The 72089-nt window shown below is 39.5% G+C and overlaps 1 protein-coding gene across 1 annotated transcript; it reads left to right on the forward strand.

Moving 5' to 3' along the window:
* The first annotated feature begins 29378 nt into the window (after positions 1-29378).
* Positions 29379-58291, forward strand: LOC125917054 (repulsive guidance molecule B). The gene is made up of 5 exons (XM_049623307.1): positions 29379-29681; positions 30647-30722; positions 33924-34189; positions 39500-40008; positions 54907-58291. Exons 2-5 carry the CDS (start codon positions 30718-30720, stop codon positions 55573-55575), a joined length of 1449 nt encoding a protein of 482 aa, XP_049479264.1. The 5' UTR covers positions 29379-29681; positions 30647-30717; the 3' UTR covers positions 55576-58291.
* The last annotated feature ends 13798 nt before the right edge of the window (positions 58292-72089 follow it).

Below are 72089 nucleotides of genomic sequence, written 5' to 3' on the forward strand. Positions count from 1 at the left end.
TATGCCTTTTTTCTACTTATCCATTGTGTTTAATGTACTTCTTTACATTTTTTTATATATGTTTCTAGATGCCTGCCTTCTTATACGGTCTACTTCTATTCCAGAGTGGTGATATTCCAATCCATGTATATTTTAGAGAGGAGGCAAGTATTATATATTATTTTTCATGAGTTGGCTCTTCCCCTATGCTTGAAGGGTCTGTTTGGTTAGCAGTAAAGTGATGGAGAATATATTTATCTTAATACTCAGACTATTTGAAGTAGGAAGAGTGTGATGACAACTCTAGGTCAATAGCTTTAAAAACATGCACTCTAAATGAACAAAAACTTCCCCTGTTGTGAGAGGGGGATGAATTTAGTAAAAAGAACAAGGACATAGATAACTGTGCTACTCATCTGATTCTGCAAAAGGAGTGCCTGAACTCCCCAAAAGTACTCGAAGCAGATTTTATTCCTCACAGGTGTTAATATGTATCCTTTGCTTTCTTCCTGGGCCCTCTTTACACCAAGCTTCTAATTTTGTTTTGTGCCCAAATTTAGCAACCATCTCCACTTACTAACCATATCATTAACTTGTTTATGTTTCAAGCTCTCACCATAAAATGTGAATAGTATTTACTTCTACAGGTTGTTGGGAGGATAAGATATGATAATGTGCTTAGAATGTTCTAATATACAACCTGTCACATGGTAAATACTCAATATAGTATGTTGGGTCTGTCCCTTTCTATGATCTTCATCTCTGTAGACAGATGAAACCATTAGTCCATGCTGAGCATGATCAGGAAATATAGATCATATCTGACTGTAAGTAAGAAAGTTAAACTATTCTTGCCATTTGTGTGTGAGGGTCCAGAGGGAGGAGAGTTACCTATTATATGAGTAAATGGACTGCTTACAAACATCTGCTTTGATAAGTCCAGTACTTCTCCTAGAAAATCAAATCCTGCATTAATGGGTTTGCCTTCTTTCTAGGTCACACAGGAAAGTATAGAATCTGGCCTGAAAGTTTCTCTATTCCTTTAAATCATTGCAAATTTCTGCATTTATCTTTCAAAGACAAAACAAAGCATTAAGAGAAGTCAGGCAAGTAGAAAAGAAACTGTACCACAGGATGCTTTCTGTTCATTGATGACTGAATGGAGATTGAAATAAAACAGGGAGGTAGACAACTTAGTTAAATGATATGAGTGTGATTAATGTTTTAAGCAGTTTCTAACCAAGTCAGAGCATGTATTTTTACTATTTGTTAACAGACCCTAGAGCCCTTGGGCCAGTTAGTTTTGATAGGCTCCAACCGGAATCCTTAAAAATAAACAAAACTTCACTTCCTGAACTACAAACAAAGGAGTTAGGCAAATAATAAGGTAAAGGAGTTAATCATTGTTGCTGTGTATATTTTATATCAATTTCTATTTCTGACTAAGCTCATTTCTCATAGATATGTCACCTAGTGTCTCCATATATATATATATAAATATATATAAATATATATAAATATATATAAATACATATAAATACATATAAATATATATAAATATATATAAATACATATAAATATATATACATATATATAAATACATATAAATATATATATAAATATATGTATAAATATATATATATATATATATATTTACCTCCATCTGTAAAATGGGATCATACCGCCATATAACTGTGGGATCCTGTCTCCCAACAGGCGGAAAAATCCTAAAGCAATTAGTATCTAACCTCTTCATGTGGCTAATGCCGTTCATTGGTCACCTACTCTGGTATCTAGTTATCCAAATAGTGGTAAATAAATAGAAAGACAAATAAGGTTTGGGTTTTTTTAAATCTATATATCGTGTCCATTTTAGTTCAGGCAATATCAACAAACACTTATTGCTTACATTTCTTACCATGTGCAGACAAAAATATTAGGTGCCACATTTAGTTTATTCAAGTTAAACATGGTGCTGGTGGGACCGCATTTGTAAAATCAAGCTTCAAATGATCCATTTAATATAAATCTATTATCTGGGCACAGAGTATTTACCGAACCCTGGCACTACAAAATTAAAGTTATCCTTTTCTTGCAGAACAGGAAAACCAAGGAAGATATTATGGCTCCATTAGACAAAAGAATGAAGGCATGAACCTACAAAAGGTGAGCTAGTACCCCTTTAGGGAAAGACACAAATCATCTACTGACTACCATACCATCAAGTTTTCCCCCTGCACACATCTGATAGAGAAATTCTGATCACTAATTAGGTACCTATAAGTCTGAGCTTTTTAAAGCTTTATTCAGATTAAAATTTTTTTGACTAACTGCCACATTCTGATAGTGGTACACGTAGCGGGACCTAGGAGTTTCATTTCTAACCCTATTCACTTGTCTTACTCTTATGATGACACCATTTAAACAGAGGCTTTATTATATCCTTCCTTACAGCTTACCCTCATGAACACCACATATAAATAGTTTTAATAAAGTAAGAGTATTTCCTGTTGCTGTAAATAATTTTCATATTGGATGAATCTTGGCTGCCTAAGAGTAATAAACGGGAAGGAGAGAAAGAGAAAGAAGTACCAGAATGGTTGATAGACCCTGGTTGCCAAAGTTTTAAAACTATGATTCTTTCTCTGAAGTCAGACACCCAATACTATATTTTTTATCACTAATGTCTTTAAAATGTTTTTTTTAATGTTTATTTATTTTTGAGTGAGAGAGTGCACGTGCACAGAGAAGGGTCAGAGAGAGAGAGACAGAGACAGAGACAGAGAGACAGAGACAGAGAATCCCAAGCAAGTCTCCTCCATGCTGTAAGCTCTTAGCACAGAGCCTTATGCTAGGCTCGAACTCGTGACCTGAGCCTAAATCAAGAGTTGGAGTCTTAACGGACTGGGCCACCCAGGAGGCTCAGTAAGTTGTTTTTGTTTTTTGTTTTTTTTTATGTGAATGTTATATTTTTGATTTAGTCAATGTGGTTTGAATTGTGGAGTTAAATACCTGTTTGACTGACTTTGACATTGAGGATGTCAGAGAGGAACCTTTAATAATTGCAAATTTTTATACATTCTGTTAGTAATGGCTGTGGTTTCATAAATGTTTCTAAGTGTTCAAATTTAAAAAGCCATTGGGACTTTGGAAATATAGAATAAAACTAATTTTAATGTATCAAATTACCTTCAAATTTTTCTACGGTTTTTACTCATTAGAAAGAACTCCTAAGTCTGTAAACTTCTGGGTTTTAAATTTTTAGGAATTTATTTCATTAATTTTCTGGAGGAAATGCACATGTTGTATGAAAGCAGAACCTCTAAAAGAAGCAGAGTTGCTGAACTCGTCCTATTTTCTCTAACCGGGTTTTAAATAGGAGTACATAATTAAAGATCATGTTCTATTTTTTTCTGTTCATTTGGAATATGAGAAACAGAACTGAAGATTTTCCTGTGGCTTCCAAGTCCTAAGCACATATTGACACCTGTCAAAATAAAAATGCAGGCAATCTTCATTATTTAGGGACTCTGTACTTGTTAATTTGAGTACTCACCAAAAGTTATTTGTAACCCCAAAATCAATACTTGCTGTGCTGTTGAGGTCACTCACAGACATGTACAGAGCAGAAAAAAAAAAGAGTTATCTGATGGCCACATTCCTAGCTGAAGTTGAACAAGATGACCCTCTGCCTTCTTGTTTCAGGTTCTGTCCTATAAACAAGTGTTCTTTCTGTGGTCTGTTTTAGTGTCACGTGTTTCTCACATTGTTGTGCTTTCTGTTGGTCATTCCACTGTTTAAAATAGCCCCAAAGCAAAGTAATACAGTTCTGTCTAGTGTTCCTAAGCACAGGAAAGCTTGATGTGCTTCACACAAAAAGTCTATGTGTGAGAGAAACTTCTTTCAGGAGTTCGTTAGGGAGCTGGTGGCCATGAATTCAATGTTAATGTGTCAAGTCTATGTTAAATAAGGTGTCTCTAAATGGGAACACACCTAAAAGCAGGTTATGTATTGATCAGTCATAACATTGATCAACTCTGTTTTCCCTTAGTTCAGTATTCATTAATTCAATGTTTGTGGCAACTTTAGAGAACACCTCTATCATAAATGAGAATCTTCTATAAGTACTTATGGTCAGAATTAGTGTAGGAATGATCAAATGATGGGTATGAGATGCCTTCAGTTGATCTTTAACCTCCCCCACTCAACCAAGAGTTCTTCTGCTCACTTTGCCTTCCATCCATTCCTCATTTTTGTGATCACTTGTTAACTTGGGATCTTCTAATTAAAATCTGAAACCCTTCTTGGGATTCTATAAATACCGAAATATAGATTTAAATAAATATAAATTCTTGTTCACTTCTGGGGTTCATTCCACTGGTTCTGAAGATTTCATTCAGTCTATGGACTGCCTCAGCAGATTTCCATTAAAAATTATAAACACATAAAAATCTTGGGCACCTGGGTGGCTCAGTCCACTAAGCATCTGACTCTTGATTTCAGCTTAGGTCATGAACCCAGGGTCATGGCATGGAGCCCCACATACGGCTCCATGCTGATACTGTGGTGCCTGCTTTGCCTGCTTAGGATTCTCTCTTTCCTTCTCTCCTGTACCTTCCCTACTCTCTCGGGGTGGGGGGTGGGGGGAATATACACACACACACACACATATGTGTATGTATATATATATATTCTCTCTCTCTCTCTTTCCTTCTGCCCCTCTCCCTCACTCATGTGCTCTCTCTCTTTCTAAAAATAAAAATTGAAAAAAATATCTCATATAAGCCATTGATGAGGTTAGTGATACCACCTGAAATTTGGGGGCTGTGAAATAGGACAGGATCTTAGTTCAGGAAAACAAGCAACTTTACAGTAAGCAATATGCATTCTTTTCTTGAGATGTCCTTTAGCCACACCACCATTGAAGAACTTTCAGTGCTTAGTCCTCCTCCATCAGGCCTCAGTGTCACAACACCATACTCCATACCCATTTCCTTTCAGGAGCAAAAAAAATGAATTTTATTTTTTCCTAAAGAGAAGTTTACTACCCTATTATTTTGTCCTGGAGCAATATGATTAGTTATACCTTAAGAGTTTCATCATCTGTACCAATTGCCTATCAAAGTCTTTTTTCTGAATCAAAATTAAAAGTTTTCTCCCTAATAGGAAGTCTATTGCCAGCTTGTTGAATATGAGACTTTTCAATACCACAGAGCTAGTACACAGTGGAGCCAGGATTGTAGGCCACACACTTAGACTTCACAGTCTGTTATCTTAACCCCAAAATTATAATGTGTTCTCTTCACAAATACTATCCCTTCCTCCCCTTAGTATCCTACCTTACATATAAATACTCACTAATTCCATCTTCTTCGCCTTAATTCTAAAATCAGGAGGCCTGGCTACATACAAGTAAGACTGCATCATCTAGATTACACAAAACAATGGAAAGGAAAATTTAATGTATTTTCTGATAGACACAGAAAGGAGCGAGCAAAAGAATATAGAGAGGCATTGCTGTATGTAGTAGGCAGGATAGAAAAACTTGTCTTCATGGACAACTTGCACAGTGGGGTCCTGCTTTATGCACACCATCTACTCAAAACACGTAGCAAGTGGGTGGAATACTAAGAGAAACCAAATAAGATGCACTCAGATTCGTATAAAAGATAATATCCATACTGTCCAAAGAGTAGGTAGGGGCCGAAGTGTCAAGTGTGCCGCCACCTAGGTCAGTAGGGAGCCATTGACCAGCAGGATTTTGACTCCTGGGGAGGAGGGGATGCTGCAAGTGTTTCATGCAAGACAGGAACAGTAGCGTCACTGCTGAAAATCTGGGCCTTACGTGAGTTCTCTCACATGGACAAGAAAGCTAAGAGAAAAGGTGGCAGACCTGCTGATGGGGACTTTGGCTTCATCAGTAACAGTGAGCCTAAAGAGAAATATGATGTTGGTGCTAGGAGCACAGCTCCACTGCCTACTGGGTTGTCCATACTCCTACGTATCAGTGGAGCAGATTATAATCCTGGTTTTTGACCGGGAGCCCAAAGAACTAAGTGGAGGTAACCATAAAACAGGTCAATAGTACAGGGAGATAGAGAAAACAAAAACAAACAAAAGCATTCAAAATAAGCCTGCAAATTCTAAAAAGAGAGAGAGAGAGAGAGAAACTGAAAAAAAAAAAAAAAAAAAACCTATTGAGGAAAAGATTAACCTGGAGGTGGAATTTATTTTATAGAGCATAAAAATTAGCTTGAAATAATGTATGGAAGATTTCAAAAAGAAATGTAGGTACAATATCCATTGAGAAATAATATGACATCATGAAACCAATATAGGCAGAAAGGATATAAGAACAAGTTGATATTAAAATGATAATGTAGGTGTGTAAGTTCCTACCACAACTTACTCTCTTGCAGATAACAACTATAAACTCTGAACAAAATACAAAAAGCAACAACCTGAAGGCACCAAAGAGAGAACCAAAGCAAGGTTTGAGATCCCCATTTTTTTACAGCTTTTAGCCTGAAAGCAAGTAAAAGTTGATGCTATACAATGTGGCTAAGATTCCAGTAGGAAAAACCACAATCTTTTTCACCTGAAGAACCAGAATACAGAGTTCAAATGAATCACAAACAATGGAAAGTTGGGAGAAGGACAATTCTGTGGGCAAAACAAAACAAAACAAAACCACAGACAAGGAAATCCCCAAATTTTGATATAGACTCTGTACAAATTTCTAATTCCCTAAACATGCATGCAATGCACAGACTCCACTAAAGATTAAAGAACCCAAATAAGATTTGAGCTGTTTGCCAATGCTCAGTTTGTATTTTGAATCCAACCAAAGTAATGTCTGCTAAAATACAAAAGACAACACTCTTTGGAGGAATATAACAGAGTTTCCACAACGTAACATTTCACAATATCTAGGATAAAATCCAAAATTACCAGGAAATATGATCCATTTTCAAGAGAAAAATATAATAAGCAGTGACCAATCCTTGGCGATCATAAATTGGAAGTAGCAGGCAAGGACTTTAAAGCACCTATTATAACTATGCTCAAGTACATAAAGGAAAATATGTACACAATAAATAAATTTCAGCAGAGAGCATCTGGGTGGCTCAATCGTTAAACATCTGACTTCAGCTCAGGTCGAGATCTCATGGTTCCCGAGTTTGAGACCCATATTGGGTGAGTTTGAGCCCTGCTTCTGGTAAATACGAGCCCCGCTTTGGGTGAGCCCTGCTTCTCTCTCTCTCTCTCTCTCCCTCTCTCTCTCTCTCTCTGCCCCTTGCTCACTTGTGTCCTCTCTCTATCTCTCAAAACAAAAATAAATAAAAATAAATAAATAAATTTCAGAAGAGAAATGTATTAAAAGATGATGGAAATTCTAGAACTGAAAAATATAATATCTAAAATTATTAAAAATATATTTGGATGGATTTAATAGCAGAAGGAAGATGGCAGAAGCAAGTTAATGAACTTTAAGTTAGGTCAACAGAAATAATTCAACCTGAAGAACAGAAAATACAAAATTGAAAAAAAAAAAAGAACTTCAGGGAACTTTTAGACAATATGAAAAGGCCTAACAGACATACACAGAAGGGGAGTCGCAGAAACACACAAGAAAAGGAAACAGAAAAAATATTTGAATAAAAATTATTGAAAATTTCCCAAGTTTGATAAAAATTTCACATTAAAGATTCAGAAATCTCAAAGATCCCCAAGCAGGGCTACTATGAAGAAAAGTATATATGAGTACATGATAGTCAAACCACAGAAAACCAAAGATGACAGGTAAATCTTGAAAGCAGCTAGAGAAAAATGATACGTATGCACAGGGCAACAACATTTAGAGCTACCGTTACCTTATTAAGGCTTCTGGCAGCCGGAAAGAGTGGAACAACATCTTTAAAAAGCTGGGGAGAAAACATAACTCTCAACTCAGTATACCACATCCAGTGAAAATATCCCCATATATGAAGGCAAAATAAGGACATTTTTACATAAAAGAAACGAAAACAAAAAATATATATTGCCAGCAGGCCTGTACTACAGGAAGTACTAAAAGAAGTTCCTCAGACCGAAGAGAAATGATAGCAGATAGAAACTTAAATCTTCAGGTAAGAATGAAGAATACAAGAAATGGTAAATATCTGGGTAAATATACGTATTTCTTTTTAATTTCTTTAAAACACAGGATTATTTAAAGCCAAAATTATAGCATAGTCTTGTGGGTTTGAAAAGTATAATAAAATATATATGACAACTGTTGCATAAACAACAGGGGTAAATAGGCCTATAGTATTGAAAGCTTTCTTTATTTCATGTGAAGTGGTATAATATTAACTCTGAGGAAATTGAAAAATTAAGAATGTAATAATAGAGCACCTATTAAAAGAAGAAGTACGGATGTGTGGGTGGCTCAGTCTTTTAAGCATCTGACTTCAGCTCAGGTCATGATCTCACGGTTCCTGAGTCCAAGTCCCTCATTCAGTGAGCATGAGCCCTGCTTCGGGTAAAACATGACCCCGGAGTGAGCCCTGCTTCTCTCTCTCTCTCTCTCTCTCTCTCTCTCCTTCTCTCCCTCTCTCTCTGCCCCTCATGAGATTCTCTTTCTCTCTCTTTGTCCTTCACTCACATACTTAATCTCTCTCTCTCTCTCTCTCTCTCTCTCTCAAAAAAAAGAAGCAATGCAAAGTTATAAATGTAAAAAATAGATCAATTAAGATGGAATTCTAAAATATTCAAATGATCCCATATAAGGTGATAAAGGAGGGACAGAAACAAACAAAAAAGCAGAAGGAACCAACAAAAAAATAATAAAATGGTACACCTACATCTACCATAACAATATTTTCATTAATTATTAATATATTAAACCCTCCAATTAAAAGGCAGAGATTTTTAGAATGGATTAAAAAATAATATGCAATCTAAAGAGATGTATGTTATGCTAAAAAATGAAGATGAAAAGTAAGATGTAAACACGTAAAATGAAAGTAAATGAATGGAAAAAGATGTACCATGCAAACAGTACACCCAAGAAAGCTGAAGGGTTTATATTATCAGATAAAAGAGAAAACAAGAAAAAGACTCCTACAAGAGCTAAAGAGGAAAGTAAATTTCATGATGATAAAAGGTTTAATTCATCATAAAGACACAATAACAGTCCTTCAAAATATATAAAGCAAAAATTGACAGAATGGAAAAGAGAGATCGAATAGTGCACCATCTTAGTTGGAGATTTTAATACCTCTCTTAGTAATTGATGTACCAATTAGACAAAAAAACAAAGTATCAATTTAGAATTTTTTAAATAGTTGAAATGAATATTTAGCAGTGAAAGTAAAAAAAAAAAAAAACAACTTTTCAGACATTCAAAGACGATGAGAGCTTACCATCCATGCACCTGCAATAAAAGAACTGTTAAAGAAATACAAACCACAGAAGTTGATAATATGTCAGCTATTTTAATAGTAATAATAAAATAAAAATGCCAAATCTGTAGAGTTAGAGTGGTAAAAATAAAAATCTAAATAATAATAATATTGCAGAAAGATCCCCAATGCACACTTAAAACATATTAATACCTTTTTATGTTTAGGAAAAGGATGGAAATACTGAATAATGGGAGCCCTGTTAAGGAAAAGTTATAATTAAAAATGTATCTTTATATTTTAAGAGTAACACTAAAATAATAAAAACAGAAGTTATAGCTTTTGAATAAGAGAAACAAAAGAAATTTCATCAATGTAAAGAAAGGAAAGAAGGTAAAAAAGAGAACAAAAAAGAGAACCACAAAACACAAACTTAAAATAGAAGAAATAAACCCAATACATGAATTGCCACAAATAAAAACTACAATAGTTCTAATTACAGCAATTATCAGTTGATTTTTTCTTTAATTCCAACTTAAACACTGCTTTCAAAAAACCTAACTAAAAGAAAAAGCCAAACTTAAAATTGAAAATAAAGGGAAAGAAGCAGAGATATTGTCAAAAATACTATTCTTGTAAAAAGCTTGAGTAACAACATTAACATCAGGCAAAATAAGGTCAAAAGTCATTAGCCAAGGTGAAGAAATCTATATAATAATAAACAATCCACCAAGAGGAAGTAATATTCATGAATTTGTATGCACCTAATAGTATAGGTATAAACATAAAGAGCAAAAACTTTTAATTACCTTTATTAGGAACATACAACAAGAACTTTTTTGTACTACTTCCCAGGGAACTAAGTAAAAGACCTCAAATCAATCAGTTATACTCTGCTCCCTTTTTGTAAAATGGTGGTGTTCATGCTCATCTTACTAAACTCAGTGTTTTTAACTAAACAAATATATACTGATGTACATGTGTACATATATATGTACATATGTATACATATACATATATATGTGTATGTAAGTATGCATGTGTATATGTATACATATGAGTATTAACAGACACAAGATGAGAAAAAAGAAGAAAAACAAAAGATCCACCGCAAAAATTCAGGTATCATCAGGTACAAATGCCTCTACAAAAGGAAATGGATAAATGACGACAGAAGATAAACCATGAAAGTCATGATGGACATTAAAGAGAAAGAAAGAACTAATTACAAAGATCTAGAACCAGGGAGTTACACATAATAATTAAAATAAATAAAAAATACATTTCCTTTGGGACCTTGCATTATTTAAGTCAAATCGAAAATAAGTTAAATTCTTGACTATTTCATAAGTGAATAGGTTATCAACATTAAAACAGACAAAACCATTGGCTCTAAAGTGTCTCCTGAAGCATCTTTAAAAAAAAAAAAATAAAGGTAGTTGGATTGCATCAGGAGGTATTTGCTCTGATGGAAGATTTATTTAATTTTTAAGATAAAATGAGCTGCAATACAAAAATATGTAAAATCTGACAATTAATATGACAGATTTTCTTTAAAAATTAGATACTTTTGTGCTTTAAGAACAAAGTAGTTAAATAGTAATGCAGTTCATAATGAAGGTTGTTGAATTCCTTCTCATTACTTTGATCTCTCACCAACGTGTGTGACAGTACTTAACACTAAATGGATAAACTTACTAAATTCCCAATGTTCTCTTCTCCCTTGGGAAAGTAATTTCTATTGACATACTCTTCAAAGAAAAGCAGTTGTCTGCAAAACTGAGAACTAGTACAAAACAAGCTAAAAAGAGCAGGTTCCAAAAAGCCTAGTATCTAAGGAAGACAATACTGATAAGGTCAGAAGATTAAATTATGTCAAGAAAATGCAAAAAAAATGTTTAGTTATTTATTAAAAATTTTTTTTCAACGTTTTTAATTTATTTTTGGGACAGAGAGAGACAGAGCATGAACGGGGAAGGGGCAGAGAGAGAGGGAGACACAGAATCGGAAACAGGCTCCAGGCTCCGAGCCATCAGCCCAGAGCCTGACGCGGGGCTCGAACTCACGGACCGCGAGATCGTGACCTGGCTGAAGTCGGACGCTTAACCGACTGCGCCACCCAGGCACCCCTGTTTAGTTATTTAAAGATAAGACAGATTATTTCTTGCCTATGGGCTTCTTGAAAGTAGGATCCATGTCTTTTTCAACTGTTTCTCCAGGGACCAACAGAAGGCCAGGCATCAAACAGGCATTCAGTGATTAATTGTTGAATGGACTTAAATTAAGAAGGCATTGGTGCATTTACCTGGATCTGAAAGGAAAAGGGAACACAAGAAAAGCGAACATGTGTGGAGAACAATGACATCAGTAAATGACTGTTTTTACCACCCAGTGCCCATTTGTGTTTCTCCTGGTAACAGTGCCCTGAGGTAGTTCCTCTCCCTCTTAGCACATAGGTTCCAAGTGAGCCCCCAAAGATAGCTTAGGGATAGCATGTGATAAAAACCAAAGCCAGTCAGCATAGCACATTACCCTGGGCAGCATCAGTTCAGTGATGGGCGCCTGACACAATTAGAGACAAAGATACTTCTAAGAATCAGGGTAGGGGTGCCTGGGTGGCTCAGTCGATTAAGCATCAGACTTCGGCTCAGGCCATGATCTCAAAGTTCTTGACCATGGCCCCGCGTGGGGCTCCATGCTGACACTCAGAGCCTGGAGCCTGCTTTGGATTCTGTGTCTCCCTCTCTCTCTTCCCCTCCCCTGCTCACATTCTGTCTCTGTGTCTCTGTCTCTTTGTCTCTCTCTCTCAAAAATAAATAAATATTTTAAGAAATGAAAAAAAAAGAATCAGGGGACAGAATCGCTATTTTGCATTTGAGATTTGAAGACCACACCGCTACGGATTAACAGCTGCTGCTGATCATGAGGGGAGAGCCCTCGCAGGGTCAAAGTCAACCAAAACAATGCAGAGATGAGAGAAACCCCAGCTCCAGATTGAGCCCCTGAATCCAGCTGCACCATGTGTGTCTGCCTCACAGGGTTATTTTGAAACACAGCTTTCAGCAAAGGGAGCCATAGTATTTCCCCCCATGTCACACAATCTTTAATTTTCTATGCTCTTGTCAGTTCTTACTGATATACCCCTTCCTCTTTTCTTCCCTTGTCCGTGCGTGATTCCTGGTCCTCACAACCATCCTCTTTATTTTCTGTGAGTTTACTCATTCTACCTTTTTCCAAATACTTGTGCTTGTGTTCCAGAATTGACTTATTTGTATGTAGGCGCTATGAATATGAAATGAATAAGACATAATCCCTTACCTGGGAGAGCTCATACTTCAGAAAGGAAACAGGCCTACACAATTTAATTTCTGGAACATGGTAGGTACTCAGAGTAATTGTAGACATAGCATGTGTGGTGCTGCAGAGAGAGCTGGAAAGAAGTCCAACGAGCTCCCAACTGGCTACTTAACTACAGTACAGAATATCGTGGCATCTCAGTTTCCCCTGTATGTAAAATAGGAATAATAATATAACATTCATGATTGTTCTGAAAAGTAAACAATGTTTGAAACATGTTTCTATGATGCCTAGCTTACAGAAAGTCCTCAATAATTACTGGTTTTTTAATTCCACTTCCAATAAACTTGATAATTCAAGCAAGCAATAATGAGAATGTAACCGAGGACTATAGTTACAGGGAAAAAGAAGACCGAATTTAGGAGCTAAAGTAAAATCAACAAATTTGGGCAAAGGACTAAATAGAACGAAGTACACAGATAATTAAATGTAACCTAGAAGATTTGGGGACTCAGAGGGACCACTGATGATTCATTATGGTGCAGAAAAAAAGCACAGAGCATGTTATCAGCTGGTTAAGAAAGAAATCCTCCTCCAGAGCTCTAGTAATGTAACTGGCAGTAGCAATGGTAAACTATAATTCAAGTGCTGTGTACACGTTAATTAGTCAGACTCCAGTTCTCTGTTAGGGCCTCCATCAGCCATTCCAGTAATTAATTGCCCAAATTAGTTGTAAGCATTGAGCTCATTGATAAACAATTTAATGATAACAAAGCATATGGCAACAGCAAAAAAGAAACAGCTGAATATCCAAAATGGGGTAGAGCTACCTTATAGAAATTTCCTTAATACTTAGTACCCTTCTCTCACTAATTAAAGTTTCAGGCCTTTCTATGGAATTTCTACTGAACCTTTCTGATGAAATTTGCTGACTGGAAATGGCAGATCTAACTATCAGAATGAAGTGGAGGTTGAAACATATATTTGACACATAGATACTATACACATCAATAGTGAAATATCAGCCCACGAATCTCTTTTTCATTACTAGAAAAGAGCAAAGCTTAAGTATGATAATGCATTTTTGCTGACAGACTGGACAGTGCCAATAAGGCCAATGAGATTATATGTGGATTATCTCTAGTATTAACCATGTCTATTCAAGTAATATAGATCTATGTACACAAATTTAGACAAAGAGTGTCCCATATGGGACAAAGAGTGTCCCATAGCATCTTGGCTATGGGACCCTTAGTGAATTCTTTTTTTTGAAAGTTGATTTCTTAATTTTATATATCCAAACTCTTTTATTTAACTATTTGGGTGGGATTCTTTACAAAATAAATTTCTTATTTGCCTGACTCCTTATACAAAGAATATTAATGACTCAAGTTTATCATTATAAATAACAATTACTAAAGTGTTTTTTTGTTTTGTTTTTTTTAGTTTATTTGTATATATTTTGAGACAGAGAGTGGATAAAGGGTGGAGAGAGAGGAAGAGAGAAGGAACTCCAAACAGGCTCTGCACTGTCAGCACAGCACCCGACGCAGGGCTTGAACTCATGAACTGTGAGATTATAACCTGAGCCAAAACTAAGTCGAATGTTTAACTGACTGAACCATCCAGGAGCTCCAACAATTATTAAAGTCTTTTTTTTTTTTTTTTTGAGAGAGAGAGTAAGAGAGAGCACAAGCAGAGGAGGGGCAGAGGTACAGGAGAGAGAATCTTAAGCAGGCTCCATGCCCAATGGGAGCCCAGAGCCCTATGCGGAGCTGGAGCCCATCGTGGGGCTGGATCTCGCAACCTTAAGATCATGAACTGAGCAGAAATCAAGAGTCAGACACTTAACCAACTGAACCACCCAGGTGCCCCTAAAGTCTTAGGTATTTAAATACCCTTTAAATTAATATTTTCATTACTAGGACTTTGTTTTTGTAGCATAGTCAGTCTTAAAGGTGCCCAACATTTTACTACAAGGATATTGATATAAGGTTGGTTTCACACATAATTATTTACAGGATGTATACTCAAACACCGTCAAAATAGTATAGGTAAATGATAAAATATGCAACATTTACATAATTTTTACAAAATAAAAATTATAAGGAACATGTCATGCTTCTTTAAAAAAGGAAAATATAAATGTTACTATGAAAATATGAATCACAATATTGTGCAATGACACAGTGGTGACCTTAAAACTCCACAGATGAGCATAGTGCTGTTTGCTCTAACACACACAAAATCAGGCTCTATTATAATCCTTTTCAGGTCTTGTCCTTGAGTTTTGAAGTGTTTTGCCTTTCTCCATGGCAGTACAGCTATGTGCTCTGTCTTCTCAATATTGACAGTACATCTTTCCATAGCAACCCCATTCCGTTTTCATTCTCTTAGAGTCATGAGAGTAAGATGTCAGTGATCATTGAAACCAATCACCTTCTCAATGCTCAAGTCACCCCATTGACACCTCTGTCAAATGCCATTCAGCTGAAACTTGTACCCATACACTTATGACAACTTCTCCCTCGTCTGTCTATTCCTTTCAATTATGCGAGTTTCTGTTAGTTCCCTTACAATGTTAACATTTTGGTTTTAGGGATAGTCCTTAAAGTCATTCAAATATAAACACCTTTCCAGTCACAATTCTTGAAATCTTTAAAAATGACTATCATAGTACCCACAGTCTTCTCTTTTCCTTCATTTTTCATTCAGTCAATATACCATTATTTACCACCACCCCCTCCCCCGCTACTTTGTGCTGGGCACTGCTCTAGATACTATTAATACAGTAATGAGTAAGACCAATAAGGTCTCTGTCCTCATCAAACTCACATTGAAATGGGGAAGATAATAAACAAGAAAATAAATAAACAAGATAATTATAGATCACAGCAGGTATCAGGAAGAACCTAAGTAGGTTTTTGTTCAAGAAAAGGTACTGAGAGGGTCTGAGTACATAGAGAAGGCAATGAATCCGAGTAGATATGGAAGTTGAAGCTCCACCCATTGTGAAAGTCAAGGGAAAAGCATTTTAGGCAAAAGGAACAGAATGTGAATTCACTCTTAAATAAGAAAACTTTCAAAATCATGAAGGAACACAGTGGAGGCAACCGTGACTGGAGAGAGTGAGAAATGGGTGGAGCAGGGAATATGAGATAAGGTGGAAGAGGTAGGAAGCACAGATCAAGTAGGGACTTGGTAAGAGGCTTAGATTTCTTTCCAAATGCAATGGCACGTGACAGGCATGAGAGTGATAACATCTGATTTGTGATTAAAAGAACATTCTGGCTGCCTAAACTTCACAAATTCCTGTAACCATTTCTCACAGGAATGATTTGCATTGCTTCTCTTGGTCCCACCCCTCTAAACAAGCTCTAGTTTTTCTACATTCTTCTCTAGAAGGGAACCCAGAGGGGAAGGCAGTGCTTTGAGAGTGATCTATCATTCAGAATAAGGTGAAATACTCTGGGATCTTCTATTAATTTAGCTGAAGATTGTTTTCCTACAAGATTGGAAATCATATAAGGAAGCTTATTAGGAAAAAAAAAAAAGTAAATAAACTCTGCTTGAGGGCTCAGAGCAGTGGTTCTTAACCTTGCCTGCCCACTAGAATTACCTGGGAAGCTTTGAAAAAAAAATCCCTGGTGTCCTGACATCATCCCAGATCAATTAAATCAGAATGTCTGAAGGTAGTCTTTTAAATATCCCCAGGTGGTTTCATTGTACATCCAAGGCTGAACATCAGGACAGAATGGCTAGCCTTGTGCTTCCTAAACTTTAAGGAACAGAGGAATCATCTGAAGATCTAGTTAAAATGTATGTTCTGATTTCATGGGTCTGAGGTCTGTATTTTTTAATAGCTGCCAATATACTTTTGCTGCTGGCTTAAGAACCACACTGTGAGTAGCAAGAGTTTAATCCCAAAATTCTCATACCATGTGCAAGAATCATTTGGAGAGTTTGTTAAGACACAGGTTCCTGGACCCAATCCTCAGAGAATCTGAGTTGGTAGGGTAAGGCCTGAGAATCCGTATTTTTAACAAGTTCCCTGTTGATGTTGATGCTGCTGGTTCAGGGACAACATTTTGAGATCTACTGGGCTCTCCAGTGAGAAGGAAACACATAAACTGTAGGCTCTGATATTCAGAGCACAGACTTTATAATTTTGATTTTCATTACCCAGAAAACTTTTCATCTTTTTTCATTCTCCCCTGAATTCCATCTGGGCACATAGTTATGTATAGTCTCAACAGGAAAATGCTAGCTAAAAGTCAATTTATTTCAGGAAGAAAAAATATGACAATGACAAGCCAGCAAATGTGCTTTGGTAAGAGGGAAATTAATCGGGAACATTGAAGCCAGCCCTGATATGTTTCATAAGAAAAGCTTATGTTAAATTTTGAATTGTCTGCTTCTCATAGATTTTAGCTATAGCATGTAACCAGTTTCTCTACTTAATAAGATCTTGAATATTCTGAATTCTTTTGTTTTCACTGTGTATCTGCCTGTTCACTTTCTTGTTTCCTTTGTTTCAGTGAGTCTTCGTGTCTCTTTCCTGTGAACATGCTGCATAATACAAACTAATAAAAATATATGCCAAAGAGTAGGAAGTTAAGTATCATAAATAGAAAATAAAGTGAATTGTTCTCCCAGCACCAAGTGTTTCTCAGTAAACATGTTTCTGAGTAATATATTTCCTTCAGGCTCATCTGCATATCAAACATTGATAGATATATCACACTTCATCTGTCATATATATATGTATATATATATACTTATATATATATACATATATATGTATTTCTGATATGACACCATTCATTTCCTTTTGCTGTTTATCATCCTAGGAGTTATTATTTAAACAATTTTATTAATAAACTGTGTTTAACAAACCAGAAAGTTTGTATTTTCCTGTTATAAATAATTATTTACTCAATAAATAAAATGTTCATTGATGTCCAGGAACTACAAAATAATGATTAACTGTCTATAATGTAGATATAAAAACTACCAAGCTTAGCACTCTTCTTGAATCAGTTAAAAATTCAGGGGTACCTGAGTGGTATAGTGGGTTGAGCATCTGACTCTTGATTTTGGCTTAGGTCCTGATCCCAGGATCGTGGGACCGAGCCCTGCATCAGGCTCTGCCCTGAGTGTGGAGCCTACTTAAGATTCTCTCTCTGTCCCTCTCTCGCTCTCTCTTTCTCTCTCTCCACCCCCCGTCTTTTTTCCCTGCTGTCTCTAAAAATAAATAAATAAATAAATAAATAAATAAATAGATGTATGTTATGATATCATCAAAGTCTTTAAAAAACCCTAAAACAATTATGGTACAATTCACCTCAAAATAGCATGGATTCTTATAGCTGTAAATTATAGTATGAAGATTCAAAGTGCATATTGTCAAACCAGGCAGATATGGGAGGTGGATAATTAGATATCTCTAAGTGTTCTACCAATTACCTGATATTCTTCAAACACAGTAATAAAAGGTACCTATTGGAGATCCTTCTCCCACTGGATTTAAAATGTCCAATTATTTTCAACCTTCTGATTAGAAACAATCTCTGAAGAATAGAAAGAAAGAAAGAGAAAAAGAAACAGAACACTCTCTTCAAATTGTGTTTTATTATTTTTAAGAAAAGAGAAGAGAAAGATTGACTTGAGAACTTACTCATAATAAATCTATTCTGGCAGAAACCCAAACAGAAACTAGAAGTTTCAAGTTAGAATATGGCATTTGATTAACATTTTGCTTGCCATCAGTCTTAACAGTTAAAGAAAATCAGTGAGTTAACATGGAGTGTCTTGCAAAGAAGTATAGAAAAACCAGAGAATATACCAAGACTCAGATTCCTTGTAAGACATGTTAGAAAGGTAAATTTCAGGCATGAATTCAATGACATGCTAAATTTTGAATTATCTCTTTCTCATAAATTTGAGCTATAGCGTGCAACCAGCTTCATGATTTCATTATTGAGTCACTTAGTGGATTACCCAGTGTTGACTAGCTCTAGTTGCATGGCTGGAACTGCATTGTTGAAGTCACCACATTATGAGTATTGCAGGTATACACAGCCCGATATGTTTCTTAAGTTAGTTAGCCCTGAGTGGAAACCTCTGAAAGCAATTAGCATTTTGGCAGTGGGGAAGGCGAAATGACCGAAAGCCACTGTAGCTAAAATAGCTCTACCTATGAATTATTATTCAAGCCAATATGTGTAATTTCTTCTGTGACAGGAGATGGGATAAACTAAAATTAAACTACTGGGGAGATAACATTGCTTAAAAAAAAAAAAAAAAAAAAAAAAAAAAAAAAAAAAGGAGCCATTTCAGAAAAAAGCCCAGAAAGTAATTATAAATGTAAGATATCCTGATTGGGAGAAAACACTACCTAGAGTTTCACACAAGTCTTTTAGAAGCTAGTATTATTTAATGCTTTCATTAAAAGCTCAGATGAAAATGTTAATAATAATCAAACTTACAAATGATTAGAAGAATTACTTTTGTTTTGAAAATTAGGATTAAAATAGAATATGAACCTGAGAAGTTGGAGAAACAGGTTAAAAATAACAACAATAGTTCATTTGATAAAAGAAAAAAATGAAGTGGTTCACACAGACAACAGATTCCTACAAAACATTAATGAGAACAGAACACCAAAGAGCATGAGAAAAATGAAAAATGTCAATAATGTGTCACTAACACAAAAATTCTATGATACATTTTACCCTTCATTAAATACAGTATTTAACACAATTGAGCGAATTCTATTTGCATTGCTCTGGTTTGGCACCAAGTGAAATTCATTCTAGAAATATTACGTAATAAAAGAGACACAGATTATATCATTTCAAAGAGAACAGAAGAATTCGTAGGTTAAGAAAGAAGTACCTTCAATACGAAGATTACAGCAATTTGTTAGTCCAGAAAAAAGAAGACAAAGTGAAAATGAAAAAAAGTATTGAATAATATATAAATGGAAAATTGTACTAGTTGTGATGGTTAAGAGACTTTATAAGCAGAGACATGGACTTGAATCCTACCTCTTCAGCCCTACTATCCGCAGGAAAGAGAACATGACTTGGTAAGTTACCTCACCCTCTAAATTTCCTGATCTGTAAAATGTAGAAAATAATAATATCTAGGTTTGTAGGGTTCTTATAAGAATAAGTGAAATAATATATTCTGGAAAGTTTACATTGGTCTCATTTTTTTGTTGTTAATTAAGATAATTTAGTTACAGTAATGTTTTTCTATTTTTTTTAAGTTTATTTATTTAATTTGAGAGAGAGCCCACATGAGCAGAGGAGGGGCAGAGAGTATGGAGAGAGAGAGCATCCCAAGCAGGCTCTGCACTGACAGAGTGTGGGGTTCTATTGCTATGAACCGTGAGATTATGACCTGAGCTGAAATCAAGAGTCAGACACTTAACTGACTGAGCCATCCAGGTGCCCCTACAGTAATGCTTTTCTAAAGTGAAAAACAGGAAATACTAGACTACATCCCAACTGTGGGTTATTTTAAAACCAAGTCATTTTTTCCCAAAAATAAAGGGAATGATCTAAATCAGATTCCCAAACTTGCAAACAAAGCTTGTTTAAAATATTTTATTGTATTTCACAAGCACCTTTTGTCCTTGGGGCTACAGTTTGCTCTCACTCTTTTTATCTTTTGTGCCTTAAACTTAACTTCTAAGATTTCTAAACTTAATGTGTTATTTCCTACCTAAAACCTTTATATCCTCACTCTTTTCTCATTCTTCATACATATAATTTGAAGTCTACTATTTCCAGTGTCTTTCCCAAAAGGCCTACATTTCTTGTCACTTCCCTAACCACATCGATCAAATGTTGGCTGTCCTGAATTTCATAGGAAATGTGAGGCACTCTATGAGGGGTAGGACATTTGGTGAAAATCTAAATGAATAATTTCTAACACTATAAAAAAAATTAACCATTTCATGTATTTTATTGTATATAGTTATCAGAAAGGTTTTCACGTATCTTTAGGAGATTTTACTAAAGAAAGGCATGGTTTTTCTAATTCACTGGACACCTAAGTGCCCACAGGGGAGAGAATATGATACATGGTGGGGGGGGGGGGGCAGTGAATATGAAATCAATTCTGATGAGCACTCAGAAGTCTTTCATGATTCACGAATCCTGTCACTGAGACCTAGAATATCTAAGGTGTCAGATGAAGAAAAACTTGGCTCCAATTTCATTAAAATAGATCATTTAGTAATATGGAAGCTGTTATGAAAATGCTTACATAAGAAAAAACAGTTCAGAGACCTCACCTGCATTCTGAAATAAAATTGATTATTCAAACACATATTTTTACATGTGACTTGAGAATTCAGGGTTAGATACAGCAAATATCTTGATGTCAGGCATGAAAATATTGAAGAGATTTTCACTAGGAAGTCTAACAAAAATCTCGAAGCTAATAAATCCAAAACTAAATCCCCCAGACAAAATTTAACTTTACCTGAGCCCTCTGCTTCCACCCTTTTGCATTCAAAAAAAATGGGTAACCACCCTGCACTCAAATATTCCAAGATAATTAGGGGTGCCTGAGTGGCCCAGTCGGTAAAGTGTCAGACTTCAGCTCAGGTCATGATCTCATGGTTCATGAGTTCTAGCCCTGCATCAGGCTCTGTGCTGACAGCTCAGAGCCTGGATCCTGCTTCAGATTCTGTCTCCCTCGCTCTCAGCCCCTCCCCCACTCGCGCGCGCGCGCGCGCGCGCTCTCTCTCTCTCTGTCAAAAATAAATAATAACATTAAAAAAATGTTTTTAATAAAATAAAATAAAAAAATATTCCAAGATAATCACCTCCACCCTTCCTCAAGGACTCAGGTAGCAGTCTTCTCCATCTTTGCTCATGACTCCCATAAGACAACCTGATGATTCCCTTGCCTTACCTGCCTCTCCTTCAAAGCCCCTCTCTTTTCTTTGAGATGGTCCTCATTAATAATCTTTCTCCATATTGCAACAGACTGAATAAAATCCTCTCCCTAATTGTCTGGTGCATTTTCTCTTTCACACACCAAAAACCGGTTCCAACTCTTGATAGTAATCAAGTTGAGTAATCAAGCTCAGTTGATAGTAATCCATCCTGATGGTGGCTCAGGCTACAAGTCTTAGAGTCATCCCTGACTCCTCTCTTTCTCTCAAAGATCCCTGTCTGATTTATCAAGAAATCCTTTTGATTTAAACATCAAAACATATCCAGAATCTAGTCACTTCTGAATAATTTCTTCACTATCATTGATCTGAGCCACCAGCATCTCTTACATAGATTATTAAAATAACCATCCCACTGGACTTTCAGCTTCCGCTTTGCCTGGCTATTGTATATTCTCAACCAAACAACATGAGTGAATTCCTGAAATTTAGATCATAGGTTCTCCAAAGGTTCTCCAAAGCTTCTTATATTCAGTCAGAATCCTTACAGTGGCCTACAAGTTCTCTGCGAACCAGGCCCCCGTAATATCTCTGACCATTCTCCCCTGCTCACTCCATTCTGACAAAACCGGCCTCTTTTCTCTTTCTTGAATAAGCCAAGCATGCTCCTGCCTCAGAATCTTTGCATTGGCCATTGCATCTGCCTTGAGCTCCCTTCCTTCAGGTAGCTACATAAGCCATTCAGTAGGCTCCTCCAAATGTTTGTGCAAATGTCACTTTCTCCGTGAAGCCCACCTTAACCACCCTTTAAAAATTGTGCAAACAGGGGCGCCTGGTTGGCTTAGTTGGTTAAGCTTCTGACTCTTGATTTTGCCTCAGGTTGTGATCCCATGGTTTGTGGGTTTGAGCCTTGTGTAGGGCTCTGTGCTGGTGGTGTGGAGCCTGCTTGGGATTCTCTGCCTCCCTCTCTCTCTCTGCTCCTCCCCTACTCACTCTGTCTCAAAAATAAACATTTTTTTTTTAAGTTTTGCATGCAAACCAGCTTTCCACATCTCACTACCATGTTCTGTTTTTCCCAGAGCACTTTACTTCTCTTAATACACTCTAGAATATCTTCATACCTATGTTTATTCTCTCTCTCTCTCTCTCTCTCTCTAGGAAGGAGAAACATTTTTATGTTTTATTCATTGATGTACTTCTTAGTCCCTACCTATTTTCTTTTTCATTGATATATTCCTAATACCTAGAAAAGCATTGGCACATAGTAGGCAGTTCAGTAAGTATTTGTTGAAAGATTGATTGGCCAGGTAATTAACTTGACTGATTGAATGAATAAGTGGACATAACAATACTAGCTATCTGTCTATAGTAATAATGAGTGCAGTGATGAAGCTGTGCACTGATGACCTGGATTATTTTCATTATGATTCTGTTTTAAGTTCCCACATCATTACCCCTAGTTCTCTTTCCAGGTTCTGAATGTGGTAAGAAACACTAGTATTACTGTGTATCTGGCAACATGGACACTACTTATGCATTACTATAGCCACACAGTCCTAAATAATAAGGAAATGGCGTAAGCTAAGTTGTGAATCAGGCAAGAGTATGCTCATAAGATAATTCTGTTTGTGAATTCACTAGAAACTTAGAGACCTTGGGGCACCTGGGTGCCTCAGTCAGTTAAGGGTCTGACTCTTGATTTGGGCTCAGGTCATGATCTCATAGTTTGTGAGATCAAGCCCTGAGTGGGGCTCTGGGCGGAGCCTGGAGTCTGCTTAGGATTCTCTCTCTCCCTCTCTCTCTCTCTCTGACACTCCCCCTCCCCTCATCAAAAATAAATAAATAAACATTAAAAACATAGAAAGAAACATACAGACCTCCCATTAAAGGAATGTGTATCAAAACCTGTACTTCCAAGATAAAACCATAGGCTACTGGGCATTTAATCAAGCCAAGAATGTTCATTCAAGTTTTGATAAGAGCTGTACAGAGTGGCAGGATGTGAGGTGGGGAAAAAGAGACTCCAGCTCTCTTCTCTATTTGAGGAGAGAAGGAGAGATTCTTGATTGCGCTGGAAGAGGACCACAGGTTTTATTTAAAATTTTTTAAAAATAGGGGCGCCTGGGTGGCTCAGTCGGTTGAGCGCCGACTTCGGCTCAGGTCACGATCTCGCGGTCCGTGAGTTCGAGCCCCGCGTCGGGCTCTGTGCTGACAGCTCAGAGCCCGGAGCCTGTTTCAGATTCTGTGTCTCCCTCTCTCTGACCCTCCCCCATTCATGCTCTGTCTCTCTCTGTCTCAAAAATAAATAAAACGTTAAAAAAAATTAAAAATTTTTAAAAATAATTCTTAAGGTTTTTTTCCCAGCCAGTTCATTTTCAATTCGCCTATTAACTATACTCATTTTGTCAGTGGCTCCAAAACTTTAGGATCAATCTCTGAAGACTGTCCAGTAAATAATATAGAACAATGAAGTCCAATGGAAACAACTGGCTTTTAGAATCAGAAAGATTCAGTTCAAATCCTGTACCAATCATTCATTACGTATCTTTGGCCACGCTTTTAAATCTTTTAACGTAGTTCCTCATCTAGAAAATGAAAACAATGATCTGTGCTTCAGACAGAGGTTGTGACAGTGCAGTTAGAGCTCCAAATACTAGATGTCGCTCATACTAGTAATTAAATAAACACTATCTCCGGGGCTTTTTTGTTGTTGTTTTTTTGTTTTTGTTTTTGTTTTTTTCTCTTCCTGAGGTTTAAAACCAAACAAGAAATCTCCCCTCATTCAAATGCCAATTGGGAATTAAAGAACTCTGTTTAAATTTCTAAAATTCTCCCAGGTTAAGGTACTTTCTGCCATAGGTTTTTCTGTTCCTTGAACACTCCAAGATTGATCATACCTTGAAACTTTGACCTCTGCCTGGAATCCTTTGCCCCATTTCATTACAGGCCTTCATTACAGGTGTGATATCTTAGAAAGTCCCTTCCCTCAATGGTGGCTCCTTCCCACGTTTATTACTCTCTATCATAGCACCCTGTTCCTCAAACTCTACAGCATTATTAAAGCTATTTTGTTTATTAACTTATTTAACCCTTTATTCTCCCTCCACCACCAGAATGTACTTTCTAAAGAGCCTTGTCTGAATTGTTTATAGCAGTATCCAGAGGACTTAGAAGATTGCCAAGCTCATTAGTGAGTGCTCAAAAATCAGCTGCTTAATGGAAGAATTAAAAGGATTTGTATTTAGTTAGTATCCTTTCTTTAAGGAGGAGCAAGTATCCTGGGTGCTGATTGCTTACCAGGGGGCTGGGGCTTGCATTCCCATCTCCCCCATGGAACCCTCCCCGAGAGGCAGGGGAAAGGGAACTTCATCTATTTCGCATAGATGCCTGTATCACTCATACATTCCTCACATTCTTTGTTGATGGACAGTCCCAACTGGGACAGCTGAAGAGCATATTAACAACTCAGCAGCAAGAGACTGACCTCTGAGAATCCTTTCCTACTCCTAAAGGATCCTCTTCTTTTGAAACAAACCCCACTCCTGAATTCAGCCAGATTTATTCCACTCAAACTTCTGACAAACATGCAGTTTTCATCCCTGGGTTCATTCTCAGGCTTGAGTCTAGCCTTGTTTCTGGCGCAAACACGACCCGAGCCTCTTTATGTGGCTTGGACAATTTGAAATGATGGGATGATGAAATATGAGAAGAGAAGAAGGAAAAGAATACTTACTATTTTTGTACTTGTGATTATTTGAACAGATTCCTTTGGTCCCATTATTGTTCCAATCTACTAAATTGAATTAAAATGTATGCTTGGGGAATTTTCTCTAATATTGGTAAAGTATAAGCATATATCATCTATTATATTAGAACACAGCACTTAAAATTCTTAATTGGTAGTATTGACTATTAGAATACATGGTATCCAATTTCCCATATATCTTAGATTTCATGGAATTTGAAGAATTGTAGTATATTCCATTCTGTAATGTTTTCATAACCTTCTTGCCACTGTGTATACAGGTGAGTGTCTGAATAGAGATTTTGCCAATGAAAGAAACTATGAATTGCCACCATAGATCTAAACCAGTTCACAGAAGAATAACTTTGCATTTGTTTACCTTTCTAAAAAGACTATTTTCCAACTGCTGGAAGTTTATTTTTTTTATAGAGCAAATGTAATGAAAAAGAGTGAATATTTGGGGGGTATATATATTTAGCCTCTTAAAACTCATATTACAAGACCCAGAAAAGATAGCATGTGTGTATAATGACTGCAAGTGAAATAATCAACAAATACAATAGGAAAAAGGCCAGTCCCTGTAGCTTCATGTCTACTGTTTTACACTGTGCTGAATGGCTAAATGGTTCATGACAAAAGATTTTCTAATGCCAAGCCGACCAAAAAATATGGCTTTTCTCCTGGCACTTCCAGGAGATTATGGTCTATTTGTTTATCACATATTTTTTTCATGAATATTGACTTTATAAATTTAATATGCATTCATTTACCTGTTTTATTATGCACATATGTAGGAGTATTTTAGAACTGCAGGATTTTTCTAGAAAGTTAGGCTTACATTGCTGAAAGAACAAAATAGTTTTCACATTCTGATATTCTTTTATTTATTCAACAGCTATGTGTCCAGAGGTTCCATTTTTAAAATTTACAATTTACCTGAATTCTTTACCTTAACCATCATATGTGCTGATGGTTTAAGACAGCTGTCTTACATCTTTATATAGAGGGAAAAAGGCATAGCAAATTCTCACCCTTTTAAAAGTAAAAGTAGGTCTTGGATCCTTTATGTTATTACTCAATTTAAACAATGATCCTCCAAAATAAAAAAGAGATCTTGAGGAACTTCAATAATATTTAACTACAGAAGGTATTTTTATTAACCACATGTAGAAAGTAGCATTTCTCCTAGCATTATTTTATAAATATTCCATTTCTTACCAATATTATTATAATTACTATTAATATTTAAAATAGTGTAACTTATTAGCAATAATAATAATTCTCAAACATGATGAGTACATAAAGGAATTATCAAATTGAGAATCAGTCCGAAACTAGAGAAGACTTTCAACTAAATATGCAAGAAAACCAAAACAAGAAATACTAGAAAACAGATTCATATGCTACTTGATATTTGAGATGATTCCCCCAATTTGCAAAAGGAAAAAATGAGAAATATCAAAAGTAAACAAGCTATGACCTTAACAACTGGAGAGTTGGATGTATATATTAGCTGAACATTTTAAAAGCTGAAGTTCCATCACATTTAAGTGAAAAATCAGAAGGTGGTGCAAATACACATTGCATCATCAGAAGGTTTTTTAACAGCACAGAAATGGTAAGTCGATTTTACTAAAAAGTGATTTCTTGTGCCTTTTCTATTCCCATCTTTGGTTTATTTTGGTTGGTATGAGAAAAAAAAAGGAAGATTAAAGTGAGGTAAGAGAAAAAAAAGTCGTGGAGCATTGAACAAGATAGAATTTTGGGAGAAAAAAAGCTATGTCCTTTTACTAATGGAACATCCAAGGTCCAATCAGAAATATAACCAGTTTTAGCTTGTATGAATGGGACCATGGGCAGGGGTGACTAATACATATGAAAGCAACCAAATTAGATAAGTTCAAAATATTTTTCCACCACTATTGTTTAAAGAACTTTTTTCCCCCAGTGAAGGTATACTAAAGAGTTTTCTTTAGTGGATAATTTTTTAAAGTGTGCATTGCTATGAAAGCTAAGCAATTCTGAAATTTTTATGAAATTGAAGAAGCAAGAGATTTTTAGGTCAAGAATTAATACTTCATTATGAAATTTCACCCTCTTTTGTCTTGGTTTCAGAAAAGATTCCACAGAAAACAAACAGCTAAGGTTGCCCAGAGGGAGAACTAAGGCTCCGTGTTCCAAAGTGGGTAGTGAATCGAAAATCCTGGAAAGTATCATGAAGCTAGAGAAAAGGTATTGATTTAATGAATGCATGTACATGATGATCGACAAGTTAGCATCCAGGTTCACTGCCCAATATTTATGGGAAGGAGTGGGGAGAAGGGGATTCTGGCAGCTTGTGCCTACTATTTCTGTAATGTCCAAAACAACCTTAGCAAGGGAGTGAGCAAGGACTGGGTCTGCATTAGGAAACATTCTCTGGGTTCATGAGGCTTGCTTTGAACTCTTTTTCACCACTATGTGTCAGCTTGTCTTTGTGTTGGTGGAAGGAAAAGGAAAAAGAAAAACATAAGACTGGCCTTTAGGTTCTAAATCAAAGCTCTCTGCTGCTGATTGTTGGTGTGGCTTTTCAAAGGCAAAGCGAGTGGGGGACATTAAAATTCCTTGTTTCTATGAACCAGGAGCTGAGAGGCTTTTTAGTTTTTTGGTTTGGGTTTTATTATTATTATTATTATTATTATTCTAAGTAGCAATAAAAGGATTTTTCAATGTATCTTACATTTACCTTAAAATATCCCTAATATTTATTTTTCAATTTGATTGGCACTTTGACAGGAAAAAGCAAGGTGAGAAAACTCTTTAAAAGGGAACCTAAACAGAGTGTGAGGAGGCTTCCCTTGTCACGTGATTTAAGAACCAGAGGGACCATTGCCCCTAACACAGTTTCTTGATAGTGACCCCAAGGTTCAAAGACAGATCAGTCGCCCAAGACTCCCACTCAGAAAGACTTGACAGGACCCTCCTCCTTGGATTTTCACTCTGTCCTCTTTATACTGCCCTATGCTGCCTCTAGCGTTAGATCAGGAAACTTTAAGGGATACTGAGGACAGGAGAATAGAAGAAAGCTGGAGAGGGCAAAGGTACTTAAGTGATTTACCTAAGTCAAGATGCTTGAACCTTTGCCTGGACAAGAAGAAGCAGCCTGCTCGTGCCAGGCAGTGAACGCACAGAGCGATAGCTAGCGCTGAATACCTCTGATGCTAATTTTCAACATTGGAAGATCAGCCTAGGGGAAGAAAGCTAATCGCTTCCCTCTTGCCCTCCACACCTTCTACTGGGATTCAAGTAACTGTCCTTCCTCAAACATCTTTGTGGGCTTGTTCTCTATAACACAAGTCCTCACCTGTGTCTTAGGTGCCTCTTTAAATTCTCCGTCCCCTCACAATTCGCAAATCATTATCCTGGGTATTCGTAAGCTGTAAACTTTGCCACTTTGGCACCTCAGGTGGACAGGAAAGATCTCTAGATTCCTTATTTCAGCGAAAGTCCAGAGGGCCGTTCCTGCCACTACCCCAACGCCTTACACCAACCCCCGCCCCCGCCCCCACACATACCCACTATTTATACACGCTAGGAAGACCCTCAGAGATCATTTATGGAGAAGAAGGGGTGCATTTTTGTGGCTGCTGGTGCACAGTTACCGAAAATCCTGGAAAGGCGGGCGCGGGACCGCATCCGTGCCTGTGCCGAGGCGCAGAGCGGGAACAGCCTGCACGTGTCCGCTGCCGCCCGGCCCCGAGACGGCTGGCACGATCGCCAACCGGGAATCGGTTGGTGCCGAGGGTGGGCAAAGGCAACACGACCCGGTGGAGGGCGGCGCGGAGGGTGGCGCTGGCGGCATGAAAGGCCTCTTTGTGCGGGACTTGGGGTGAGGAGGCGGTGAGAACGGCGAGAGCTGAGCCCGGACCTGGAGGCTGGGGCTCGGGGACGCCGCCACCCGCCACTCCTCAGCCGCGCTGGAAAGATCCGGGTAGTGCCGGCAGGGGGCGGTGTGACACCGGAGGGGGTGAGGTGAAGGCCCCCGGGTTTGGTCTTCTTTGAGACCTGAGGGGGGAGAGAGACGCTTGGAGAAAGCGGGACGGAATTGAGAGATTTGTCTCCCCGCCCCCTCCCCTGGGTGGCGGAGACATCGCGCTGGCTGGAAGGGTGCATCCCCTCTCCGGGCGCTCACTCCGCAGTCTAGGAGGCGAGAGAGCGGCCCCCGAGGGCGGAGCCTCCCTCCTGCCCCCGGGTATCGCTGCCCCGACCTGGGGGAGAGAGGCGGGCGCCGCGCTGCCCTCCCTCTGCGCCCCCGCCGCGTGGCTTGCGGCTTATTTTCCCAGCTGGCAAGCGTCGCGCTGCAGACAAGGGAATGCCTGTGGTGAGTTGTTTATTTTGTCGAAGTTTGCGGTGGGCCAGGGGGACGTGGGGGGCGAGCGGCAGGCAGCAGCCGGGACTATTTTGTTTAGGTCTTGCTCCACCTGTGTGGTATAAATCTGCCAGCCTCAGGGCGGCAGGGGGCCAGGGTGAGAAAACCCCAGGGCTCCAAAAGGCCTCTTTTTGCCACTTGCAGACCCAGAACTACATTTGAATTTTCCACTCCTGGAATCGGCTAGATCCTAGCTTACACTACGCCCCATACCTCTAATCACTGCTTCACGTACCCGCTGCGGACAGGGCTTGCGCTGTAAAGGACGGTCAGCGCCCATGGCCCAGGGACAGCTGGCCGTAGAAGTTCTTCCCGGGTACCCCTCCCCATTTCTTGAGGATAGGAGAGCTGTTTAATAGGAGGGGCGCTCTTCAAACTAGCGGGAACTTGTTTGGGCTACTTATGGCACGAAGTCCGTTCAGGCGTGTCGGGTCTACTAGTACCGCAAACAGATCCAGGTTGGCCAGAGTTTCCCAGACTTGAGGCTGGGGGTCGGTAAGCGCTTGGCTCCCAGGGGAGCCCAGAGGAATCCCCCAGGGCTGATGATGACAGTCACCACCGCGGCTGCGTTTGCCTGGAAGAAAAGCCTAAATACATTAGCGAGCTGGTAAAGCTTTTAAGGCCTTCTCCGGAGTGAGTGGCTGGCTAATGAGAGGTTAATTTTGTTTGGAAGGGAAGGCTGCGCTGGTTTCCTGAGATAAATGGACAGGAAGCGCATTACCTCCGCGCGCTGGCAAGCGGCTACCAAATGCTTTTTGCACCTGCCGCTTTGAGCGGTGCGATCCGCTGCAGAGCCCGCAGGGATCGTGGGGGCCGGTTGTGTACGCTCGGGTGATGAGCCCCACTCAGGCCCCGGGCCCTCTCCTTCCGGGGGCGCAGCGCTCACGCCAGGCTCTGGGGTCTTCTCTCACACCCAGGTCCTGCGTGCTCAGGAGCTCAGGGGCCCCCTGATCCCGCCAAGCCCCCTCCAGGAGCGGAAGGGTTAAGAATGATGTAAGTACAATCCACTAGCTGCTTTCTGCTGGGCTGTGGGACTCAGGGCTATTTTAGCCCCAGCTTTGCGTCCACCCTGGACTGGGGAGCAGCGAGGGGGCCTTTACTCTAGAATGGGTTGAACAAATGGCTACCCTGGTAGCTCCTCTGTCCTAGGTGATCTGTTAAGCAGAGAGACCCTCGTGTTAGATTTATGGAAATGGAGATATATTAATGGGAATAGTTAAGACATCATGTATGGGTTCAGATAAATAAACCTGTAATTCTTATTTAGAACCCATTAATGTTGCTGGCATGTGTTTTAATTCTATCCATTCGCACGTTCATACCATGGGACGTTTTGCTGTGACCCCTAATTGTGCTGTTCTGGTCTCATCTTTTCTTCCTGAAAAAGATGAAGGGAGAAAGACTAGAGATGGCAAGGAATAGGGTGCGTTTGTGAGTTGTGCGAGCTGTCACTTCACGATTTTTTTTCCTGATTAAAATGTAAAACTTTTATAAGTCATTGATTTTACGGGGGGGGGGGTGGGGGGGATACCCAGATTTTTCTTTGTGTAATCTTAAAATTCTCCTAACTTGCAGCATTCGAGCTGGAGGAGTGGATGCGCTATAAGCGACCATTCACCACGCTCTTACTTTCCAAGCCAATTCGGGGGATCTTGCTAACCAGTCCGAATTAACCCTGCGAGTGTGTCAACTGACCTTAAGTCTTGAAAACAGGAACCACCTTGCGGTTTAATTGTGAAAATTAACATTTTACTCTAGCCGGCTGAACACTTATGTGGTAATAAAAAATGAATTGTTAGGCGTATAAATCTTGAGCTTGTCAAATTTTACAACAGATGAGCAATAAAGCACCTTAGAAAATGAAGTTTTCCCTCTAAAGAACAGTTCCATTCCGATGCCGAATTTGTGGTGACTCGAGGACGCCCTCTATTGATAAGATAGTTTAGAGCAGTGTGTGTCTAAGGAACAGGATATGGAGGTGGGGAAAGTGGAGGCTGGGGGCAGGGTGGAATCATAGCAAGTAATGACAGCGAAAAGACCCCAACTAAACTGAATTTGATCCCTAACTTTTGGTTATGTGTTCTGAAGTATGGTGAATAAATTGCCATGCTTTTTTCATAAGGGTCAAATTAAATCTTGGGTTAAGGAAAAAGAACCATCTTACTGTTAGTAGTCTTTGTTGGCAACATATTTTGCAAAACTGTTCACATTTGATTACTTAAAAAAAAAATATGTTGACCAGTATTTCATTAACTTTAGTTCTTTGATTTATGTAGTAATTGCAAGGGAGTAAATTTTTAGTCCCATAGTATTTACTCCATAATATTATCTAAAAATCGTATCAGATAACTCCTCCTGCAAAAAAAGTCATTTCTCCAGGCAACTCTGAAGCTATTATTAAGCATATTATGGATATACACAAGGCTTGGATTATATCTTGGGCAGTGAAAGGTGTGTTTACCACTTGAGTCATCATAGTATGTAATAAGTAATGAAAAGTTACAGTAAAAATAGGCATTCTTCTTTAGGGACCTAGTGGTTTGTACAGTTCATAATGTGTCTAATGAGTAAGCCGGAATGATGTAAGGTTTGCCCTCAATTATCCTAGTCCATTGATTAGCACATTGTAACATGTGGAATATTAACGTGTCCGTGGTTGATACGAAATTACCAATTAGAGATTATGAGTAGCGAGCGGGTAGAATTGCAAGCTACAATTTGACTATAAGTGAATTTAAAATGGCAGCCCTGAGCCCTTTGGAGGAAAGGCAAAGGCAAGGGCAGTCGAAGTAACTCCGAGCCTTTGAAGCCATCTTTTAGATTAGATACCACTTCACACCTACTGATAACAGATTGGAACCTATCATCAACCTCACAACATGCTTTCCTGTGTCTCCACTTGCCAACCTCTTTTGTGGCACACAGTTGGGGTTTCTTCCTCATTTACGGATACATCCAAGTGGCAAAAGTGGAAACCGATCTGCCATTAAATTAATATACTAAGACCACGAAAATGTGTGGAAAAGCCACCAAGCAACAAGAAATCATGGCATAATTACTCTACACTGCATTAAAAACTCACTATCCTCATTAATCTAATTACACTGTAACAACACGTTGAAGTTCGCCCACTCTCAGACTCCTCCCCGCTGCTTTCAGGAAGGGAAATGTCAGAGGAACAATAACGCCAGAGCCTCGAACAGCTGCTAGCGAATTCCACCGGGAGCTGGTGGGTACCTTCCCAGCCCATCCGATCTGTTCCGGACCGCGAGTTACAATCGGATTTTCAACGCGGTGGGGTGCTAGTTTTACCAAACGTCCGGAAAGGGCTCGGAACACGGTTCCGCAGAGGTGATTGGCTGCGAAGAGACCTGCCGCCAGGCGCCTGGTAAAAGCGCCCACTTCCTCTCAGGAGCAGGAGCTGGAGCGGGAGTGACAGACTGGGGGTGACTTAAAACACATACGCACACAACACCTTAAAGGGAAGCCGAACCCAATCACATTAATTAAAAGGAAAGTCAAAGGCCGCTTCCTTTGTAACGCCGGCAAGAGAGAGTAGCCGTTGCCAATTTCTGTAGGACAGGAGGAAACAGTAAATCGCGGAAAGGGGTGAAGGGAATAGAAGAGGAGGGAGCGCGAAGGAGGTTGCGCCCGGGAGCGGCGGACAGGACTCTAAACAGGCGGACGCGGAACTCAAATTACAATGAGCAATCTGAGGGTGGGAGCAGGAGCGGGGGCGGGCTCTTTGTCCCCTGCGAGTGGCCAGCTGAGCCCAGTGGACCAGCGCTTGCAGCCAATGGGGTGAGAGGGAGGGGCTAGGTCGGGGGTGGAGACGACGCGGATTGGCGCGCGTGAGGAGGGCGGGGCGGCAGTGCAAGGCTGAGATTGATTGACCGCGGGGTCGCGGTACAGAGATATCCGGGCTGCAGGCGGCTGCTCGCTAGGGCTGGGCGCGCCTCCAGTGGGTCCACGCCCGCTGAACCCACGCTGGCCGGGACCAGGGCGCCCGCGCTTTGGGGGCCGGGCTCGGCACTAAGCTCACCGTCTTTGTGTCTTTTCTCCCGCCCCCTCTGCCCCGCCTGCCGCCGCGATGCCGCTGCGCCCCGTTGCCGCCGCCGCCGCCGCCTCGCTCCGCCCGCGGCGCGCTTTTCGCTGCGGCGGTGGCGGCGGCCCGTATCCGACGCGGGCCTGAAGGAGGAAGAAGAGAAAGCGAGGCACGTCCCCCGGTCCATGCCGCAGCCACGGCCCCGAACCCGCCACGGCGCCCGTGCCGCCGCCCTCGCCGGAGCCCACGAGACCTGCATGGACGGGCATGGGCTTGAGAGCAGCACCTTCCTGCGCCGCCGCCGCCGCCTCCGCCGCTGCCGCCGGGGCTGAGCAGCGCCACCGCCCCCAGCTCTGCCCGCCGCCCCTGGCGTTGCTGCTGCTGCTGCTGCTCAGCCTCGGGCTGCTCCACGCAGGTATGAGGCGCGCGCGCGAGGGTAACCAGCTGCAGGTCCAAGTGCTTTGTTCCCAAACACTCCGGCTCCCGAAGGCACACGTTGGGGCAGAAGGGCGGCATGGCGTGGTGAGACGGTAGAGGCCTCATGGGCTCCAGCCCTGCACCTCTGCCGGGCTCACGGCGCAGCGGCAGGAACGCACCCGCAGGTCGTGCGGCGCGCCCAGGGCGCAGAGGAGAGGCCTCCTCCCCCTCCCTCTCGCGTTTCCCCGCCTTCGGCTCGGACCGTTGATAAATCTTCCCAACAGTCGCTTATCGAAGATTTAGCGGGCGGGGGCGGCGGGGGCTGCGCCCCCGAGACAAACGTTCCGGATGCTTTATTGCTCGCTGCATTGGTGTTTACTGAAAGTCAGGCTGGGATCAGGTTTCCACCGCCGCCGCCCCCTTCGAAGCGAGACAAGGAGCCTTGTGCTGCTTCTCTGGAGTTGGGGGTGGCGACGAGGGGAAGAAATCGCACCAGATGTAAAGATTTTCACCGGAATTTGAAAACCTGGGGGGTTAATCTCGAAGTAATTTAAACGTCTTTAAACAGGGATTTCTTCGTATTTGCCAAAACTGCTTTTAGTTCAGTTTTCAACCTCTGTGGAAAAACTGGTGCTTTGTGGTTAAGCCGCGTGTTTTCGGGTTCCCGGAGGGGTTGACACATCTCCCTGCTTTCTGGAGGTCGGCGCTTCCCCTGTGGAAGCGGAGTGAGTTCTCTGTCCTTAGCCAGGTAGACCTACAGATGAGCCTTCTAGCAGGTGATAGTTATTTTTGTTGTGAAATAAGTTTCACTAATAGAGTGTTATGTCGTTTGTATCTCAAGGGAGGGGGTATCTAGGATGCTTTTTATAAATAAGTGCTACGTCTAGGAGTTTGTCTAAAAAATTTCTTTAGTGCCAAATTGAAGCTAAATTCTCTTAATTTGAGAACCAACTAGAGCATTAGATAAGTTTTCCTTTGAGATCTTTTTGTCCTGTATTTTATGACAGCAGTCTCAACGCTGTGATCTGGAGAATCGTGAACTGTAATGCCACCCAACTGTGTGGAGTAGTATTTATTTATTAAGTCATACCAGCCTTTCTAAAAATCTGGGAGGTCTTTTAAGTAATGGAAAAAAAAAAATGTGGCATTTGAGGAGACTTAATTTACTTTTGGTAACTTTGCATTGTGATGGAACAGCTGCATTTTAACACTCACTTGGGGAAACATAGAGTGTAATAGTAAGTTTTACAATGATTAAGGCTTTAAATGACTGACTTTAGAACCTTAGAAAATAATGTCAATCTGCTTATGGTTCCAAGAAAATTTTCATGATGTGTCAAAAGTTACATTCATAAGTGTTTTGTGTGAAGACTATATGTTCATAATGTCAAAGTGTAGGTTTCTTGAAATGGAAATTGAAGTACTGGGTAGGACTGTGTGTCCCTCTTGACTGCTTGGAATATTGTTCCCCTTAGTTGCCAGAGAGTTCTATTACAGAACTGGAATGTGGTCCTTGAAGATTTTTCTGGCCAATAATGAAAGCCCTAAGAAGTTGTTTTAATGTTTTTGAAAATTAAGGTGCCTTATTTCAAAAACTTGGAATGTGAAACTCCTCTCAGTATCTTAATGTGCCCTCACTTAAAGTCACTGCTATATTCTACCTAGAGTTTCTGTGGTGAGTGATATCTATGGACAACTTGTTGGGGTTGGGTGATTAATTTGGTTATGGAAGAAAGGGCTCCTTTTGAAAGATAGCTTTGAAGCATTTTTCTCTTGATCATACAAGGATTGTTTCTCAGAGAAGGGAGCCTAGCCGAGTGCTCTTTGCAGATGGGCTACCATATGTTTTATGCCTGGATCCATATAATTTGCCACAGCACCCCATATGTCCCTGCATTTTACTTAATTCAGCTTCAGCATATCTTATTTCTTTTATTATAAACTGGTGATTGTGTGGCAAGTTCACACGTGCAGTCCTGGCATCAAGGAAATGGGTCTTGAATGGTGAAGTCTTTGAATCATTAACCAGAGCTCTAGACCCACAAATCCTTTAGCACTTTCATTAACTGGAATGAAAATAGTACCACACCAATCATAGATGACCTGGCTCCAAAAATGAAGAGATCTGTAACTGCAGGTTTTGATTTCTGCCCTTAGGAAATGAAAAAAGAACTTTTATACTTTGCTCCCTACCTCCCCCCCCCCATCCCCCACTGTAAGCAAATCTCTACAATTCCTGAATGGAGATCCAATATGGGAGTTACTTGCTTACTCATACACTTCATGGCCTTGTTGGCTACATCCTTGAGATTGTTTCTGCTCTGCATTTTCTTGGCATTTTGACAGGAAGCTTACTTTACCTCCTATAACAGGCAAAGTGTGCACTGTCATTATAAATTCATGAAGCCTGGATATTTCTGGGTGTATGCTGCAAATTAGTCATTATACGGGAGCCTGCAGTGGGGCTGAAACTGCTGACCCAGATGCACTCTCTAGTTAGCCCTCCTCTTTCCCATCATCTCTATTTGAAAGGCTGTTAGAAACCTCATCCCAAACAAAAGAACCCAAGGAGTTCTGTTTTATGTGTCATTTCTCAAAAGAATCAGCACCTGCCTGCTATAAAAAAGGGAAGGAGTGGGGGGGTGGGCGGCCTGGGGGAGGAAGGAAAAAGGAGGTGGGAATCTAAATTATTTTCTGAACAGTTGCATTTGCATTTCATGCTCTTACTTTGGAATATTTTATGACTATTTGAAATAATTATAAGTAAGTGTATGCTCGGATAGATTTTATAGACCATAAAAAGAACAAATAGGCACTGGAAGTTTAGCGGAAAGTTCTTGTGCTGTCATTTAAATTGTAGTCCAGGAGCTCTTCATTATTGAGTGATCTTGGCCCAGTTTTCATTTCCTTGCTTTCTGCTTGCTATGACTCTGATTTAAAAAGAAAAACATAATTGATACAGTAGTTGCTCAAGTCTTTAAGCCATCAGCTACTGTTGTGTGAGACTCAGGAATGTGGAGGAGATGTGATATGAGGAACGAAAACGGGATTTGAGGAAAGGCATTGCGCCCTGGGCTTTGCTCTACCCATTTGTGATCCAGCCAGGACAAGGCCTGTAGTTTCCCTTTGTCCTGAATTTCCTAACTGTAAAATCGCTTTAATGCTTTTGAGTTGATTGGGTTTTTTTGAGTAAAAACAGTTGAAAATGACTTGACTTGATCTACTTTGGAGAGAGGAAATGTATAAATACAGGAGCTGCTTTTTACCAACTCTGGAATGAGTAAACATGAAATATGCCAAACACATGAAGGTGTGCTTGTGGGTTTTTTTTTTTTTTTTTTGAGTGTGATTTAGTGATAGCTGTAAGTCCATAGCTCCAAAATATTAAAATACTGTTGTTGTTTTTTTTTTAATTCAGGTTAAAGTAAATGCCCTATCTAGACTACATTTTTCTCTTCTTGGTCTTTGAAATTTAAAAATGGTGGGGAGGTGGCTTGAGAGGTTGTCATCTTGCAGTCTTTTCTGCTGAATTCAAGCTAGAAACAGATTACAGGCTGTTTCATTCAGGCTTAAAAGTACTTTAATACTGAAAAGATTAAAGTATCTTTCTGGAACGTTACTAGGGTTAGTTTTAAGTCTTCATCAGATGAAGTCCTAAATCTTGATAGTATCCTGAAGTTTGTGTCCACGTCTTAAAATAATTATATACTTAATGATACTCTTTTTCCCCCCCACATCTAGAATAGGAATTGTAAAATATTTTATGCCTGTAAAAGATCATGAAGTTCTTTTTAGAACAGTCTCCTCATTTCTCAGCTGAGGTACCTAAGACTTGAAAGGATTGAAACTTCCTCCAGTGCAATGACCTAAAAAGAATGTGGAAGTAACACAAAATATGTCTTAGTTAGTTTCCATAAAACTTGAGGTGGATGATTTAAGAAAAGTACTTTCCTTTTCAGTAATTCTAGAGTTCCCACTTTAAGGACCAGAATATTAAACTGTTTGGCACATACAACTGACCTAGTATTGGCAATTCTTACATCTTTTTATGCTTTGAGAGGTTTTTATTTTTTTATATGAGAAGCTAGTGGCAAAACATCATTTGAAAACTGTCAAATAGTAGGGTAGTAGTAGGTGGTTTTTCATTACTTCATTTTAACTTTGCCTAAGTCATTAGGTATATTGGAACTGTCGACCTAAGGAAAAAAGTCATTTATGTATGTTCTAAGAATTCTGTGTGCTATGTTTCCTTGGTTCTGATAAAACACACTTGGTGCAGTCATCTGCCTGTGCAGCATGATTTCAGTGTGGTGTCCTTTTTGATTCAGTGTACCCTTCCTGATGAGCTGCTTGGGATCTGGGATCCAATGGTGACGGGTGTTAAGGGAGAAGTAAATCTGCAGCTTGGTTAAACGATCAACTTTATTTATTTATTTATTTATTTATTTATTTTAACATTTATTCATTTTTGAGAGACAGAGACAGCACAAGTGGGGGAGGAGCAGAGAAGAAAGGGAGACACAGAATCCAAAGCAGGCTCCAGGCTCTGAGCTGTCAGCACAGAGCCCGATGCAGGGCTCGAACTCAGGGGCTAGAACTCCCTGACCGTGAGATCATGACCTGAGCCAAAGTCGAATGCTCAACTGACTGAGTCACTCTGGTGCCCCTTGACTTTATTTTTTTTAAGAGAACATTTACACTTTGTAGCATCCAGGGGATTGTAGGTTTATATACAGTTTGTCAATAAACATCCTTAAGGAAATGCAGAATAACTTAGTACCTGGATTTTCTCTTGATATTCTTACCCTATAGCTGTACTAGAATCAAGTAAAGGTGTTTTAACTAATGCTATAAATTTAGGGATCCCTACCTAATGTGTGGAACCTTAATCATGGTTTTGTGCTTTCCAAAGCGAATGAGTTATACACTTAGCAAAATCAAAACAAAGTTCACATCTTTAACTTGGCCTTAGAGCAGAGGAATCTTTCTCAAAATCTATAAACAATAGCAAAGTGATCAAATACTCCGTTTAATTTTAACATGAGAATACTGGGCTCAGACTCATGTTCCCTAATAGTGGTTCATGATTTAAAGTTTTAAGGTAACTGATTGCGTGCAGTTTTTCTCCCGGTGGCTTAATTTGTGAGGGAAAAAGAAGCACAATGCAACCCTAGTTCTGAAGGCTTTCTTAAAATAGGAGTGTATGGAATAGAACAAACTGTTCCCAAAGGACAGTGTCATTTTCTCATGTAGCTCAGGAAGTTGTGAAGCGTTTAAAAAACGTTTGGTGTTATCTTTTTTCTCATAGGTGACTGCCAACAGCCAGCCCAGTGTCGAATCCAGAAATGTACCACGGACTTTGTGTCCCTCACTTCACACCTGAACTCTGCCATTGACGGCTTTGACTCTGAGTTTTGCAAGGCCCTGCGTGCCTATGCTGGCTGCACCCAGCGAACTTCAAAAGCCTGCCGTGGTAACCTGGTGTACCATTCTGCTGTGTTGGGTATCAGTGACCTCATGAGCCAGAGGAACTGTTCTAAGGATGGACCCACATCTTCTACCAACCCCGAAGTGACCCATGACCCTTGTAACTATCACAGCCATGCAGGAGCCAGAGAACACAGGGGAGGGGACCTGAACCCTCCCAGTTACCTTTTTTGTGGCTTGTTCGGAGATCCTCACCTTAGAACTTTCAAGGATCACTTTCAGACATGCAAAGTGGAAGGAGCCTGGCCACTCATAGATAATAATTATCTTTCAGTTCAAGTGACAAATGTGCCCGTGGTCCCTGGATCCAGTGCTACTGCTACAAATAAGGCAAGTATACTTTTTTCTTTCTTATAACTTGCAGATGTTTGATTCTTCAGACAATTTTTGAAGTATGATACAAAAGACAGTTTAAAAGGAACGTTTTCTTGTTCTTGGCATGCAATTAACAGGGTGAATGAAAGATTAAATGAAAATCATTTAGTAAAGAATTTCTCTGGAATTCTAGGCTTATGTAAAATGTGGGTCTTAGTACAACTAAGCAGTGATATGCAAAAAACAAAACAAAAACAAAAAACACCGAAGTTGAGTTCTCTATAGAAAAGGCAGGCCTGTTTAATGGGAAAATGTATACTTTTTTTTTTCTGTGAAGTCTTTTGAGTGTGACTCTTGTTGAAGAAATCCATGTTCCTATTTATCAGATGACCAAAGTGGGTGTTCCAAGTAAAGAAAGCTATCAAACCTGGGGCAATAACCCATCAGGAAACATATTTTATTGGAAATTCGGAAGCTATAGTAAAATGTAATGGCTATAAGCCAGCTTCCCAGTGGCAAAGCCACAATTGTGTTTTAGTTGTTAATGTTGCCGTGACCAAGGAATTTTAGAATTGGCTATTGTGGAGCAGTGATGTATAATCCCTGTCGTAATCTCAGGATAACATTTTAATTAAGCTGAGGGGAAAACTGACAAAATTAAGTTAAGCTTACCCTGCATAGCTGCCCTTGTCTGTGTTTGTGTGTGTGTGTGTGTGTGTGTGCGCGCGTGCGCGCGCGTGCGTGTGTGCGTGTGTACTTGCGTTAAGCTAATGCCAAATGGAGATCATCTGAACCAACTTTAAGGCACCACTGTCAGTGCAACTAGGTAAAGGGCTATGAACTGGATTCCCAGTTGGCAGTCAGTGCTAATTCAGGCATTAGTAAGTAAATACAGAGGTCAAAAAAGGTTTTCCAGAAAAAAAGACTGTCCCAAATAACCAGCTCCTTCCCTGTCTCTCCCAACTACAGAATCACACATACAGGCTATCTCATCTTGTTCATTTTCCTTTATCTGTTCGTCAGTTGGTTTGGACTGAAAGATAGTTGACAAGGATCAAGCTTTTGTAATAGTTATGACGGCTCTTTTGATTCCAGGACACCCTCCCTTGCCTCTAAACACGTGTGGCGTATATTTAAGTGAATTTAAATGATTTTACTTGGCATTTTGTGGAGGTAATTTTACAACCCCTCCAGAGATAGCTGGAGACACCCAGGGGTGTCACAAATCTAAGATTAGAAGTCATTGCTCTGAACAAAGAAGTCTGTTACATTAGTCCAAACATTTTAGGTGGACTCAAAAATGTTTATGCTTTAACTCCCAATAAAAGCCCAGGTTTGCCTTTCCAAATCCTGCAAGTAAACTTTACCTCCTCTGGTTTTTATAAGCATGCAAATAATTTTTCTTGTCTATATATTAAAATGCTGTAAGTTATGGTAGACAGGTACACAATTATGAACTTATAACACAAATCATGGCCAAAAATCCATCATTGCTGCAGAGTCATAGTGCATAAAACCTGGGGATAGTCTTTGGGAAAATATGAGGCTGAAGATTCAAGAAGGCACTTCCACTGGGAATGGAGAGAGTCATCATTGATCGTGTAGATAATTGAGGGTTTAGAGGGCCTTCACAATACCTTTGAGATTAGTAAGTGCTTTGTGCACAAGAAAATATTGGTTCTTTTCACAAGCCCTAAATTTAATTTTCCATGCCTTCCATCCAATCACGTGTCACGTCTACTTGTTACTTAGCCTTTCAAAATTCTATACTTTTTACTGATTGTGGTGAAATATTTGGGGACAATGAATTTTGTTATGAGTATTAATATTACATAAATGGAACAATTGACACTGAAGTATTTTAGGTCATTCCATTTCAGTTGTGATTGAATCTGTCATAGTTTTTAGCAAATAAATAAAAAGTACAACTTTGCTTTCTCCCTCAGTTTTGTAATGATCAGAAGTTTCACCCATTCCAAAAAGGATGTAGGAGAAAAACCATCCTCTGACTTAAATTCAAGCAGGCAATGAGAACATGTGGTCTTTACGTGCACTGCTGGAAAGTAGTTCCCCACATCTGGTGACCATGCTTTTCAGCAGCAGATGACTCCATGGCTTTGCAACCTCTGGTAGTTTTGTTGTGTTGTTTTGTTTTGTTTCCCTTCTACTTTTTTCAACTCTCTGCAAAGCCCCCCAAAATATCTGGAAGGTTACTGCTGAAGATCTGTCTCAATACTGATATGATCTGTGCTGGTGAAACACAACGAAGGGACTAAAATTTTGCAGCACAATTTCCTTTTACCTACCCAGGGCCAAAATAAAACCTTTAAAAATTTTTAAGCAACGAAAAAATGATGGTAATAAAAATAAAAATGCTCTGAAGCAAAAAGAACGTAGGAAATAAGTTCCAAAAAAGATCTGATTGTTTTTTTTTTCCTGATGTCTACTGTAATACTTTCTTAAAAAATCTTTCAGAAGATTTTTTTGCATGAGTCTCAGCTTTACTGAGACCTCAAAGAGGTACATAGACCAGCTCCTTAATAACTTAGCACTGCACATTGGAGTTACTGTATCATCCTTGGGGTCAAGCATTTTTAATGACGTATGTGCACAGTGTCACTAGATTTAACCGCTGACCAATGCTATGGTAGAGGCTAGCCAACTGTGCTGCTGAAATTGTTGTATGTAAGCACTCATTCATTTCACTGTCTTCAGCTATGAACTGAAGCACTGACCCCAGTGTTATGCTCAGTGAGGGCCTAGAGATAATTTCCTCAGTCCTGGGAACCTGGCTTCTTGAGCAAGCCATCTGGTAGTCATCTTTGTGATCTCTACCTGCCCCTTAGTACCTTTCCATCCTCACAGAAAGACAAAATGTAGGGGGAAAAAATCTAAACGCAATGAAAGTGAAGTCATCTCTATTCAAGGGGTCATTTATTAGCTAAGCCTTTTTCTTTGTCCACATAGCAAGCATTGAGTTTAGGGCAGCTAGACTTGCAGTACTCAACAATGTGGCCTCATCCACCGTCATCTACTTTCTGTCCTCCTTCCCTGGGAAACTTAGCGTGGTTTTCCAGTTGATCATGATGGGCACAGATATGCCTCCTCCAGGCCACTCTTGTTAGGCCCTCCACCAGCCCGTCTCCCTCTCTTCAGAGGAGTCTTGTGCGGTCGCTACCTTGCCAGGTAGGTGTGTGTGTCGCTAAAGGGGAGGCCAGGGCTAGCTTTTTATCCCCACCCAGGGGCTTGAGGGGTTTCTGGCACAGCTGCATGCCTTGGCTGAGATCCACACCAGCTCAGAGCTGTCTTTCCCACCTTTGGCTCTGAGAGGCGGCTTCAGGCCTGCAGGCCCTGGAGAAGAGAGATGAGAGGGACAGGCTTAGAACTGGCAGAATTGGCTAAATAGGGAGGGGGGGGGGGAAGCAGTTTTTGTTTTGGGGGAAGAGGCGGCCACACTATTTAGGCTCCAAAAAGGACACATGTGCATAGCTCTCCTGGGCCTCAGACAAATACGCCGGATCATCTGGAGAGAATTCTGTTCAGTACCATCTCTTGCCCATTCTCTTTGCCAGCTCCTTCATCTCCTGTTCACTTCACTCTGTGTATCTGTGTATCTCTGTTTAAGTGGACTTAGGCTTTGTGCCATGGTTACAGAAGGCAATTTTGGAGTAAATTTGATGAAAAGATTCTTTACTTTACAAATGTATTCCTAGTAGCCTAAACAATGGGAATACTTTTTTAAATGATTTCTTACAAGTACTTTGGATACCTTAGCTCTATTTTTCAATTTATTTTAATGTAATCTTGTCTTTGTGCATCACTCTGGCTTTGTCATCCTGTCCTTCAGTCTCAATAAAACAAAATTGTAAGTAGGAGGGGAGATTGGGGATGACGGCAAGTGCCTTTATAGACTGCTACAGAATTTTCCATGCTTCCTCCTTTAGTGAGAGAAGGCAGTTTACCTTAAGGTGTTTGCATTTGGGAAAGAGGTATGTTCTTCGTCTTGGCCAAGCCAGGTGACTGTTGGCCAGGTGGGTGAGCACCCTGAGGTGCCTTGTACGTTCCGTGGGCTTCCAGCTCCTGGTAATCCTGTTGGCAGTAGTACTTAGAGCCTATCCAAAGCATGAGAGGAAGAGGCCATGCCCAGCAGCTACTTATTTATTAAAGTCCATAATTATCCCTAATTCTCAAATTCCAGCTACTTTCTGGGAAATTCCTAAAAACTTCCACTGGTTGATGATACTAAAGATATAGGAAGACTTAGATTGTTGGGTTCATTCTTGCTTTCTGTCTCCTTCAAACTATAACCCAAGGTGCATCATTGAGGTAAAACATACTTGCTTGTGGGGCCCTAGAACATGGTTTGGGTCCTCTCCTCCTCTCTGACGCCCATTCACATGTAGCTGTTGTTGCACAGCAGTACGTGGGCACGTAAACCAGTGTTCTGGATCATTTTCTGTTGGTTACAAAATCAAAGCGAGATGTGCCTGCATTTCAAAGGCTTTCAACTGTCATGTTAAACATATCTCTGGATCAAGGTCAGGAAGACTGTCCTCTTTTGAACCCAGGCCTAGTACATCTTTGTAGCCAAGTTTTTGCCCCCGACCCCACCCCATTATGTTTTTAGTATCTTTACAGAGATAGTCTGAGCTAAACAATAATGATCATTCTTATTTTTATTGACTAAGAAAGATGCCTCATACTCCCATAGGCAGGATTGTATTTTGAATATATGGACACTGTTCTTGCATGCTGGCTGCATTATTAGAGGGGACAGTGGCATTTTCTTTGAGAATATAGAAGCCTTTGCTTCCAGAGATCAGAAACTTCCTTGCAGGTGACTAACTTTTAAAGGCTGAAATTGCTCTTTATTTTGTTGTGATTATCTTTTATGCAGGTAATTCTTGCCATCTCTTTAAGATTGCTCCTTGTCCTAGCATTTGCAGAAATGCTGGGGGTGGGGGGGGGGGAGTAAGAGTGATTGAAGCATATTGGGGAACAGATGGGAAAGAAGTTTGCAGTTGTAGCTCCCTGCTCAGTGTAATCATTTCTCTCCTAAAGTGTATGATTAACTTGGCGCTGCATTTGAACCACCGAGCTTTACGGGGCCTACCATGGGGTGGTGAGGGAGATGCAGAAGTGGTATCAGTCTCTGTCTGGGTGTAAGCACATAGCACATCAGCCGTTGGTGGAGAATTGTGGGGCTTGTGTGTAGAACTAGCCACTCAGGGTTTCTTTCTAGAACATCAGTGGCCCACATTCATAAGCTGGTTGCAGATGTTCCTACTTAGCAAGTTGTCACAGGTGTCAAGAAGGGCCAGAGAGGTGGGCTGCTCGCTGTACCCAGGGCATACCCCTTCCCCTGGTCACTGTCACAGGTCACCGGTTCTACTCCTGGTATTTGGCACAGTCTCCCTTTCCACCCACTATGGTCAACGTGGCCCCTCTCTTGAACCTGCATTTCCTTATTCCCTTATACCCTAGAAGGATCTAGAACCCTGGCTGCCACTTTTGAAGGTTGTTGGTCTTTAATAACCAAAATAACTTTCCAGAGTTTTTTTAATAACTTTCCAGAATTTGACATCAGAGTCACCAATTCTTAAATTCATTTTTCTGGGTCCCATCTCCTCTTTAAAACCCATGAAAGCATATCTTAGATAACCTTCTCCTCCCTGACTTTATTTACTACTTGTAGAAACAAGATTGAAACAATAAACAGGGTGCCTGGCTGTCAGTTAGATGTCTTATTCTTGATTTGGGCTCAGGTCATGATCTCACGGTTCATGAATTCAAGCCCTGCATCGGGCTCTGCGCTGATAGTGTGGAGCCTGCTTGGGATCCCCTCCCTCCCTCCCTCCCTCTCTCTTTCTCTCTGCCCCTGTCTTGCTCTCCATCTCAAAATAAACTTTTTTTTTTTTTTTAAGAAGATGAAAACCGTAAATAGTTTTTAGAAGAGAAGTCAGCTATAATTCCAGGTGGTTGTGTTCTTCCTTTGTCCTTTTCTGTTTCCTGCCTAGCTCCTGTTTGTACTGGATTATAAGGTCTTAGGCCCAGGAGCTACTCAACTTTGCTTCATACGGGTTCAGCGAATTTCTTGGAGGGAAACGGATTTCCAAATATATGTAAGGGGGAAAAGAAGAAGGAGAAGAAATTATTAGCTGTATGGTTTATCTTTTAGTGTAAAAGATCATTCTGTAAGATGAATGGGCCTGCCTTGGTGGTTCTTTATGCCATTCTTGCCATACAAGCTACATCATCCTATTGTTCTGTGCATTAAAATCCTCTGGGTCCTAATCTTTTACCATCTCTGTTCTGTAGAATGAAGAGACTTAGAAGATGTTAGTAGAAACCATCTAAAATTGTATAAAGTTTGTACCTGCATATCTATTAAGCCCTGTATTTTGAGTCATCCTTCTCTGTGCCCCTCCCTCTGTCCCAGCTGTGGTTTAGGAGGAGCAGACCTTCAAAATATCCTCCATTTGTAAATGAGATGAACACAAGTCCTGTGCTAGCTGGGCAGGACTCCCTGCACTGCTTATGGGCCTCTGCTCCTTTCAAACAGATCCACGATCCTCCACAACTTAAACGAGAGGCCAAGTCTGATACACAACTGACAGAACTTCTTTTACTGTCACATTTCTAGCTGCCCTGTTAAATTTTCTTTGGGTCAACATTTTGAGAGGAAGGGGTGAGAAGGAAACACCGGATGGTTGGTACTTTTTTGTTGGCTTCAATTAATGCTACCCAAACAGTTTCTGCCTATGTGGAATGTGGCACATAAAAAGAGTTACTCTACAGTGCCGAACAATGAAAAATCTACCTTACCCATCTTGTCTTTATTTGTTTTGACTGCAGTAGAACTTGCTCTTCCACTGTTTTGAATTTTGTGTTCTCCTGGGTGGGGTAACTTCAGGACTTTGTAAAATGCTCAACTTAAGCGATAACTAACAAGCATAGCAGCACACATCTGAGGTACAGAACTGAACTGGACAGGCTTCCAGTGAAAACACAGTGCTGTTGATTGTAGAAAGAGCTTTTGGTGAAACTGGGTCTCTGGCAAGACGAGTTCTTTGTGTCCTAGTGAGCCGGTTATTTTAAGAGTTGAAGCTAAAAGAATGGCTAATTCTGGTGGGGTTCTGTGAGTGTTAGAACGTTGCATGTGTGCTACGGTAGATTGATAATGATGGCATTTAAACACTAAATGCTCCTCAGCTCTGCATTTCCTCCTGAAATGAGGGGTCAGGGTTTAATCTTTATACCTAAAGGTACGTTCAAGTGTGCCCACGTGTCCAAGTTTGCGCTCAGTGGTGTTGCTGACTTCCTCTCTCCTGCCTCACGCACATGAAGACCAAGGCTATTGCTTGTAGCATTTCAGTTAACTGACTTCTTGAAATACATGGTCATCACCTCCAGCCACCTCTTTCGTGAATGGGCTTTTTCTTTCTTTTTTTTAATAGCCCTGGGAACTTGAAATTGAACCTAGAAGTGGTAGAGAGTGAGTGTATTATAAAGACCTTCAGACCCTTTTAGTTTTCAAATCATTTCTCAGAAGTAAAAAATGATCGGAAGCTGTGATTTCCTAATCCCCATAGGTTTGGGCAATAACTCTGCTGAACCAAGGCCTAGGGCATTGGCCAGAGGTTCTGCTCTAGGGCCTCAGGATCTATGGCACTGCCCCCTCCGCCTCTTTGGAGGGCAATCCCCAAAGGCAAGACCTGCTAGGGCAGATTCCTGCCCCTAGAGTTACACCTCCAGCCCTGGCTCTCACCTTTCAGAATACTTCTGGCCTCTGGTCTGAAGCACAGTGGCAGTGGAGGCCTGTAACACTGTCCACACATGCTTAACTTCACATCTAGAAACATGACTTCTTACACTTGGTGGCCTCATCATAATGCAAAATCTGAATACAGCAACCAACAAGTGCCATGTTGAGTCCTCTGAGTGGCTAAGACTTGAGGACTAGATGCCCTCCCTCCTCATGCCCAGCCTAGCCTTGCTCTGCTCTGTACCAGGAAGCTGGCCTATTTCACTGTCTAGGAGCCTATTTATACTTAGAGCCTTCCTTGTTTTAAGTACACAGAAGTTACTCTTTGGAAGTCTACATTTTTGTGCCTCTTATGTGTCATCCCTGGGCCTGCTTCCCTTTCACTCTTGCGTATTCTTTCCAGCCACTGAGATTAACGCTTCTCCCCTGGACCACCCTAGCAGCCTCAGCTGTGGGTGTCCTTCGCCTCTGGTTTGGTTTCTTCTTTCTCCATCCGCTGCCAAGAACCCCTCCAGCAGCCAAGGCAGCCCTTGTTCCTGCATGTATTACCTGGGGCAACACTGAAGAATAAATAAGTCTGATCCATTCCATTTCTCTGGAATCCTGGAAGTGCGCCTAGAACAGAGCTCTGTGGAAAGAGATTCCGAGGGTAGAGAAACCTATTTTGATACCTCTTTTGAAGGTAAGAGGCCTCATTCCAGCCCTAAAAGAGGAGTCCGCCACCCTCCTCTTACACATGTATACTGTCTTTCTGCTAGTACCTAAAAAAATACACTTTTGTAGGTCTTAGGTTCAGCTTTCTTGTATGTAGATACTTGATGTATAGGTTAAGTCGTCATTTTAGAATTACATATCAGTTACTGACCATCTCAACAGTTTCCTCTAAATACTGTATACAATACTCTACTGTGTCTTTTTTAATTCAAGTATACTTCACATACAATGTCATATTGCTTTCAGGTATACAACATAGTGATTTGACAACTCTATACATTATACAGTGCTCACCACGATAAGTATAGTCACTATCTGTAACTGTACGACGTTATTACATCCTTATTGACTGTAATCTCTTTGTTGTACTTTTCATCTCCATGAGTTACTTATTTTATAACTGGAAGTTTATACCTCTTAATCTCCTTTATATTTCACCCATCCTTCCACTGCTACCACCACCCCGCCCCCAGCAACCACCAGTTTGTTCTTTGTATTTTGAGTCTGTTTGTTTCTTATATTACAGGTATAAGTGAAGTTATCCAGTGTTTCTTTCTCTGACTTATCTGACTTAGGGTAACACCCTCTTTATCCATTCTACTTTCAGTAGACACTTGGGTCACTTCCAAATCTTGTTTATTGTAAACAATGCTGCAGTAAACAGAGGGGTGCATGTATCTCTTTAAATTAGTTTCCATTTTTCTGGAGTAAATACCCAGCAGTGGAATTACCAGATGGTATAATCTTTTATTTTTAATTTTTTGAGGAACCTTTATACCGTTTTTCCACAGTGGCTGTGGCACCTGGCTCCACCAGTTTACGTTCCCACCCTTTTCTCTCCTACTCACTAATACTTGTTAGCTCTGTCTTTGTGATACTAGCCATTCTACCTGGTGTAAGGTAATCTCTGATTGTGGTTTTCATTTGCATTTGCCTGATGATTAGTGATGTTGAGCATCTTGTTATGTGTCAGTTGGCCATCTGTACGTCGTCTTTGGAAAAATGCGTATTCAGGTCGTCTGCCCATTTTTTAATAGGATTTTGTTTTTGGTATTGACTTCTATAAGTTCTTTATATGTTTTTGAAAATTATTCTCTTACTAGAAACACCGTTTGCAAATATCTTTTCCCTTACAGTAGATTGCCTTTTCATTTTGTTGGTTTCCTTCACTGTGGAAAACCTTTTTAGTTCGATGGAGTCCCAATAGTTTATTTTGGTTTTGTTTCCCTTGCCCAAGAAGACCTACGGAGAAAAATGTTGCTAAGGCCAACATTCAAGAGATTGTGGTCTATGTTTTCTTCTAGGAGCTTTAATGGTTTCCAGGCTCACATGTAGGTCTTCAATCTATTTTGATTTTATTTTTATGGTGTAAAAAGTGGTCCGCTCTTCCCAACACCATTTATTGGAGAGACTGTTTTTTCCATTGTATGTTCTTGTGCCACTTTGTTATACATTAATTGTCCATATAAGCATGGGTTTCTTTCTGAACTTTTTTTTCTGTTCGATTTATTTGCGTGTCTGTTTTTGTGCCAGTGCCATACTGTTTTGATTACTACAGCTCTGTGTTATAGTTTGAAATCAGGGATTGTGATGCCTCCAACTTTGTTCTTTTTCAAGACTGCTTTAGCTACCCAGGGTCTTTTGTGATTTCATACAGATTTTAATCCTAATTCTGTGTAAAATGCTGTTGGTATTTTGGTAGAGATTCCATTTAATCTGTAGATTGCTTTGGGTAGTATAGACATGTTAACAGTATTCTTCTACTCCATGAGCATAGTATATCTTACTGTGTATTTACTTGTTGTCTTCAATTTCTTTCATCATTGTTTTACAGTTTTCAGAATAGAGGTGTGTCACTTACTCGGTTAAATTTATTCCTAGGTATTTTATTAATTTTGATGCAATTACAAATGGGATAGTTTTCTTAATTTCTCATTTTGAGAGCTTCTTAGTAGTATATACAAAGGCAACGGATCTCTGTATATTAATTTTGTATCCTGCAGCTTTATTGGATTTAATTATTCTAATAGGTTTTTCGTGAGATCCTTAGGGTTTTCTATACATAGTATCATTGTCATCTGCAAATAGTGACAGTTTTACTTCCACCTTACGAATTAAGAATGACTTATCTTTCTTGTCTGATTGCTGTGGCAAGAGTGGACATCCTTATTTTATTCCTGATCTGAGAGGAAATTGACCCTGAGAAATAAAGAGTAGATATTTTGGACCTAGAGATAGAGCTTGTGAATGTTTTCCTTTGAAGCATGTACCCTTATTGGAGTGGTTTATTTTTGCTCACACCAGAGGACTTAATGTAGAGGCTGTGTGCCAGTTTATCTAAGTAAGGGTAAGAGGGGATGTGAGCAGTGGTTCTCTTATCCTCCCTTATAGGTGCCTTTTTTTTTTTCCAACCTATAATTGCACCCAGAGGATCTAATGAAGCAGACATATCAGCTGATGATGCGAAATAGAATTAATCTTAGCTTCCTTTAACACAAACAGAATTTTAACCAGGTACTTATCAAAATTGTGTTTCTCTGTGTTCTTTCCTAATTTCTGGGACTATTTCAGTTTCGTTTGTTGGCCCATCTTAATCCAAGAGATAGGAGTCCCTTGATCTGAGAGTCCAGTTCTGGAATTTGAAGATTCTGGTAAGGTCCTGCACTTACAGTGCTGAATAGCCTGACTAAACGCTGATGGTTGTTTCTTCCAAAATACAATAAGCACAAGTAGTTAAGTGTACAGCCTTAAGGGAATTCTGCTGTTTGAAAACCTATGCACAGCACTTCACAAAGCTGTTGAGCCTGGTGGAGCTCTTTCTCTATCTTGGCAAAGCTGGGCCTGGGTTTTCCTTTGTTGGTTACCTCATTTTCTTTTAATGCATTTTCTTTTCGTGGTGGAAAAGAGAGGCAGGTGCCCCTAAAGTTCGATTTTTCACAGCAAACCTTAAATCCGTATATCACATGTAGAAAGGTTGTTTTGTAGCTGCTATCTCTGTCTTCCTAATAGACCTTGTGGGTGGTAAAGATCTTAGGGAGTGCAACATTAAAAATGAATGAGGAGTACTGGAGTAGTTTGTCTGAGGTAGGGGTTGAGAGGGACTTGGTGGGAAAGGTTTAACAAAAGGCATTGATGTTTTAAATGCACAGAAATGTCATCCATCAATAATAAATGGTGTGGCGTAGAATAGATGTGCCAAATTGAGTTATTATAGCATATGGATCAGTTCATGGATGGGGAAAAGTAAGCACTATAGCTGGTGTTTTTAAATTCTCTGTTTGAGAGCTTTAGAATACAGTTTTGAATATCCTGTTTTCACCCTCTAATAGCTGCTAGTTGGCAGTTGAAAACATTTGGAATGTCCAAAAATTCTGAGGTGTTTGGTTTTTTTTGTTGTTTTGTTTTTTTGTTTTTTTTTTAAGAATAAGAATTGGGCGCCTGGGTGGCTCAGTCAGTTTAGTGTCCGACTTGGGCTCAGGTCATGATCTTGCAGTCCATGAGTTCGAGCCCCATGTCAGGCTCTGTGCTCATAGCTCAGAGCCTGGAGCCTGCTCCAAATTCTGTGTCTCCCTGTCTCTCTCTCTGACACTTCCCTGCCCACACTCTGTCTCTCTCAAAAATAAACATTAAAAATATTTTTAAAAAATAAGAATAAAAAAATTTTGTTTTTCTAAAAACAAGATAGAATCTGAAAATTAATTTCTGGCTTCTTACAGCTGAGTGCCTTTTTTAAGAGCTTGAGTTGTAATTGTATAAGGAATGAAGTTACATTACAAAATATAAGTCACGTACAACTGTTGCCTGGTGTTTTCTTCACTCACGTTGATTATATCTCTAGGTACCTCTTCAGTACATAAACTACAGGGAACCACTCAGGAAACCCCTCTAGAGAGCAAGAGAATGTGAGCTGGGGAGAGGGGCAGAAGGAGAAAGAGAATGAATCTTCAGCAGGGCCCACACTGATTATGGGTCTCAATCCCACAACCCCAGGATCATGACCTGAGCCGAAATCAAAAGTCGGATGTTCAACTGACCGAGCCACCCAGGAGTCCCAAGATTTTGATTCAAGGGCTAATTCTGTACATTTGCGCTGTGAGAATTATTTTGCCCAAAAGAGAAATATCAGTTTTGCTGTCTCATAGAGAAAATGACTCCTAGAAAATTGGACAAAAATCTGTTAGAAAGACTGGGATATTTGGTAAATGTAGATCTTAGTGCAGAAGTCAAGCTTGAGTGTTATTTGATCTAGGGTTATGGGAGTTACTGTTAGTGGAGCAGGCATAGCAGAGGACAATACTGCATGAGGTGTTTGAAATGACTCCTGAGTTGGAATTGGTGTGCTTAAAGAAAACACTAGGCTTGGTAAGACATGTGGAACTATTCCACTCCTCTTAATGTTGACTCTTGCTTGCCCGTTTAGGAACTTGACTGGAATTGGGTCTCTGATTGTCTCAACAAAACTAATTCCTCTTTGTTTTTCCTAAGATGAACAAAATGGTACTTGATTCTTGCAAATAATTTTCACTTAAATTTGAGGTTGGTTAGACTAGAAAGACAAATTACTTAGCTCTTGTAGAATCATTGGTTTAGTCCTTGAGTGTGTGAATGCTCCGGGTAAAAATGAGGACAGTGATTATATGAAAAGTTTTACTCACCCTTATTGGAGCCATCTGTATTAGCTTTCAACTCTGTGAGGTGCAGAATTTACTTGAATTAATCTTTTCACCTCCAAAGGATCCTGGCTTGTGTTAAAAAAGGCACTTGTCAAACTGTCTTCAGAGCCACCAAATAAATCTATTTTATAGTCCCATTAGATATCTAGCTCAGAATCCCATTCACTCTGGAAGGTCCTATGGTTGGATGCACAACAAATTTCCTGCAGTCATCTCTGGTACACCTCCTTTGGGTTGTTAAGAAGGTGTTGAAATGTGAGAAGGCCGGTAGTGAAATTAAATTGTGGGTCAGGGTAATTAGGAAGGGAGAACACCAAGCATTTTCATAGTACATTGTCTGGCTTTTAGTTGCAGCTGCAAACAACGGATATGAGTTTAACCAGTTGCTACGGTGCAGCTGGTTCAGATCTGGCTTTATAACTAACTGGCTGAAGTAAAATGAAATGGCTGGAAAATTCCAGTCAAGTAACACCAGTGGGAACATGTGGAATTAAATAGTGTGAGTAAATGCTGGCCAGATTGAGGAAAAAAATTTCAGACAAACTAGAGGGTGGTGGTGAGGATATGTAGAAGAGAGGTGGGGAGGGGGGCAAGCAGGGCATTTTCTGGCCCTTGTAACAAGGGTCTGTTGTTTGCATTAGCTCCCTTGCAGGAGAGGGAAGTTTTCCTCTCTCCAGAGAAGTTTGTAGTGTGGCCGGTCTACCTTCCTCCTGGACTGAGGTCACCTGTTTTTGTTTGTGTTTTCTTCTTCAAGAAGAAAGAAAAATACGCCATTACTTCAGGTCCTGACAACAGAAATGGCAGGCTATTGTCTTTCCTTTTCTTCAGGAAGCTTTTCCTACCTTGTGTGACCCAGAAGGCCCTGTCTCTCTTGATAGTCCTCTTCTTACACCACGTGTACCAGACATGCTGAGTGTGTTGGAGGTGAAGGTTCAGTGTCTTGTAATTGTTCTAAATAAGGAAGGAAAATGGGTTTACTAAAGGAAAGCTTTTGTATTATCCATTTTGTCTGCTTAATATGGAGAATTTAGACTTGGCTCCAGAAAAAATTTCTGAGAAGTTCAAGGGCCATTGTGCTGTTTGGGGAAAACATTTGCTGTAACTAGGTTGAGGGTATTTATTCTCTGCCAGTGCCCGGGACCTGTGTTTGCCAAGTGATTTCCCAGTCCCAGGGATTAGCCAGTCATGTGAAACATTTGATTAAGAGACTTAAAGAAATCTTAGCTGAGGCACGATTGGTGGCTCTTGGCAGGATGGCCCCATCCTCAACTCTGCTTTGTCTCTTGAGTGTTTGTAAGAATGTTTGTAATGATGAGCCATGGGGGCTGGATTTATGATCCAGTGAGGAATCTTTTTAGAAATCAAAGTTCTGGTGGGTATATTATTAATTAAGCCCCATAAGTTTCTACATAACTTAGAAAGGAGTCTTTTTTTTCTCAGAGCTATACCACCAGTCAGCTGTTTGGGGAAGAAGATACCAAGTTATCAGAAAAAATTACCTGTATCCGAACAGCAACATGGTTCTGTCTGAGGAAAGTAAAGTTTTTCTTGATGCACATTTCCTGGATTTGCATTAAATTTTTCTACTTAAGCCTAGAGGACTTTTTCTCCCCCTTAACAGTGGCACCTTTCATTTGTGACGCAGGAGCACTTGGGCCTGAGTCTGGAGATCCTGTCTCCAGCCATTCAACTCCAGCCTAGAAGAGAACACTTCTGTTTCCCTTCCACCCTGTTTAAATTTGTATGCGTTCCTCCCCACAGATAACCATCATCTTCAAAGCTCACCGTGAGTGCACAGATCAGAAAGTGTACCAAGCTGTGACAGATGACCTGCCGTCCGCCTTTGTGGATGGCAGCACCAGCGGTGGGGATGGCGACACCAAGAGCCTGCTTATCGTGGAGAGGGAGAGCGGCCGCTACGTGGAAATGCACGCCCGCTACATAGGGACCACGGTATTTGTGCGGCAGCTGGGTCGCTACCTGACCCTCGCCATCCGCATGCCTGAAGACCTGGCCATGTCCTATGAGGAAAGCCAGGACCTGCAGCTGTGTGTGAATGGCTGCCCCCTGAGCGAGCGCATTGATGATGGGCAGGGCCAGGTGTCTGCCATCCTGGGGCACAGCGTGCCTCGCACCTCATTGGCGCAGGCCTGGCCTGGCTACACACTGGAGGCTGCCAATGCTCAGTGCCACGAGAAGATGCCAGTGAAGGACATCTACTTCCAGTCCTGTGTCTTCGACCTGCTCACCACTGGGGATGCCAACTTCACCGCCGCTGCTCACAGTGCCTTGGAGGACGTGGGGGCGCTGCACCCGAGGAAGGAACGCTGGCACATCTTCCCGAGCAGTAGCCACGGGACACCCCGTGGAGGCGGCCATTTGTCTGTCAGTCTGGGACTCACGTGCTTGATCTTTACTGTGTTTTTGTAGGGATTGTCTTTTGTTTTTTTATTTTTTGTCTATAACAGAATTTTAAAATATATATTGTCATAATATATTGAGTAAAAGAGTATATATGTATATACCATGTATATGACAGGATGTTTGTCCCGGGGCACCCACCAGACTGTACATAATGTGCGTGACTGTTCCAAGTATGTTGGATGTAGTGTTCTTCGACTGTATTGATTTTGTTTTGCAGTTTTGTGAAATATTTTATAATGTCCCTGCCGGGGGACCTGTTAGAAAGCACTTTATTTTTTATATATTAAATATTTATGTGTGTACCTGGTTAGTACGTATAGTACATATACACAGACGCCATCGCAGCGTTCCCGCTGAAGAGGACCAGTGACGGTGCTCGTGGCTGTCCCTGGCTGTCCGTCCCTGCCTTCTCCCTTTGCTACTGATCTGCCACATTGGGTGCGCAGCTTTCACTGGCCTCCTGCTGGCGGAGCTGCGTCCCTTGAGCGAGGAGGTCCTTACTCTCACTCCGTGTGGAAGGACAGCTAACTAACTCCCCGACAGGCACTTTGGCTCTTGTGAAACACGCATCTCTAAGAAACCCTCGCCCTCCTTCACAACTGTTACTTTTTCAAAGGGCAGGGAGTGTATTACTACAGGTTTCATTAATTAGGATTGTTCTGAGCACTTAGGGAATGTGAGGTTGAGCCATATGAAACTGCTGTTTCTATTAGGTCAGAAGGGGCTGGTGATGGCAATTTCATAGATAAATACCAGGCATTTTACTAGACGCCAGGAGCTCTCAGACATTTCCTCCTCCCGTGTTCCTGTTTAAACCGTATCACGCCTTGCTCTTCTCTGTATCATTTGTGCAAGCCCAAGTTCTAAGCCTTCTTTCCTTGGCTGTTTATGCCCAGAGACACACTGCTCCCTGTCTCCACCCCCCGTAAACCCTCCTCAACCTCACCTGATGAACCCAGAGACTAGGCCTTGTTAGATTCTCTCTTCATGTCGAGGCCCAGATCCCATCACAAGGTGTGCCACTCTTCCTTGCCGCCCACACCGTGGCCTTCACAGTCGCTGGCGCTGACGTGTCTGTATGCATGAGGGAAAGGATAGGGTGTTAAATGACAGGAAAACTTTGAGGGCCTGAGCCAGTAAGTGGCAAAATGGGCTCTGGTGAACCCAGACCTTCTCACTGAGCAACGTTGCTTCCCAGGTGGTCTCTCTTTCTTTAATTAGATATGCTCCTTTGTAACATCTATAGTGATAATATACTAGTGAGTGCTCATGTAACTTGGTAAAATTCCTATAAAGTAAAATGCCTCCTTCCATTTCACCTGTTGGCACGCCCTTGCAAAAGGAAAGCACCACCCACAAAATGCAAGAACAATGAGGAAGTGAGTTCTACCTAGGGCAGGTGGATTTCTATTGTATCTATGTAAATGTTTGGTTCCAAGGAGAAACGAAATAATTTGTACCTTACCTTACTCAGATTTACATAAATGCAAGAAGAAAGTTAATTTTATATACCACAGCAATTAGGATCCAACTTGTGCTGAATTTTAGATAGCCAGGTATCTAAACCTGGGGCCTGCCTTTTGCCATGCCCCATTGATTAGGGTCACGGCCAGAGGCCCAAACTGGCAGGAGAAGAGGATTTTGGTTCGTGAAATTCTATTTCTTAGTGAACTGATGATCCAATTACAGCATGGAGCTGTGGGTTCATCTAGAGGTGGGAAACCGCTCTTTTTCTGATCTAGGAGAGGATAGTCTTGGGAAGTCTGGGAAAATCACAAAGGCACCCTACTTCTTACTTGATAAAAAGACGCAATACCAGAGAAGTGAAACTGAACTTGTTACCCTTCTATAAAGACGCGGGGGCCTACCTACCATGAGCTCTGAACTGTGGCTATTTCTGTTCACCTACAGAACATGTACCAGTTCAGAAGCTATAGTTAGCTAGTAATTTTGTTAGGTAATTGAGTAGAACAAAGGAGGAAAAATATTTAGAGTATAACCACTATTCTTGTGTGAACAGTATAAAAGTGAGGTAAAAGCAATAGAAGTTTCTACAGTGTCTGGCTTTAGAGTGTATATGGTTCATATTACCTTTGTCCTCTTTAGGGAAAGCAAAATCACCACCTCTACTAATAGTTGGGGAAAGAAACAGGTTGCTCTGCCATATCCTAGCTGGGAAGGATGCCTCTAAGCATTCTGTTTCACTAGCATTTGTGCCAGTGTGTTTGGCTATTTTCCCTTTATAATCAGTGTCCTCCTACAACATTTACAGTCCCCACAGATGACTAAGAAATACAGATGCTTCTCTAGAGAAGGGCCAGCTTATTTTCCATTTCTTTTCTAGGACTTTTAGAGAAAATAGTACTTGTACATTTTGGTTCTTGGAATCTTCCTTAACCAAGAGTTTCAGGTGATCCCACCACATGGATAAGATGTAGCTATTCAAAGGTCTCCTGGGGGAGGTTAAAACTTGAGGGAAAACACTGGTTTTCACAGATGCTCCACATGGCTGTCTTTAAAAGACTCAAAACATTTTTTTGTCCTTTTCTTCCCTTTGTTAATGCTTGGAAATTCCCACAGTGTGTCGAGTCTTTGCAAAGAAACCTTTAGATGTGGTTCATAGGTATATGGATAAGTATCTGTGTAAAACAGTGAGTGTGCAGTGTGTAAATACTTTAAATTATTATGCTAGAAAAATAAAGTTACATACCATGCTGTGGAATGTTTGTTCTGTGATTATAGTGACACCTGCTGGAAGAGCTGCAGAACACAGGAGGGGAAGAAAGGGAGTGAGGGGGTGTTTGTGCAAAATCCTCTGATTACTGACAATCCAAAACTGTCCACAAACTTGCGTGTTTTCTAAACTACATCTTTACTGTAGCTTTTCATTTTTCAATTTTAAGCAATTTCAAGTAAGAATCTGTAAAACTAGGCCACTGGTATGATCCTAAAGGTCTGTCTTTAGTAATAGTTTTGGTCCCTTGGCAGACATGGGACCTGCCCTGTGGTGCTTTTAAGATAGCATGGATGGGAACTTCTGGTGGGAAGGACTTGGGGGCAGGATTTTTTGGCTTTGGGAACTTGTAAATCCCTATTTCTTGGATGTTCTAAAAAGAGATCACAAGATCTCAACTTGTTCTTTGTTCAAGAAACATGCCGAAGGGTAGAAAAACTTGAAAAAGAAATTAAACCCAAACTGAAAGCAAAGGAAATCAATTACTAAGTCAAATACTAAATGGGACAAATTCCAACTCAGGGAAACCTACATAATCATTTCTTAAATAGAAGACTCAATCCTTATACATAGTGTTTAAGTGTAGTTCAGAACAACAACAAAAATCCTCTGAAACACAAAATAAGATGACTGTGATACAGCCACTGAGAACCTAATACATAAGCCTACACTAAATGAACACTAAGAAATAAACCACATCACAATGAAGTCTATACTTACAAGTCAAAATTTCTCTTTCTGTATACTCTAAATCCAGACCCCCAGCTTTTCAGGAATTGAAATTTAAGGAACTGTCCAAAAACCTAACAAGGAGGTCTTTATTGTTTTACACAGGAAACCGTGACTTTAACAAACATTAAGCATCCTGTTAGTTACTGGAATTTTGTTGTCTTTTGGGGGTTTGTTTGTTTTTGTAGCCACATTTAGTATTCTATTGCCTGAGATCAGCTGGAATACCAGAGTCTTGGATTGCTGCGGTCCTTTCTGAGCAAATATACTTTAGGGGAACAGCAAGAAAAAATCTAGCAGTTTCTTTGTATGTGTCTTAAGGACTATCTCCCTGCCTCAGAGAATCTAAGACATTAAAAAAAAAAAGAGGAAGCAGTTCACAGTTCGTTATTACTTGACTGCCTAAGCTCACCATATTTTTCTCCTTCCATTCCCTTTCTGTCTTCCAAACGGATAAGCCATATCACAATATTATTATTTCAAGAATATTTGTCTCTGAACTTATTACTCTACCTTCACCAAATAAGCAAATGTTTGACACTATCAACTAAATAACATCAACTAAATAGTATCAACTAAATATTTAGTCCTTTGTACCCAAAATATGAAGTATGTGCTGGGAGTGCAGAAGTTTGTGTTTCCTCTCTCTTGTGAGCAGTGTGTATATTTATAAACAGAGTGGGGCAGCCACAGCCTAGGAAATACACTAACAGATCCAACACAGATGGAATGTGCACCCTGCCTGGTTACAGTGTTGTTCAAACCAAGTGAACCCACCAGGCTGGTCAGCTAAAATATATTACAGTCAGTATACCAAACTCCAGCAAGAAGAAAGCAACAGGGCCAAGTTTTCTAACTGACAGCTCATCATGGATGACAGTTCTATGACACTTATTATTATTATTACAGTAATGAAAAGTCCAACTACAGAAAAAGAAAAAAAAGTAAGCACTGCTACCAAATGGAATACACAAGACCGAACCATACACAAATTAATCAAGTAGGAATTGCACTTGTCATAAATGACATAATTTTTAAAACATGATTATCTCAATCACTAATGTAGCCCTTGCACCTAAATATATAAAGCAAATATTAACAGATGTCAATGGAAACTTGACAGTAGTATAGTAATATTAGGGGACTTTAATACCCACTTACATCAATGGATAAATCACCCAGACAGGAAATTAGTAAGGAAATATTGGTCTTAAATGACACATTTGACCAGATGAATTTAACTGATACATATAGAACATTGCATCCCAAACTGCAGAATAGACGGTACTTTTCAAGTGCATGTGGAACACGCCATGAAAAGATTACATGTTAGGCCACAAAACAAGTCTCAATGCATTCAAGAAGATTGAAATCATGTCAAGAATCTTTTCTGACCGTAACAGTATGAAACCAGAAATCAATTACAAGATAGAAACTGGCAAAAAACACAAATACATGGATATTGAACGTGTAACTGAACAACCAAAGTGTCAGTGAAGAAATCAAAGAGGAAATTGATACCTTGAGATAAATGAAAATGGAAACAACTTACCAAAATCTATGGAATGTAGTAAAAGCAATTCTAAGTTCATAGTAATACAGGCCCACCCAACAATCAAGAAAAATCTCAAATTATCTAACTTTATACCTAAAGGAACTAGGAAAAGAGTAAAGCTCAAAGTTAGTAAAAGGAAGGAAATCATAGGGGCGCCTGGGTGGCTCAGTCGGTTAAGCGTTCGACTTCTGCTCAGGCCATGACCTCACAGTTTGTGGGTTTGAGCCCCACGTTGAGCTCTGTGCTAACAGCTCAGAGCGTGGAGCCTACAACCTGCTTTGGATTCTGTGTCTCCCTCTCTCTCTGTCCCTCCACTACTCGCTCTCTGTCTCTCTCTCAAAATAAATAAACATTAATTTAAAAAAAAAAAAATTTAAAAAAAGGAAGTCATAAAGATCAGAGTGGAAATAAATAAAATATAGATTTAAAAAATAGAAATATCAATGAAACTAAAAGCTCGTTCATTGAAAAGATAAACAAAATTGATAAACCTCTAGCCAGACTCATCAAGAAAAAAAGAGAGGGCCCAAATAAATAAAATAAAAATGAAAGAAGTTACAACTGATACAGAGGATCATGAAAGATTACTACAATTATTAATTACATACCAGAAAACTGGAAAATCTAGAAACAAATGGTTCATTTCTACAAAACTTCCAAGAATGAATCACAAAAAAATAGGAATAAACTCATGCAAGAAATGAAATTAAATCACTACTTTTAAAACTTCTGGGGCACCTGGATGGCTCAGTCAGTTGAGAAATCTGACTCTTAATTTCAGCTTAGGTCATGATCTCATGGTCATGAGGTCAAACCACATGTCAGGCTCTGCAATGGGTATGGAGCCTGCTTAGGATTCTCTGTCTCTGTCTCTCTCTCTCTCTCTCTCTCTCTCTTTTTATCTCTCTCTCTGCCTCCTACCTCATGCCCCTCTCCCCCACTCATGCTTTCTCTGCTTCTAAAAAAAAATAGAAATAAAACTCCTAAAAAATAACATTTTAGGACCAGACAGCTTCACAGGTGAATTCTACCAAATATTTAAGTAAGTGTTAGTACCTATCATTCTCAAATTATTCCCAAAAAAAAAGTGAATAGGGAAAAATGCTCCCAAACTCATTTTGCAAGACTAGCATTATCCTGATACCAAAACCAGGCAAAGACACCACAAAATAGAAAACTGTAGGACAATATTCCTGATGAACATAGATGTAAAATACCAAACAAAATATTACTAAACCAAATTCAACGATACATTAAAAGAGTCATATACCATGATCAAGTGGGATTTATCTCAGGGATGCAAGGATGGTTCAACATCTGCAAATCAACATGATACTCCACAATAACAAAAAGAATAAAAATTCTATGACCATCTCAATAGATGCAGAAAAAAATGTTTCAAAATTCAACATTCATTTGTGATAAATACTCTCAACAAAGTTGTTATAAAAGTAATGTACCTCAACAAAATGAAGGCCATTTATGAGAAACCCATAGCTAACATCATACTAAATAATAAAAAGCTGAAATCTTTTCCTCTAAGATCAGGAACTTTCATTCTAGCCATAGCAATTAATCAAGAAAAAGAAATAAAAGGAAAATTGGCAAGGAAAAAGAAAAAGTACCACTATTTACAGATGACATGATAATATATACAGGAAACACTAAAGACACCACCAAAAAAAAAAAAAAAAAAAAAACTATTAGAAAAAACAAATCCAGTAAAGTCACAGGAAAAAAATGGACAAACAGAAATTGGCTGCATTTCTATACACTAATAATGAGCTATCAGAAAAAAAAAAAAAATTAAGAAAATCCCATTTACAATTCCACCAAAAAGAATAAAAAATCTAGGAATAAACTTAACCAAGGAAGTGAAAGACCTGTAGTCTGAAAACTATAAAACAACAATGAAAGATATTGAAGATGACACACAAAATAATGGAAAGATATTCCATGCTCCTGGATAGGAAGACTATTGTTAAAATGTGCATGCCATCTAAAGCAATCTATGGAGTCAATGCACTCACTATCAAAATACCAACGCACGTTTCACAGAACTAGAACACATGATTCTGAAATGTGTATGAAACCACAAAAGATCCTGAATAGCCAAAGCAATCTTGAGGAAGAAAAACAAATCTAGAGGTCTCACCATCCCTGATTTCAAGATATACTGCAAAGCTAGTAATCAAAACTGTATGGCACTGTCACAAAAAGAGACACATAGGGGGCACCGGGGTGGCTCATCTGTTAAGTGTCTGGCTTCGGCTTAGATCATGATCTCACGGCTCCTGAGTATAAGCCCCGTGTGGGGCTCTGGGCTGTTGGCTCAGAGCCTGGAACCTGCTTCAGATTCTGTCTTTGTCTCTCTGCCCCTCCCCTGCTCACGCACTGCCTTTCTCTCTCTTTCTCTCTCTCTCTCTCTCTCTCTCTCTCTCTCTCTCTCTCTCTCTCTTGTAAATAAACATTAAAAAATATTTTTTTAGGGGCGCCTGGGTGGCTCAGTTGGTTAGGCATCTGACTTCAGCTCAGGTCATGATCTCGCGGTCTGTGAGTTTGAGCCCCGCGTCGGGCTCTGTGCTGACAGCTCAGAGCCTGGAGCCTGCTTCAGATTCCGTGTCTCCCTCTCTCTCTGACCTTTCCCCGTTCATGCTCTGTCTCTCTCTGTTTCAAAAATAAATAAACGTTAAAAAATTAAAAAAAAAAATTTTAATGGACACACAGAACCAAAGAACAGAATACAAAGCCTTAATAAGAAATCCACACTTAATGTGGTCAATTAATCTACAACAAAGGAGGCAGCAATATACAATAGGACAAAGGCTCTTCAACAAATGGTGCCAGAAAAACTGTAGAGCTGCATGCAAAAGAATGAAACTGGACCACTTTCTTACACCATGCACAAAAATAAATTCAAAATGGACTAAAGAGCTAAATGTGAAACTGGAAACTATAAAACTCCTAGAAGAAAACACTTCTTTGACATTGGCCATAACAATATTTTTCTAGATATCCCTCCTCAGGCGAAGGAAACAAAAGCAAAAATAAACTACTGGGACTATACCATAATAAAAAGGTTTTGCATAACGATGTGAACAATTGAAAAAATGTAAAGGCAACTTACCAAATGGGAGAAGATAGGTGCAGATGATATATTCAATAAGAGATTAATATCCAAAATATGTAAAGAACTAATACAGCTCAACACACACACAAAAAAACAAATAATCCAATTAAAAGTCCCACAACTGATAACATCTGCTACTTACTGGAACCAACGCGATTTGTTTGACTAAATAAATGTGTGACCGCAGGGAAATCCACTCTGGCAATTTACTGATATTGCCATGGTGTTTCAGTAATAAACCTGGAGACCAACTTATCTTAAAATATTGGTGGCTGCCACAGGATTAAGCCACAGTAGGCTCTAGGGCAAAAGAAAACAGGCAGAGGACCCGAATAGATGTTTTTCTAAAGAAGGCACCCAGATGGCCAACAGATGCATGAAAAGATGCTTAACATCACTAACCATGAAAGAAAAGCAAATCAAAATCACAGAGATATCACATTACACCTATCTTAATGACTAAACTCAAAAGACAAGAAATTATAAGTTTTGGTAAGGTAGTAAAGAAAAAGGAACTCTCATGCACCACTGGTAAGAATGTAAGTTGATTAAGCCTCTATGGAAAACAGTATGGAGGTTTCTCAAAAATTTTTAAATGGGAAAAAAAAATTAAAAACGGAAATACCACATGATCCGATAATTCCACTACTGAGTATTTACCTAAAGATAGAAACAACACTAATTCAAAAAGATAGATGCACTGCTAGGTTTATTGCAGCATTATTTATTTACAATAGCCACAATATGGAAGTGACCCAAGTGTTCATCCACAGATGAATAAAGAATATGTGGTATATATACACAATAGAGTATTACTCAGCTGTAAAAAAGAATGAGATCTTCACATTTCACAACAACATGGCTGAACCTAGCAGCTATTATTCTAAATGAAATAAGTCAGAGAAAGACAAATACCATATGGCTTCACTCACACATGGAATATATGAAACAAAACAAAGAAGAAAGAGGCAAACAAAACAAAATAAAAAAACACCAGAGTCTTAAATAAAAGAAAAAAACTGGTTGTCACAGGAGGGGAGACAGGTGGCAGGATGGGTGAAATAAAGAGGTTTCAGAGGTGCAAACTTCCAGTTATCAAATAAGGAGATCACAGAGATGAAAAGTACAGCATCAAGAATATAGTCAATGATATTGTAATAACATTGTATGGTGACAGATGTCAACACCCTTATTGTGGTGAGAACTAATGTATAGAATTATTGATTCATTATGCTGTACACATGAAACTGATATAAAACTGTTAATTGTACTTAAACAAAATAAAACATGAGCTACCAAAAAATAAAGATGAACCTCGTAACAAATTAAACCACAAACTTGAAAGTCTTATATGCTAAAAACTGTAAGACATTGATGAGAGCAGTTGAAGGACAACACAGATAAATGGAAAGATATTCTGTGTTCATGGACTGAAAGGATATTGTTAAACATTCATCCTAACCAAAGCAATCTACAGATTCAATGCATTTTAAAGCAATTTATCAGTGGCAATTTTCACAAAACTAGAACAAATAATCTTAAAACATGTACGGAACCACACAACACCCCAAATATCCAAAGCAATCTTGGAGAAGAAGAACAAACCTGGAGATATCACAATCCCTGATTTCAAACTATAATACAAAGCTATAGTGATCAAAACAGTGTGGTATTGGCATAAAAGTAGACCCATGGATCAATGGAACAAATTAGAGAGCCCCAAAACAAACCCATGCATGTAGGGTCAATTAATCTGTGAGAAGTGAAGCAAAAATATACAATGGGGGAGAAAGAGTCTCTCCAATAAATGATGTTGAGAAAACTGAACACCTATATGCCAAAAAAAAAAAAAAAAAAAGAATTAGGACACTATCTTAAAGCATAGAGAAAAATAATACCAAAATAGATTAAAGACTACTAATTTAACACCTGAAGCCATAACACTCCTAGAAGAAAACCTAGGCAGTAAGTTCTGTGAGGAGAGCTTTTTTTTTTCCTCCCAAATTTTTATTTAAATTCTACTTAGTTAACATATAATATTATTTTAGTTTCAGGAGAATTTAGTGATTCATCACTTACATATACACCCAGTGCTCATCATAATAAGTGCCCTCCTTAATACCCTTCAGCCATTTAGCCTATCTCCCACCCACCTCCCTCCATCAACCCTCAGTTTGTTCTCTACAGTTGAGTCTCATGGTTTGCTTCCCTCTCTCTTTGTCCCCCTTCCCTTATATTCATCTGTTTTGTTTTTTAAATTCTACATATGAGTGAAATTATATGGTATTTATCATCTGACTTATTTGGTTTAGCACCTCTAGCTCCATCCACATCATTGCAAATGGCAAGATTTCGTTCTTTTTGATGACTGAGTAATATTCCATTGTGTGTGTGTGTGTGTGTGTGTGTGTGTGTATATATATATGTACTTACACCACATCTTCTTTATCCATTCATCAGTTCATGTACATTTGGGCTCTTTCCATAGTTTGGCTATTGTTGATAATGCTGCTATAAACATCAGGTGCATGTACCCCGTCAAATCTGTATTTCTGTATCCTTTGGGTAAATACCTAATAGTGCAATTGCTGGATCTTAGAGTATCTCTATTTTTAACTTTTTGAGGAATCTCCATAATGTTTTCCAGAGTGGCTGCACCAGTTTGCATTCCACTAACATTGTAAGAGGTTCCCCCTTTCTCTTTGACATCTGTCTTAGCAGTATTTTTTTGGACAAGTATCCTCAGTCAAAGACAACCAATGCTAAAATGAAGAAATGGAAGTACATCAAATTAAAAAAATTTTGCATAGCAAAAGACACCATGAATAAAACAAAAAGGCAACCCACTAAATAGGAGAAGACTTTTGCAAATAATACACCTGATAAAGAGTTAATATCCAAAATACAGAAATAACTCACTCATCTTAATATTTAATTTTTTTAAATTGTTTTAAGTTTATTTTTTTGAGAGAGATAAAGAGTGAGTGGAAGAGGAGCAGAGAGAGAGGGAGAGAGAGACAGAATCCCAAGAAAGCCCCACACTGTCAGCGCAGAGCCAGATACGGGGGCTTAAACTCACAAACCTTGGTATCATGACCTGAGCTGAAACCAAGAGTCTGATGCCCAACCGAGTCACCCAGGACCCCCTAAAAAAAAAAAATAAAAATGAACAGAAAACTTTTTCAAAGAAGACATATAGATGACCAAGAGGTACATGAAAAGTGCTCAACATCACTGACCATCATAAAAATGTAAATGAAAACCACCAGGAGATACAGCATTGCACCTATCAAACTGGCTGTTGCAAAAAAAAAAAAAAAAAAAAAGTGTTGACCAAGATGTACAGAAAAGGGAACCTTTATACACTATTGGTGGGAATATAAATTGGTGCAGCCACTATGGAAAACAATATAGAAGTTCCTCAAAAAAATTAAAGTGGTTTCTGAGTGGCTCAGTCAGTTAAGTGTCTGACACTTAGTTTTGGCTCAGGTCATAATCCCATAGTAGTAGGATGAGCCCCACGTCAGGTGCCATATTGAGCATGGATCCTGTTTAAGATCCTCTCTCTCTCTCTCTCTCTCTGCCCTTCTCCTCCAAATCTATCTTTCTCTAAAATAAATAAAATGAAAAAAAATAATTGAAAATAGAACCACCACAAGATCCAGAAATTTCACTTCTATTTATCTGAACAAAAACAAAAACAACAATTCAAAGAGATATATGCACCCCTATGTTCAGTGCACCATTATTTACAATAGCAATGACGTGGAAGCAACCCAAGTGCTCATCAATAAATGAGCAGATCAAGTAGAATGTGGTATATACATACATACAAGGGAGCATTACTTAGTCATACAAAGAATGAAATCTTGTGATTTGTGACAGCATGTATGAACCTAGTGGTTATTATGCTAAATGAAATAAGTCACGTAGAGAAAGACAAATATCATATGATTTCTTACATGGAAACTAAAATACAAAATAAAATCAGACTTACAGATACAGGAAACTAACTGTTGGTTACCAGAGAGGGGAAGGGGCTGGGAGGGCAGGCAAAATAGGTGAGGGAGATTGAGAGTCACAAAGTAAAAGAGTCATAGGGATGAAATATACAGCATAGGGAATATAGTCAATAATACTGTAATAACTTTATATGGTGAGAGATGGTAACTAGACTTATGGGGATCATTTCATAACATAAAAATTTTGAATCACTATCATGCACACCTCAAACTAATAGAATATTATATGTCAATTATACATCAATAAAAAATAAAATAATTTGGCAATGCCAAGGGAAATAGTGCTACTTGATGGCACAAAAGGCTTTCAAAGCCTTTACACAGGAAGCAGCAAGGTAGTAACCACTGCCAAGGACAATAATTTTATTTTCTAGCAAGATTTTCTTCTGAGCTGTCAAATAACAATGCCATTAATACATTGTTGGTGATTTGTGCAGTAAGGACTATGGAGAGATCTATTCATTTGCTCATTCTAAGTACAAGGGATACATTCTGAGCCATGAATGTTCATCCTCCATCTTGGGAATAAAAAGGAAAGAGTAGTCAAATAACTTGGGATGGCACAAAATATAAGATTCTGAGTTTTCTGTCAAATTGGAAATTTGGTTGACATTTGGAGGTTGGGAAATAGGTGAAAGTTTATTTGGGGAGCTGGGAGGAAAGGAAGATATGTTCATTTTGGGGAAGTGGCAAACCCTTGAGCTATTCCTAGAACTAAATTTGCATTTATGCCCCTATGAACGTTCCAGAATCTAGGTCTGGGTCAAAGTTCCAAAGACACCTAAGTTAGACATATCCATAAGGGGGATGAACTTGGTACCAGGGCTTCTAGAAAAATGAGTGAGACCAAATGCAAAAGTTGCGCATACCACATGACTCCTGCTTGCCTCCTGATGGTAATGCCCCAGAAATCTCAGCATAAACTCTGTAAGGCCCTAACTGAGAGTAATGCTGACCTGCAAACAACTATTTGCCCTGGACAGAACCTTAGGGATGAAGAGTGGCCTGGGGACAGGAAGAACTCTGAAGAAAAGCTGCTACCAGAGAAATTATTGCAGATTTCTGGTTGTGTATTATGCACTTCAGCAAGTAAGAGTCCCAGTAGAGTATCCAGCTTTGGGAAAGGACACTCTAAAATGTTTTCATTGACTGGGTTGCACATAGAGTGTTTGGAGACAGGTCCCTGTGGTGCTTACAACGTAACCTTAGCTCTTGTCTGCAGATCCCTTCCAATTGTTCAGACTAGGCCAGGGATAGCATTCTGAACTCTTCAGAACTGCTTGCAGTAGAAAATGGCAAAAGGAAGGCAGCCTAGCCTGGTGGTTGAACAAGTCTTTCCACTCTCTGATCTTACAATTTTTTCAAAGGTAATAAGTGAGAGGAGACAAATGTGAGAAATTGCACACAGACGCTCAATAAAAAAGCAACATGGACAAAAGTTAATGAAAAGATGTTGAAAAGGACTATAAAAATAACAGAACTGGGAAGAAGAAAGTGACAAAGAAGTAAACAGTGAAGGAGGGACAAGTGAAAAAAATTGTACATAGCTAATAAAAACACAGAATGGAGTTATAAAAATGCAGGGCAATGCTGGAGATATTTACGAAGAAAAGTAGTGGCATAGAGTAATCCCATATCCTCTGTATCAGTCAAGGTTCTCCCTGAAATAGAACCAATGGAATATATAATATATAACAACATGTACATATATAAATATAGATAGGTACAGATACAATGTGTATATAACCAAATGTGTATGTATATACATGTGTCTGTGTATACACACATATATATGTAGATGTATATGTAAAAACACAACAGTTGACCTTTAAACAACACAGGTTTGAACACAGTAGTACATGGGTCTACTTAGGATTTTCTTAATATTTTATCTAGCTTACTTTAAGAAAATGGAATATAATACATATACAAAATATGTGTTCACAACTGCCTATGTTATTAGCAAAGCTTTCAGTCAATAGTAAGCTATTAGTAGTTAAGTTTTGGGGCAAAGTTATATGTGGATTTTTTACTGTGTTGGCAGTTGGGACCTCCAGGCCCCATGTTGTTCAAATGTCAGGGATGTGGGGTGAGGGAAGGGAATTTGTAATAGAAATTTGCTCATGCAGTTATGGAGTTTGAAAGGCCCACAATCTGCCATCTGCAAGCTAGAAAACTAGGAGAGCCAGTGGTGGAATTTAGTCTGAGTCCAAAGGTCTGAGAAATGGGGAACAGCTGGTATAAGTCCAAGACTCTGAAGGCCTAAGAAGCAGCAGCCCCAATATGCAAGGGCAGGAGAAGATGAATGTCTCAGCTCTTGAAGAGAGAGAGAATTCACCCTTCCTCCACCTTTTCATTCTATTCAGGTCCCCAGTAGATTAGATAAAGCCTACACACATCGGTGAGGACAGATCTCTACTCATTCTACTGAATCCAATACTAATTTCTTCCAGATACACTCACACAGACATATCCAGAAGTAATGTTGTACAGTCTGGACATCTTTAGTCCACTCAAATTGACATATGAAATTAAACATCACATCCTCCTTTCATATATTTGCTTTTAAAATTTATTATACATCTCTTAGGCATTGGAAGGGATAATAACTGATCAAGACTCTATGATGTCCTCAACACAATCCAATTTGAACTACCTCAAGCACAAAAGCACGAGGGATTTATTGTAAGGTTTCAGAAATATCTTATGCAACCCCAAGGGCAGGAATGGAGCCAGACCCACAAGGCTGGAAACTGCCTGGAAAGCTGTTAGGGTCTCATTTCTGCTTTTGATTCTACAAGTACTTTTTATTCTCTCACTCTGCAAGCCGGTTTCTCTACTTCACAGGAACTCTTACTGGAACGTGGCCACCTGTGGTTCCAACTACCTGCAGAGAGTTTACATTCTTGGGAGCAATCTCTTTGTTAGGTGAACATAACACAAAATGGGCAGTGAGCCTCTCCCTCACTTCACCACAGACCTTCATGAAATTTTGTCACTTTGGTGCTCTACAACTTTGGTGTTGGCCACTTTATTCAGTTTCTGAGAGGAAGGAAGGGAGGAAGGAATAATTCAACTTAGTAATGCCACAAGAGTAGAACTAGGACTGAAATTAGAAGAAACAAAGAAGGAAAGAGTCAAGAATAAGTTGACAGATGTAACTGAGATCATTGTAAAGACTCCAAGCTCGTGGTAGCCACTTTTTTTTTTGACCCTAACCTATTAAGAATACCAACATGGAGGCTGTGTGAAAGGGAAAAATACTAGAACTGGACTGATCCTACACCAACAGAGGGAAGCAAAGGGATTTTTTTGATCATCTATCATGTCAATGCAGGCACTTTGCAAACTCTAGGAGATTTGAAGAAAATGAGCAGAGAGGTTGACTAATTAGGGTGTGATCACCAAGCAGTAAGGGGTGGAGCTTGTTTACATTAGCATCCAGGTTCACTGAGATTATCAAGTCAATGCTTGCCATGTAAAACCATGCTCAGTCCAATAATGTTTTATTGTTGTATATGATTTAAAGTATAGTTACCTACCTGAAAGAAAATGCTAAGACAGTCTATTATCATTTTTTATGAATTAGTAAATACTACAAATTATCATTTTGTTAGTTAACAATGCATCTAAAATATTTGAGAATATTATCATAAGAAGATAAATCACACACCCATAATCTTAGTTAAATACTTTATTTAGTTACTATAAAAAATGAACTTCACCATCCTGTTTGAATCAATAGGGTCAAAAAATTTTAAATATTTAGACTGCTTTATATATAAATACTGATATAAACTCATGTGCATGTATATAACATCAATAAAATCTTATATAAATATCAACATTACTAATCACCTCACAAAAATGTGCTGGAACTTGTCAACTCATCAGAATCACATTCTTTGGCAATCATGGGATAGGACTATAAATTCACTATATAAAATAACTCACTGCAATTGAAGACATATATTAATGAGTAGAAGAATTGGATTGAGGGTAATATTAAAGGGAAGAGTTATTCAGTTAACAAATGTTTGTTGAATACCTACTAAATACAAAACACTGTTGAATGCTAGAGAGTCAAAGCTAAATAGTCTTTTTTTTAAAGCTAAATAGTCTTATTTCCTTACCTAGAGAAACTTAAAATCTAGGATACACATTTCTATGATGTGTATCCACGGTTTCAATAAAGTAAAGTACCTTGTCTCATGGTTCTATGGATTAGCTGGGTTCAGTGGGGTGGTTCTTCCTTGGGATCTCTCCTTCAGTGGTAGTTAGAGATCAACTGAGGATACTGTGATCTAAATGCTCACTTGGGCTGGACATCCAAGATGGCACACTCAAATG

This window comes from Panthera uncia, unplaced genomic scaffold (genome assembly GCF_023721935.1).
Source record: "Panthera uncia isolate 11264 unplaced genomic scaffold, Puncia_PCG_1.0 HiC_scaffold_1433, whole genome shotgun sequence".
Taxonomy (NCBI): domain Eukaryota; kingdom Metazoa; phylum Chordata; class Mammalia; order Carnivora; family Felidae; genus Panthera; species Panthera uncia.

Coding starts and splice junctions, on each gene's coding strand:
- LOC125917054 (XM_049623307.1), top strand. Junction 34,190..39,499: donor CCTCGGGCTGCTCCACGCAG/GTATGAGGCGCG, acceptor TTTTTCTCATAG/GTGACTGCCAACAGCCAGCC. Junction 40,009..54,906: donor GTGCTACTGCTACAAATAAG/GCAAGTATACTT, acceptor TCCTCCCCACAG/ATAACCATCATCTTCAAAGC.